The sequence below is a fragment of the Odocoileus virginianus genome, chromosome 6 (assembly GCF_023699985.2).
Source record: "Odocoileus virginianus isolate 20LAN1187 ecotype Illinois chromosome 6, Ovbor_1.2, whole genome shotgun sequence".
Taxonomy (NCBI): Eukaryota; Metazoa; Chordata; class Mammalia; order Artiodactyla; family Cervidae; genus Odocoileus; species Odocoileus virginianus.
The window spans coordinates 84,377,152-84,449,240 of record NC_069679.1 but is presented as its reverse complement, the minus strand read 5'-3'; positions in this window follow the sequence as shown (position 1 = coordinate 84,449,240).

The window sequence follows — 72,089 nt, the reverse complement described above, 5'->3', positions numbered from 1 at the left end:
CAACTGAGCTATGAGGGAAGACCTCGTCATTGATTATGATTGCTTAAAAATCCTTGTGACATTTTTCATTTGACCCAAGAGAGAAAAACATGAAGAAGAAATCTCCTTTCAATATAGTGGCAATACAGTATAAACTAATCAGTGGATTAGCCCCAGGGATGAAAATGTGAACCAATAGACCACTCTCATTTTTCCACTATACAGTATAAAATTATTTTCTTGGATTTAAAAAGACAGTTGCTATCCTATCATATGCTCAAATCAATATCAACTGTGTGGTTGAGAATCCTCTGGCTGCAATTATATATCAAAGATGCTAAAAGTGAGAGAGAAGTGTTTTTATTGTGTTTCCTTGATTTCACCACTCTCTTTTAGTTTATAAATAATAGCCAAGATATTGGGATTTTCCTCAAAACTTTTGCACTGAGACAATTGTTAAATACAGTCTATGATCTCATATTATTTTTTTAAATATATTGGGCTTTCAGAAGTCAAATTTTTGCCCAACTCATTCATCTATTCTGAGATAAAAATTCAACAGAGAAGTACACAATTTAAGCAAATTGGTTAGTGATGTAAAATTTCAGGAAAGCTGTGAAGAACTACCCAGTGGTAAACCTCTTTTCTTCCCAGAATTGTGAAATGCAGAGAACATTGTCAGGAACATACACATACTGACTCTTCTTTTGTTTTACTTTTTTATTTCCACTGTAAAGGAAGTGGTTTCACCAATGTTGTTTTATTCAGAAATCTTCAAGGTGGTATAGATCAGGGGCAGAGCATTTGACTTCAGAAATCTTCTAAATATTTTCAATTAATGCGTTAAATACATATATTGTTTTTGCAAGATCACTTGGCTGAGCTCCCTGTGTTATACAACAACTTTCCACAGCTATCCATTTTATACATGTTAGTGTATTTATTTCAATGCTACTCTCAATTTCTCCCACCCTCTCCTATCCCTGTTGCCTCCAGAAGTCCATTTTCTATATCTGTGCCTTTATTCCCGCCTTGCAAATAGGCTCATCAGTACTGTCTTTCTGGATTTTACACTTATGTGTTAATATACAAGATTTATTTTTCTGATGTACTTCACTCTCTGTAGCAGGCTCCAGCTTCTTGATATAAAGATAATTTTCAGTTCAGTTCAGTTACTCAGTCATGTCCGATTCTTTGCGACCCCATGAATCACAGCATGCCAGGCCTCCCTGTCCATCACCAACTCCCAGAGTTTACTCAAACTCATGCCCATCCAGTCGGTGATGTCATCCAGCCATCTCATCCTCTGTCGTCCCCTTCTCCTCCTGCCACCAGTCCCTCCCAGCATCATGATCTTTTCCAATGAGTCAACTCTTCACATGAGGTGGCCAAAGTACTGGAGTTTCAGCTTCAGCAGCAGTCCTTCCAATGAACACCCAGGACTGATCTCCTTTAGGATGGACTGGTTGGATCTCCTTGCAGTCCAAGGGACTCTCAAGAGTCTTCTCCAACACCACAGTTCAAAAGCATCAATTTTTCGGCTAAAGATTATTTTAACCTAACTTAAAAAAAGGAACTGAAAATTATGTTCTCTTTTTCTATTAAATGGAAGACTTCATTTTCAATAGGCATTGTTTTCCCTTTTTGGAATATTTGGAAGAATTTGATAGTGAAATTCTTTGAACATGGAAATTTTTGTGGGGTTTTCAAACTAATGGATTTAATGTTGTTTTATTTTTAACAGAGATGGTGCTGTTGATAGTTGTTTACTTCTCCTTTCAGTTTTGTTATATTATTATTTTTAATGTGTCCAACTTCATCTAAAGTATCATATAACATGTATATTCTTTTTTGAATATTGTCTTGAAATTTCTAATATCTTTAAAATTTGTAATGATGCTCAATTTTCTTTTCTTTTTAATATTAGAAATGCATCAATTTTTTTTTTCTTTTTCTTTGATCAACCTTGTTAGATTTTTTTATTTTTAAAAAATTTTTAAAAATGTGGTTTTTTTTTTTCTACTTTATTGATATTCTGTAGAGGGGTCAGTGATTTTTGCTTTTATATTTACTGTATTTTCTTAGTTTCTTTGACCATTCTGTGCTTAAGCTGATTCAGTCTATCTAACTCCTCTATTCTGCAAAAATAAATCTTGTCAGATTCAACAAGACTTCCACATTGCTACAGCCAAAGAAAGTTTTCTTAAAAAGCACTGGCTATCGTTAATCATTATTTCAACAGTTAAGTTTGTAATAGTAACTTACAATACAGCCTCTGAAAGCATAATTTCTGTGGACAAATTCCTTCTCTGCTGTATGACCTTAAATGAATGTTTTCTCCTTCTGTACACAGTTTTATCGTTAACATTAATATTACCAAGACAAAATTTAGTCCAGCAAATTAATACATGTAAAGTGTTTAAAATGAGCCTAAAACATATTTAGATTTTTCCTACATATCTGCTATCATCATTACATCTTCATTTGAGACGTTTTTCTTTTCGGGTAAGCAATTGTAGAAATTGTATCATATATCCATCTCTAAAACTTATGGTCACCCTCTAACTTTCACGTATGTATGAATTAACTAGGGAGATGACTAAATGTAATGTGTTTTGGGTCCCAAACATGATACTTTAATTGAATATTTCTAGGTAGAATTCAGAGATTTCATTTCCATTAAGTACCCTGAAGGTTCCTATGTAGAGAGCACTCTTTTTAAGCTTTCTGCTAACAAAGATTCTTTCCTTGACCAAGCTGTAGTGAGGTTCCCTTGAGCCGTCTTCTTGACTATATCTCCACCTCTGAAGGCCTGAATAAACACTACTGTACTTTCTAACAGCTTAAGGTAGCACCCATAAATAATTCTAGTCCCTGTTAAAGTGTCTACTGAGAAAACTCAAGACCACCACAAGAATTTAGTGTCACTTCCAGCCCAAATTTTAGCATAGGGCCCCTGTTTGTCAGTCTCTGTGTAAAGATAGGAACTTACCTTTGATAAGTGCCAGTTAGCAAACCCAGGTGGATTTCACACGGACCACCCTGACCCTTCTTCTCACTTTTTCCAAGTTTTCACCTCCCTGACTGTTCACACCCCGGACAGTCCTCCTCCCTACTCTCATTTTCCTTTAAAATGCCCAATCACCTCGAAACAAATCAGAAAGGAATTAAGCATTTTCCTTTACAGTTAGTAGTGGCTGAGTAAAATCTGTTTTCACTGCTTTCAAATTAGTGTCAGGCTATGTTTAGGCTGTGTTTTTCTTTGATGTTGCTCCACAATTAGCATACTTTAATGTTACTTTGAAATACAGCTTATGATACAGGACTCAGTTTTCATCCAATCTGCTTTGTCCTTCTACTAGGTAGCTATTCTTTTTATAAACCTCTCAGGTGTCTGTTACCAACAAAATTTAGAACATAAATCTAACTATGGCATTGCTTCCATGACCATAAATGTATATGGTTTAATTTTGAACTCTCACTTCTGCTCAATTTGTCTGTAACCTTATCCTTACGCCAGTGTCCCACTGCCTTGATTATGGTAGATTTATAACAGTTTTGAAACTGCTGTGTAAGTGCTGGCTTTATTTTCTGTCAAGCAGCTTTGGCCTCTCTAGGTCATTTGCGTTTCCCTATAAATTTTAGAATCAACTTTTCAATTTCTCCAAACGGAAAAGCCAGCTGAGGTTTTTAGAATGATGTTATCAAATCTATAGATAAGCTCATGGAAAATTTCCGTCTTAATAACATTTAGTTTTCCAATTCATGAACATGAAATGCCTCGCCATTTATTTAGATTTTTCTCAAAGAGCATCTTGTAATTTTTACTGCCAAGTGCCAAATTTTCTTGCCTGTTTAACTTAATGTTACTTCTAAGCATTTTATTTATCTTTCATGCAATTATAATTTCATAATTTAATTTACAAATATTCATTCATGGAAGAAAAACTAATATTAATATATAAATGTTAAACCCTGTAATCTTGACCTTGAAGTGAAGTGAAGTGAAGTGAAGTCGCTCAGTCGTGTCTGACTCTTTGCGATCCCGTAGATTGTAGCTTACCAGGTTCCTCTGTCCATGGGATTCTCCAGGCAAGAATACTGGAGTGGGTTGCCATTTCCTTCTCCAGGGGATCTTCCTGACCCAGGGACCTTAGCCTTACTCAAACATTTAAAAAATTTTTGTGACTTATTCAGATTTCTCCATACAGGATAAACTAATCTGCAAATAATAGCAATCTTATTTATGATTTTCCAATCTGGATATCATTTTTTTTGTCTTTTTCTTCTACTGCTTTTGTTTTGTTTTGTTTTTCTGCCTTATTGCACTGTTTACACCTTTAATGCAATGTTGAATGAAAGTGGTAAGAACAAGCATTCTTTTTTTTTCCCTGTTTTTTCTTGGTCTTAAGGGGAAGGGTTTAGTTTAGCAATGCTTTTTATAAAGTCTTTCACTTTAGTGGGAAAAAAAAAGTTGTTTTTCATCATTCAGTTGTGTCCAACTCTTTGTGACCCCATGGACTGCAGCACACCAGTCTTCCCTGTCCTTCACCATCTCCTGGAGTTTGCTCGAACTCATATTCATTGAGAAGGTGATGGCATCTTATCATCTTATCCTCTGTCATCCCCTTCTCCTTCTGCCTTCAGTCTTTCCCAGGATCAGGGTCTTTTCAAATGAGTCAGTTCTTCACATCATGTGGCCAAGTATTGGAGTTTCAGCTTCAGCATCAGTCCTTCCATTGAATATTAAGTGTTGATTTATTCTAGGATTACATGCTTTGATCTCATTGCTGTCCAAGAGACTCTCAAGAGTCTTCGTCCAGCACAACAGGTCAAAGGCATCAGTTTTTCAGCACTCAGCAATTTTTATTGCCTAGCTCTCATATCCATTCAGGACTACTAGACAAACCATAGCTTTGATATACGGACCTTTGTCAGCAAAGTGATGTCTCTGCTTTTTAATACACTGTCTAGGTTTGTCGTTACTTTTCCTCCAAGGTAAAGAGTCTGCCTGCACTGCAGGAGACGTTGATTTGATCCCTGGGTCAGAAAGACCCCCTGGAGAAGGCAATGGCACCCCACTCCAGTCCTCTAGCCTGGAAAACCCCACGGATGGAGAAGCCTGGTGGGTGACAGTCCGCGGGGTCGCCGAGTCAAAAAGCCTGAATGACTTTGCTTTCACTTTCCTTCTTCTTCTCTTTCAGGAGCGCCTTTTAATTTCATGGCTGCAATCGTCATCCACAGTGATTCTGGAACCCAAGAAAATAAAGTCTCTCACTGTTTCCATCGTTTCTCCATCTGTTTGCCATGAAGCAATGGGACCAGCCAGATGCCATCATCTTAGTTTTTTGAACGTTGAGTTTTAAGCCAGCTTTTTACTCTCCTCTTTCACCTTCATTCATCAAGAGGCTCTTTAACTCCTCTCTGCTTTCTGCCATAAGGGTGGTGCCATCCGCATATATGAAGTTATTGATATTTCTCCCCATAATCTTGATTCCAGTTTGTGCTTCTTCCAGCCTGGCATTTCACATAATGTATTCTGCATAGAAGTTAAATAAGCAGGCTGACAATATACAGCCTTGATGTACTTCTTTCCCGATTTGGAACCAGTCCATTTTCCATGTCCAGTTCTAACTGTTGTGCCTTGACCTGCATTCAGGTTTCACAGGAGGTAGGTTAGGTGATCTGGTATTGCCATCTCTTTAAGAATTTTCCACAATTTGTTGTGATTCACACAGTCAAAGGCTTTGGCATAGTCAATAAAGCAAAAGTATATGCTTTTCTGGATGTGCTTGCTTTTTCTATGATCCAGCAGATGTTGGCAATTTGATCTCTGGTTCCTCTGCCTTTTCAAAATCCAGTTTGGGCTTCTGTAAGTTCTCTGTTCACAAACTGTTGAAGCCTAGCCTGAAGGAATTTGATCATTACTTTGCCAGCATGTGAGATGAGTGCAATTGTGAGGTAGTTTGAGCACTCTTTGGCATCTCTCTTCTTTGGGATTGGAATGAAAACTGACCTTTTCCAGTCCTGCAGCCACTGCTGAGTTTTCCAAACTTGCTGGCATATTGAGTACAGTGCTTTCACAGCATCATCTTTTAGGATTCGAAAGAGCTTAGCTGGAATTCCATCACCTCCACTAGCTTTGTCCCTAGTGATGTTTCCTAAGTCCCATTTGACTTTACACTCTAGGATGTCTGGCTCTAGGTGAGTGATCACACCATCATGGTTATCTGGGTCATGCAGATCTTTTCTGTAAAGTTCACCTGTGTATTCTTGCCACCTCTTCTTATCTTCTGCCACCACCTTATCTTCTGCTTCTGTTAGGTCCATACTATTTCTGTCCTTTATTGTGCCCATCCTTGCATGAAATATTCCCTTGATATATGTAGTTATCTTGCAGAGATCTCTAGTCTGTCCCACTCTATCGGTTTCCTCTATTTCTTTGCATTATTCACTTAAAAAGACTTCCTTATGTCTCCTTGCTATTCTTTGGAACTTTGCATTCTGATGGACATAGCTTTCCTTTTCTCCTTTGCCTTTTGTTTCCCTTCTTTTCTCAGCTATTTGTAACCCTTCCTCAGATAACTATTTTGCCTTTTTTTTTTTTTTTTTTTTTTTGCATTTCTTTCTCTTGGGGATGGTTTTGATCACCACCTCCTCTACAATGTTAAGAACTTCTATCCATAGGAAAAGCAAGTCCTTCCCCCTTAAAATCAGGAAAAAGTTAGAGTTATAGGATTTTTGCAGATGCCCTTTATCAGTTCAAACCAGTTCCCTTCTATTCTTAATTTGGTTAAATGTTATAATGAAAAGATATTTTTTTTTAAATGTACTTCTGCAGTCATTGATATTATCATGCAGTTTTGGTACTCTATTTTATTAATGTAGTGTATACATGTATGAGAATGGATGCTCAGTCATTCCAATGCTTTGCAATCCCATGGACTGTAGTCAAGTTCCTCTGCCCATGGGTTTTTCAGGCAGGAATACTGGAATAGGCTTCCATTTCCTTCTCCAGGGGATCTTCCTGACCCAGGGATAGAATCCCAGTCTCTTACATGGCAGACAGTTTCTTCACCACTGCACCACCCTGGGAGCATTTGGGTTGATTTGGGGAATAGTACACCAACCTCTTATTCCTGAGACAAACACCACTTAGGTGTGGTGTATAGTCGTTCAGCTGGTTTTCACGGATTTATCTTCTGTGGTAAGAACCTTTGTATCTATGTTTATCAGATATACTGGCAAGTTTTGTTTTTCCCCATTGATGTCTCTCTATCTATGTATTCTTCCTAGTGATAGGACTAAGATAAAGCTTTCCTAACAGAATGAATCAGAAATTGTTCCCTCCTCCTCTATTTCTAGAGGAAATTTTTCTATTTATCTTTTTTCCTTCAGTTTTCTGAACAAATTCACGAAGAATTGCAATTGCTTTGTGTACTGTCCCTAATTTTCAAGTAAAATTTCTAATCTTTAAAACATGCCATATGAAGCTGGAGAGAGGTGGGTCTTTAATAAATAAGACATTAACCAAACGTTAGTTTTTGTTAATGTGGGTAGATAGAGATCATATTGTGATACTATGACATATGTTTGATATATACAAACATGGGTGCAGTACTGTTCTATATGAAAAATTATGATTTATTGACTAAAATATCTCAAGAAGTCTAGTAGCTACTTAAAGATTTATGTCACCTCAAGTATGTGATGTCACTCAAATTTATTTAGACTGTCTTCTTTCTCAACTTTATTTTTTTCTTAAATAGATTCCTATGCTATTATTCAAATATGTAATATTTAGATTTGTAGGAATTAGAACTTGGGATGGTTTCAGTAAATGGCTAGGGATTTTACAACTAAAGGTATTGTTCAAGCTCACTTTTCAGGTTCAATTATGATATTATTCACTCATCCTGTTATTCAGTCATCCAGTTCTTTATACTGTTAAATGATTATGGATAACTTTTAAAAAGATAAACTGAATAACATTTCATGTTTAAAATTAGACACTGAAATATTTGTTACACTTTGTGGCATATAAAATAAGCTGAATCATTCTGGAAGGCATTTTGTTTCTAGAATTTTTCTCAAATCCTCCTGAACTTATCAAAGAACAGCTTCCTAAAACCATACCACCATCCCAATTCTGAGGTTGTTTATCCATAATGAAAACATGTCAACATTGCTACCATCTCCAATAGTCTTCCTTGTGAACCTGCCAATACTGTTGGTAATAGGTAACAGTTGTTTTTGAAAGGAGAATTCAGACTCAAAATTATTTATAAAATGAGTTAAAGTGACTATTTTGTGTAAAATATAATTTTAGATTTTTTTGCATGCTAAATTCCTTTATTTCTCATCTTCCTCACTAAACTAAATTTCCTCTTTTAAGTACAAAAACTAACAGAGAGTTAAACAAGCCATATGAGGTCTAATAAATTTTCTAATTGGACTTTTAATTCATGCTTTATATGACTGTTCAACTAACATTCTCCCTGAATTCATATTGCATAATAAGACTTAGATGAGTATTATGTCCAAGTCCATAGACCATGTTTTTTAGGATTTTTTGTTTGGTTGTTTCTTTATTTTTATAGAAATGTCTTCCTCCATCATTTGGATAAAAATTCAGATAAACCATGATTTGAATTTGTTCTTCTATTTACCCCAAATTCAAATATTTACTAAGCATTCTGAAGCCTTATATCCTACCCGAATAATACTTACCAAAAATACTACTTACCAAAGCTTTATATCTTAATCTTTGCAAAGCTATAATTATTCATTCAGAATGATAAATAATGTTCTTTTAACTTAGACTGTTTTTTAAGCATTAATTCTGTCATATGCCACGTTCATGAGTTTTTAATTCTATTGCCTAGACTATATTGTATTGATGCTTTTGAACTGTGGTGTTGGAGAAGACTCTTGAGAGTCCCTTGCACTGCAAGGAGATCCCGGTCAATCTTAAAGGAAATCAGTCCTGAATTTTCACTGGAAGGACAGATGCTGAGGCTGAAACTCCAGTACTTTGGCCACCTGATGTGAAGAATCGACTCATTGGAAAAGCCCCTGATGCTGGCAAAGATTGACGGCGGGAGGAGAAGAGGACGGCAGAGGATGAGATGGTTGGATGGCATCACTAACTCGATGGACATGAGTTTGAGTAAACTCTGGGTGTTGGTGATGGTCAGGGAGGCTTGGCGTGCTGCATTTCATGGGGTCGCAAAGAGTCGAACACAGCTGAGCGACTGAACTGAACTGAATTGAGATTATATTGATAATAATTTTTCACAGTTTTTCAATATATGGGTCAGATTCCAGGCATTCATTCTGGAATAAAAATTTCCTGGGATTTGTGCTTGTCTATATGCTTAATAGGAGAAGGAAATGGCAACCCACTCCAGTATTCTTGCCTAGAGAATCCTGTGGACAGAGGAGCCTGGTGGGCTGCTTTCCATGGGGTCACACAGAGTCAGACATGACTGAAACAACTTAGCATGTGTGCATGCATTGGAGAAGGAAATGGCAACGCACTCCAGTGTTCTTGCCTGGAGAATCCCAGGGACGGAGGAGCCTGGTGGGCTGCTGTCTATGGGGTCGCATAGAGTCGGACACGACTGAAGCGACTTAGCAGTAGCAGCAGCATATGCTTAAAAAAAAGATACCTCTAAAAAAAATCTGTTTCTAATTTGAATAGCAACATCAAGACTCATAGTCCAGTTTTACAGTAAAATGCAGTTTTCTCATTAAATGGGACATTCTGCATTTCAAAAAAAAAGAAAAAATACAGAATAAGATGAACTTAGATAATCATGCCAGCCAGTTCATTAATGCATGGGGGGAAAGTTCAATACAAGAACATTCCTTGGAGGTATTGAATTTTTGTTTGATTATGAACAGGATTCATTTTCATTTAATTTGCCAACATGCCTCTCAGTGTTTTATTCTTAGATAAACAAGTGACTACAGGCATGTTGAGCAAATTACTCTCATTCTGTCCATAAATTGGCATTAATACAGTAGTCAAATGGAAATGATCTCACGCTTGCTGACACAGAAACAATGACCAATGTTGCAAAAAATATTTGCTATAGCCATGTTTCTTTGTTTCTTTTCTATGTTTGAGGCCAATGGACTTGATCAATCCCATGCACATGCTGCTTTTTATTTTTGGCACTCACTGTCAGCACATGTTTATTTTTAGCTTTCTATATATGTTTTAATAATCTGTAAAATAATTTTAATATCTTTAAAAATTTTGATATATTTTAATTATTTCTCAACTTTTTGATTTTTCTCTTTTGTTTACTCTAACATAGATTATTCAATCCTCAATTGATAGTATATGACTATCTTCTTTTTTATCATGTCTAGGGATAAGGGAGCCTTTGGAAGATGCTGCCTTCACTTCTTTTTATCAATAGACAGTGATTTTAGGGGCAGTTTACAAAGTAGACAATAACTTTGTCTCTTTGAAGATACAATGCAACACTACTTTTGCCAACAGAAACTTCATCTTCATATATTGCAGCACTGATGGTGGTTGAAAAGGAACAAATAGAATAAAATCTTTTAAAATAGTTCTTTTTTGGTTCTGGATTTCCATCAAAAATGTTCAACACTTGGGACAGCGTGCTACCTATAGCATATTGTGACTTTCTGTGGTGGAGGGGAGAGTCTTCATATTAGATCTATTCTATCAACAGGCCATGTTCTTATGGAGCTTAATGGTCAAGTACCTGATGAGAAGTTTTACATAGCCCTAAGACTGAAACCTCAGCATTCAAGTTGAGAACTCAAGCCCTGGAGTTAGAAAAATCCAAAATTTAGTCACAACTGCTTCACTTAATAGTTGCGTTGACTTGGACATGATACCCAAACTTCAGCTCCAAAGTTTATTATCCCTAAAATGAGGATGAACCATATTTTATAAGATTGCTGTGAGAATTAAATGAGATGATCTATATCATCAAGTTAACCTTCTTGTTCTCTGTACTGTCACCTAATACATCATGAACAGCAATCAGAATTTTAAATTTAATCAGTACTTGATTTTAAACTCAATTGATATAATTGATCATGGGATCCAGCTGCCTCTACTCAAGTAGTGTTTTAGGTCTGTGCTTCATTTTCATCCTGAAAGTGGAGACCCCATGTTTCCCCATTATTATTTAAGATTCCATTTCTGTTTCTCTTGGTCTTCAGAGGTGTTGTTCCTAAGAGTATTCCTCAGTACATTCATATCAGCATCTCAGATTTTGCTACCTGGGAAAACCACCTAAAATGGTCCCCATCTCTTTGGTTGAACACTTCCCTAGCAAATCCATGCCTGACCAAATGTATAGTTTTGTATTACTTATATTTATTACTAACTTTTTGGGTCCTTAAAAACAGATCTTGTTTTTCAGGGAATCTAGCCTTTAAAACATATATGCACAATCAAGCATTTGATCCAAGCATTTTTCTAAATGATTTATAATTGCATTGCTTCATTTAATCCCCGTGATGACTCTCTGAGGTGAATGCTGTTATTATCCCCATTTTTTCAGATGTGAATGCCGACACACAGTGAGGAGAAGACCCAGGATTCACAATTTAAACCTCAGCTCTCTGATTCCTGAGGTCATACTCTTCACCACTCTGAACCTCCAGGACCATGAAGTTGACTGTTACCCTTTTTGCCTTCCTACAGATTTCTCATTTCCAGATACCTGGAGTCTTTTCCAGATCTCCAGTGTAAAATTAATCTGTGCTTCCCTGCAGAGTCTGACTGAGACTGGAACTTAATCTCACTTTTCTTCTCCTTCACTCTCCTGATTCTGCTGCCTTACGGGTGTCTCCTAAGAGCACTTCCTGAGAAATTCACTTGCACACAATCTTTGTCTCAGGTTCTGCTCCTTCCAACACAAGATATGTACCAATGGTTAATTATTTGAAAGGGATTTTTGAGGGAAATTAAAGAACCCCAACCCCTGAATTGTGATGTGTCTTTTGGTTAGTGTAAGCATGTCTAAAGATGCAAGTATTGGGTATATATTGGTAATTGAGAAAATTGACCAAAATTTGACATTGTAGAAGAAATCCAATAGAAACTAGTAATTGCTGAGATTTGAGAAGGTTCACACAAGACTGAATATTTTATATATAATGGGAGCTCACCTACTTTCACAATTTTATTACACTATGCTCAGCAGCTTGATAAAAAGTTTCAACAACAAACAAAAAATCTCAGAAGGTAAAGAGACTCAGCCTATTGATTGGCATCTCAAAGACATAAAAATTTTACTTTGGAAAATGGAGCTTTTAATTTTCCAGACTAAAAGTTGATAAAATATCTTCACAAGCTTTTATTTAATTTTCACAGAAGCAGAGGAAAAAAAGTGGAAAATGACAAAGTATATTCAAGAGACAAAGTTTAGGCTTATTTTATTGGGGAAAAAAAAATGGTTTGGATGGGGAAATGTTGGAAAACAAAGACAGAAAATGAGACTGACCCCTGATTCTAGAGGATCACCCATGCCCACTTAAAGAATCTGTAATTTTTTAATATTTTTATAAAATTCATTAAAGTAAGAAGATAACAATGAAAATGGAAGCTTAGCTGTGGGCTCCTCGTCTTTAGAATACAGGTTAATGAACCTCTTCAGTAATTCCAGTGGAAAATAGTTAAGACGTCTCTTACACTACTGCTTCCTGGATAAGAGAGGAAAGAGGGTTATATCTTGAAATAAAGACAATTATAAAACTAAATAAAAATTCTAATTAGAGATACATGTTTATATAGCATTAGAAATATTACCAAACACCTCTTATGGAAAGGCTACCAGGATTATAAAAGATTATTAGATTTTTTTTTTAATCAAGGAGATTACAACCTAGTTGGAAAAAGGAAGTCTATAAATATAATTTAACATTATCTTTTTATTTATGTATTGCTGCTTCACTCTTACTGGGTTTTCCTCTCCCCCTTTCTGCTTTATAAGCTTGTGAATCTCCCCTGAGAGTGTTTTCTTAGTAAATCACTCGCACACAATCTTCATTTCAGCCTCTGCCTTTGGCGAACACAAGTTTACCACAAGTGTTACATATTAGATAAGCATTTTGAAGAAAAGAGAGAACATGAATTGTGAGGAAATATCAGATATCATATAATTTCAACCATAAGTGTTTCAAAAGATAATGAATGATATTCATGTATCCTTATCACATCTAAGTTAAATTAACAACAAATCCTAATAACATCAAATACCCACTGTGTTCAAATTCCCACTGTCTCCTTATGTTCACGAGTGTTTGTTTGTTTGTGTCAGGGTCCTCATAAAATCCACACAACGTACTTGCTTACTGTTTCCTTTAGTCTCTTTCCTACGTTCTGCTCAATTTATTTCTCCTTTTGATTTACTTGTTGAAAATACTGAGTTATTTCTCCTATAAATTTCTGCCGATCTGCGATCTGTTGATTACCTTCCCATGGTGCAGATTAATTAATATGTTTCTCTGTAAACTGGTGGTTATTTAAAAAGGCTTGATGAGATTCAGTTTTGTTTCTTCTGGCAAGATGTCTTCATTGATAGGTAGTATGTTCTTCCATCAGGAAATGCATACTGTCTAATATCTCTTTTTTATTATTATTAACAGTCACTGATGATCAGTACTTAGATTCATTAGTTCAAGTAAAAGTTTAAAAATGATAACTCCTAATATTATAGGACTTTCTTTATCAGATAAACATTTTTATGAAAGGAAAATTCCCTGCATCTAATATCTGGCTTACTAGTTTTATAGTTGGCATCAAAAAGTCAGTGTAAATGTCTGATTCTTGTATCAATTCTAAAATTATAAGCTTGTTTCCTAGTATTTCCCAAAGATGATCAATTTCCAGTTTATTTGCTCATTTTCATTATGAATCCATGTATATCATCACATTTAATATGCTTCACTACATATTTATCATTCATGTTAATGTTCAAATTGTCTCATCCTTGGTCAATGGTATCATTTTCAAGCAGTTTTTGACAGCATGCTTCATTTCTAGCATGACATGCTATTCAGGGTACATGTCCTGCCCCAGACTGTGAGTCACCAGCTCTCCAAGAAGCCCTGGCGCTCTTCCCCAGGGCCATTTAAATTTTCAACTCTTTCACGTATCGCCCCCATCCTTCAAAAAATTAAAAACCTCCTTTTAAAGATGACTGATGACTTGCTTTTAAACCAGTGTCTTTCCCTTGCGCATTCTGGTTTTTTTTCTTCCTCTTCTCATGTTACCTCTTTATGTTGACACTTTCCTTTTTTCTTATACCTTCCTTATTCCTCTCCTGTTTGCTGTCATTATTTTTTCTTTTCTAGTTGATTAAACAGAAATTGCATACACACATAAACATATGTGAAATTACATAAGAAAGTGAAAGCATTAGTCGTTCAGTCATGTCAGACTCTTTGAGACCCCATGGACTGTAGCCCACTAGGCTCCTCTATCCATGGTATTCTCCAGGAAAGAATCCTGGAGTGGGTAGCTATTCCCTTCTCCAGGGGACCTTCCTGGCCCTGGGATCAAACCCAGGTATCCTGCATTGCAAGCAGATTCTTTACCATCTGAGCCACAAGGGAAGCCCATATGCATGTATATGCATATGTTTATATATTTGATTACATCTTAGGACATATATATGTAATATATATCTTAAAAGAAAAATGATATCAATTGATGGCATCTCGATTATTAAAGGAGTCACTCCTTTAACAAATTTTAATATGTGTTGAGAATGGCTCAATACACCTGCAGTGCATGAGACACAAGAGACATGGGCTTGATCCTTAGGTCGGGAAGATCCCCTGGAGAGGGAAATGGCAACCGACTCCAGTATTCTTGCTTGGGAACCCCATAGACAGAGGAGCCTGGTGGGCTACAGTCCGTGGAGTTGCAAACAGTTGGCCACAACTGAGCACATACATGCATTGAGAACATAATGTATATGACATGTTTAAGTACTACAGTCGATCAATGAATAAAACAAATAAACTCTCTATCTTTCAAGAGATAGAAGATTAACCAAACTACGTACACACGCATGCGTATTTACATGTTGTACATTCCAAGCTGATCATCTCTATGCAGAGAATTTTAGTTGGAGAAGTGAATGTTGAATACTCATGAGACCTGTAGTGTTGGCGTGAAGCACAGAAGGTCTGAGAAGCTGACACTTCATCTGAGTCCTGCGGAGGTACAGAAGCAGGTACGTACTCATTTGAGAAATACATGCCACAGAGGGCGGGCAGCAGATGCAAAGGCCCTGAGGAAGACACGTCCCTTTTCTGTTGGAGGCACAGTGAGGAGCCACCTGTGACTGGAGGGCCAGGAGTCAAGAAAGGGAAGCAGGATTTAAGGCCAAAACGAGGCGTGGGGGAAGCAGAGCGTCCAGCACCTTATAAGCCACGAGTGCATTGCCTTCCACCGAGTGAGTGGGGAACCACGGAGTCCACTGAGCAGAGAGTGATGTAATGTAACTTAACAAACCGAAAGGGGTCTCTTGGGCTGACATATGGCAAGTGGGTTGCAAAGGGCCCGAGGAGTAGCAGGGGGACTTGTTAGAGGTTATTGCAGTAATCTCAGCCAAAGACCAGGGCACGCACAGTGCTGGTGGTAAGAGGCGATTAGACGTGCCTAATTGAGAACACACTCCCTGCCAATGCCAGCACCTGGCACAGGGCCCTGATCTGCCAGTGGGAGCCAATTACACACTGTCCAGGAGGCACTGCCTTTTAAATGCATTCTATTCTTCTCAATGCACCCCTTCTAGCCTCTTCCTGCCCTTGCCTCTGATGAATGCAAACATGCCCATCTGAGGCAGCTTGTTTTGGGCCCCACACTGCACTCATTATTTAAACACACCAGGAAACAACTCCGCCGGTGCCAGAAGCATCCTGCAGTCTTAGGCGTTACTCCTTCTTGCCTCAGCACCCGAGTGCTGGGCTTCCCTGGTGACTCAGATGGTGAAGAATCTGCCAGCTTCAACCCCTGGGTTGGGAAGATCCCCTGGAGAAGGGAACAAATATCTCATTCTGGACTTCAGATACAGTAGTTCACAATTAGACAAAAGTCCATGAGTAGAACACAAGTTCTATATTAAATATCAGACATGCCATGAGCTTTATTATTCAGTTTCCTTAACCATGGCTTAAGAATCCTGAAATAAGCAGTCTGATGAGAATCCTAGAAAAGAATTGCCTAAAGAGAAACAGCAAACTAATAAACAAACAAAGACTTTCCCCCTCTAAGATGACCACTAACGGTGCAAAAATGTCTGTTATTGCCCAAGGATGAATGTCATTAATTCAAAGTGATGTGAAAAATAATAAAACCAAGAATTGTCAAGAATGCTTTCTATCTGAAGTTAATAGGCATCTTAAATAAATACACAAATTCATAATCACACACAAATTATAATCACACACAAATATATTCACATACACTAAGGTAACTTATACCAAATATTGTTATTAAACAGCCTACATTCAAGAGTTTTATGAGCCAACTACCATAAGCCCATTCCATCTCTAATATACACAGAAGTGAGGCCTTGCATATACCCCTGTCTACCTTAAGCTCATATCTAAAATCCACAGATCTTGAAAGTTTTTGTACTCAGCTTCAGACAATTCCAGATCCATACTCATTTTATTTTCATTTTCCTGACCACAAATATATAGGGTAGGAAAGAATTCTATGTATTGTGATACCTATTCCTGGGTCAGGAAAGAGAGGGGATCAGAGGGAAATCTGCTAAGAGAGACAGCTGAACATGGTAATACAAAGTTTGGCCCCAGGGAATTTGAAAAAGTCAATTATTTCAATGGAGCCTTATTCAGTCTGCCCTGTCTCATTGGCTTCTACATTGTTGCTGTTGTTTTTTGAATGAAGTGGCGTCTGATATAGTCTGAGCACCACTTGCTGCTTCTTCCACAGGGGATGTCTTGCACTTTGGAGAGCTTAATCATGGGGCCACCAATGGGCGTCCAAGGTGGCCCAGCGGTAAATGATCTGCCTGCCAGTGCAAGAGACACAGGAAATGAGGGTTTGATCCCTAATCTGGGAAGATCCTCCAGAGAAGGGAAAGGCAACCCACGCCAGCAATCTTGTCTGGGAAATCCCATGAACAGAGGGGCCTGGCAGGCTACAGTCCACGGAGTCCCAAAGAGTTGGACGTGACTTAGTGACTAAACAGCAACAGTCATGGTCTAGAGAAGTGCCTGAGGATGCAGGAGCCACAGACCAGCAGGGCCACATGATGGGGTTAAGGCCCCTGAGGAAAGAGACTCTCACAGTGACGGCTGTTTTTCCGAGTATTAGATCATGATCTGAACAGCACATGTGTGAGTGTGATAACCAGACTACCTCACTACTCTTAGAGTACACCTGACTCCTCAGTACCGTATAGTGTAGATAACATTTGTTTGGTTAAATAAAGAACTATTAATTCATACTGCGTTATTCAAGAAGGAGTAATGTATAAAGGAGATTCTTGGATTCAGAGTCAATGGCAAGAGTGTATATTGGCTTTAGAGACCTATAAATCCAAGAATTCAAACATCAGGACTTTCTCCGGCTTTCCCCATTTCTTTCCATATATCACTTTCTATAGCCCCTTGTATACGAAGAACATCTTCCTCCATTCCAGTTTCTAAAGCAGAAAATATTGCCATTTTTGGCTCCCTTATTGCACATCTTAAGATTCAGGTACCCAAGGGGTTATTGTCCCAACTCTCTTGGGTCCAAGTGAGAAATCTTGATGAAGAATTTCACAGATATCAGCTTGGGATTGGTTCTCAACCACTGTAACAGCCTTTTAGGTTGTTTCACTGGTGTTGGTAGCCAAAGTATTCTTCCTATCAGCCAATTTTAAAAAATACATCTTCCTACAAAATAAACCAACTCTGGCCAAGAAAAAAAAAGGCACATTATGGGAGTTCCCTGCTGGCCTAGTGGTAAGGATTCTGGGCTTTAACTGCTGTGGCCTGGATCCAATCACTGGCTGAGGAACTGAGACCCGTAACCATGGAACAGCCAAAAAATAAAATAAGAAACAAAGAGAGAAAAATTTCTAAAAAGGCACTGATGACATGGCCGTTCCAGCAGCAATAATGAAATTTTTACAAAGGTGATCTGGGGTCCGACTGAAATAAATGTATATCCTGTTTCCCTCTGTGTGCATGTTTTATCCCATGGCGTATTACATATTATAGCTTCCCTATATCTCCTTATGTATGTACAGTTGTCACTGTTTCTTCCCTGCATACACACTTAGCCATACTATCCACCTGAATAACTGAGAAACGTTACGTACAGAAACATCTGGAATGATTTGATGCCATTGTAGTACAACCTATCCTTTATTCTTCTTGCATATAAAAATATAACTGTACTGAAAAAAGTTTGTTATAAAAAATAACCTGTTTGCAGGGTGGCAATGGAGAGGCAGGCACAGACAACAGACTTATGGATATGGGGATGCAGGAAGGGAAGAGGGTGGGATGAATAGAGAGAGTAACAGGGAAACATGTACACTACCGTATGTAGAATAGAGAGCCAGTGAAAGTTTGCTATATGATTCACGGAATCATACATTCAGATTGGAGCTCTGTAACATCCCAGAGGGGCTGGGTGGGCAGGGAGGTTGCAGGGAGGTTCTAGAGGAAGAGGACATATGTATACCTAGGGCTGATTCATGTTGATGTATGGTAGAAACCAACCTGATATTGTAAAGCAATTATCCTACAATTAAAATGAATCAGCTTCTAAAAATTGTTTGCAATGATTAAGAATATATAATTCCTGAATCAAAATAATTGGTTTAAGCAGAGAATCAAACAGTAAACAAATGGGATGTTACCTCAGAAAAATAAATAAAACAAGGACCATAAGGTTAACTTACATTTGTATTACCATTTGGTATACTAAAATGCACATTACTACTGTTTATCTTGTCAGTCTTGCCTGAACATCTCTTTCCACTAAAATTAGTTTTCCAAGGACAGGCACTACCACATTACTGAAAGTTGCTTTTTTAATACAGATTCTCCTCTAACATAATTTTGTAGTTGCTAAGCAGCCAATTGACAAACTGCATACTAAAATACACATAATGTGAATAGAGTTAACAAATGAAAGTAGGCAAAGGCGAGGAAGAAGTCCAGTGACTTATATTCAGTTGGAAAAGGAACTGATGCCTGGCAAGGGGAGGGTGGTGGAAAGCTACACCACCCCCAGCAAGAAACTGTTGCAAAGCTGCTTTCTGTGTATAGAATTCTCATCACGCCATTTTTGAGAAAGCTTTCAGCAGCAATATATATGAATTTTCAACACTCATTGGGTGAGCTCATTCAGGTCAAGAACTGGCTCAGGTGTGCTATTTTGAGGCTGAGATGTCTCCATGTTTACAACTGTGTTTACATTATAGGGGACACCCAATATTCCTACTAGGACATAAATAGCATGACACATCCCCTAAGATGAAGCATAAAATTATGCCAGATTCTAAGGCTGTCTAAGGTTGGTGACGAGGTATCACCTTCGAGCTGATCCTTACTTCCAAGAGTGTTTATACATTTCTTCCCCTTGGTTCCATTGATTATGGAAATATGAGACTAGCTGGAATCAGTTGCTTTGGGGAAAGATGTAATGGAAAGTTTTATGACCCCAAGATGGCAGATTTAATAAAATCTTCTTCGGTTAACAGAACAGGTTCCTAAGAAGTAGGCACTCCACTTTTTGAGACTGCAACAGCAACAACATAAAAAATGGAAATGATAGCAATAGAAGAGAATCCAGACTAGTGAGTGACCATCAGATCAAGGTCTGTGGGTTGACAGAGGACTCTGGATGTGGATCTGAATGTGCTGCTGATGCAGCCTTTCTGGAGACAGACACACTAGTACAGTTGGTTGAGTTTGTGGTTTGGTAGCTAACACATGTGTATCAGTATGTTCACCTTATTTGAAAGAATGGATCATGGAATTTGAGTGGGCAAATGAGAAACTCTTAAATATTTGTTCTTCATATTCTCTCAGTTCAGTCACTCTGCCGTGTCCGACTCTTTGCGACCCCATGAATCACAGCATGCCAGGCCTCCCTGTCCATCACCAACTCCCAGAGTCCACCCAAACCCATGTCCATCAAGTCGGTGATGCCATCCAACCATCTCATCTTCTGTCATCCCCTTCTCCTCCTGCCCTCAATATTTCCCAGCATCAGGGTCTTTTCAAATGAGTCAGTTCTTCACATCAGGTGGCCAAAATATTGGAGTTCCAGCTTCAATGTCAGTCGTTCCAATGAACACCCAGGACTGATTTCCTTTAGGATGGACTGGTTGGATCTCCTTGCAGTCCAAGGGACTCTCAAGAGTCTTCTCCAACACCACAGTTTAAAAGCATCACTTCTTCAGCACTCAGCTTTCTTTATAGTCCAACTTTCACATCCATACATGACTACTGGAAAAACCATAGCCTTGATCAGACGGACTTTTGTTGGCAAAGTAATGGCTCTGCTTTTTAATATGCTGTCTAGGTTGGCCATAACTTTCCTTCCAAGGAGTAAGCGTCTTTTAATTTCATGGCTGCAATCACCATCTGCAGTGATTTTAGAGCCCAGAAAAATAAAGTCAGCCACTGTTTCCACTGTTTCCCCATCTATTTGCCATGAAGTGATAGGACTGGATGCCATGATCTTAGTTTTCTGAATATTGAGTTTTAAACCAACTTTTTCACTCTCCTCTTTCATTTTCATCAAGAGGCTCTTTAGTTCTTCTTCACTTTCTGCCTTAAGGGTGGTATCATCTGCATATCTGAGGTTATTGATATTTCTCCCAGCAATCTTGATTCCAGCTTGTGCTTCTTCCAGCCCAGTATTTCTCATGATGTACTCTGCATATAAGTTAAATGAGCAGGGTGACAATATACAGCCTTGACATACTCCTTTCCCTATTTGGAACCAGTCTGTTGCTCCATGTCCAGTTCTAACTGTTGCTTCCTGACCTGCATACAGGTTGCTCAAGAGGCAGGTCAGGTGGTCTGGTATTCCCATCTCTTTCAGAATTTTCCACAGTTTACTGTGATCCACACAGTCAAAGGCTTTGGCAGAGTCAATAAAGCAGAAATAGATGTTTTTCTGGAACCCTCTTGCTTTTTTGATGATCCAGCGGACTCTACACATGAACATCACCAGATGGTTGGCACTGGAATCAGGTTGATTATATTCTTTGCAGCCAAAGATAGAGAAGCTCTATACAGTCCCAAAAACAAGACCAAGAGCTGACTGTGGCTTGGATCATGAACTCCATATTGCCAAATTCAGACTGAAGTTGAAGAAAGTAGAGAAAATCACTAGACCATTCAGGGTGACCTAAATCAAATCCTTGATGACTATACAGTGGAAGTCAGAAATGGATTTAAGGGACTAGATCTGATAGACAGAGAGCCTGACGCACTATGGACAGAGGTTCCTGACATTGTACAGGAGACAGGAATCAAGACCATCCCCATGGAAAAGAAATGCAAAAAGACAAAATGGTTGTCTGAGGAGGCCTTACAAATAGCTGTGAAATGAAAAGAAGTGAAAAGCAAAGGAGAAAAGGAAAGATATTCCCATTTGAATGCAGAGTTCCAAAGAATAGCAAGGAGAGATAAGAAAGCCTTCCTCAGCGATCAATGCAAAGAAATAGAAGAAAAGAATAGAATAGGAAAGACTAGAGATCTCTTCAAGAAAATTAGAGCTACCAAGGGAACATTTCATGCAAAGATGGGCTCAATAAAGGACAGAAATGGTAGGGATCTAACAGAAGCTGAAGATATTAACAGGAGGTGGCAAGAATACACAGAAGAACTGTACAAAACAGATCTTCATGACCCAGATAATCACGATGTTTGATCACTCACCTAGTGCCAGACATCCTGGAATGTGACATCAAGTGGGCCTTAGAAAGCATCACCACGAACAAAGCTAGTGGAGGTGATGGAATTCCAGTTGAGCTATTTCAAATCCTGAAAGATGATGCTGTAAAAGTGCTGCACTCACTATGCCAGCAAATTTGGAAAACTCAGCAGTGGCCACAGGAGTGGAAAAGTTTAGTTTTCATTCCAGTTCCAAAGAAAGGGAATGCCAAAGAATGCTCAAACTACTGCACAATTGTACTCATCTCACATGCTAGCAAAGTAATGCTTAAAATTCTCCAAGCCAGGCTTCAGCAATAAGTGAACCATGAACTTCCAGAAGTTCAAGCTGGTTTTAGAAAAGGCAGGGGAACCAGAGATCAAATTGCCAACATCCCCTGGATCATATTCTATAAAGAGACAGTATTTTAAAAAGTCAAAAGTTATCGAGAGAAAGTGTAACTTTGGAGTAAAAGATTAAGATTTGTACATTGCTTTTAAAAACTTATGGCAACTAGACGCATTACAGTTGACCTTCAAAAGACGCAGGGGGTAGAGAGGGTTAGGAGCACCAACCTTCTACTCAGTGGTAAATCCTCCTATAAATTCATAATCAGTCCTCTGAATCTGAGGTTTCTCATCTGCAGGTTCACCCAAACCTGGGTCATGTCGTGTTCTAGTAATTATTTACTTAAAAAAACTCCTTATGTAAATGGACCTGAAAAATTCAGAACCACATTGTTTAAGGATCATCTATACTTTTTGCCTTAATCTAATCTGTAATTTGGTTTCCCAGGTGACTCAGTGGTAAAGAATCTGCCTGTGAATGCAGAAAGCCCAGGAGACACAGGTTTGATTCCTAGGTCAGGGAGTTTCCTCTGGAGGAGGAAATGACAACCACTCCAGTTTTCTTGCTTGGAAAATTTCATAGAGGAGCCTGGCAGGCTACAGTTCATGGGCTCACAAAAAGTCAGACACGACTAAGCATTCATGCACACGCACACACAAGCACACAGTCTGTAAGGTTACAGTGGAGTTCAAACTTGTTGTCATAGGACTGCAGTACTTAGTACAAGGGGCTGCAAATTTCTGTTTATCTGTCTCTAGGCTGTAAACTTTGTATGCATAAGGATTTACCTGCTTTATTTGTGAGCTCTAATGCACAGTAGTCTCTCAATATTGCTTATTGAATAAATGAAAGTACCTTCTCAGGAGCAAAGAGCACCACTCATTCTTAATACACAAATTTAATTAAGTCATGGTCGGTTTATTCATTGGTGGTTAGGAATGTGCTTGTCAACATTGCTGAGCCTTCAGGCATTGTTACCAACATTCAGTATTTCTGTACTATTGATTCCTGGCTGCATTAGATAAAAAAAAAAAAAGTTACAGGAAAGAATGATAAATAAGGTAAATGTCATACTTTTATTCTACAAAGGGAGTGGACCTTGACTTTTTTTTCTGTTTTGAGGAAAACATAAATATTTTATATCATAAAATATTTTAAAACAGAGTTCAAATATATATGGCTCTTGTGAAAAAATGGTATCTAGCTTTGCTTTTAAAACTTAAGTTTGCATCAAAAGTATTGATTTAGCATAGAATGAACATAGAAATGTCCAAGAGAATACATTTATCAAGAAAATCTGCTTTGCTTCCAAACCTCCCATCTCCATGATACCATCATTCTGGCAACTCTCATGATCATTTATTTCTGACATTTTCTTTTCTTTTTTTTTTTTTTTACTTCTGACATTTTCATCTCTTATCCATCTTCTCAAATCTATGCATATTTATCCCCAAGTGGATGAAACTACTTTCAGGCTTTTCACTATGTAAAATAACATGGGTTATGTTTAAGTTATTTTTTATCTTTCTCTCTCTTTCCCTTTCTCCCCTTCTCTTAACCTCTGTAAAGGAGGAAAAATTATTTTCCCTCTGCTCCTCCAGATTCTTGGCTAAGACAATCTCTGTAATGTTAAGGATTATGAAAAGACAGAGAAGAAAGATGTTTTGTCTTACTATGCTGATCCTTCTTTTGTATCACCAAAAACCAACTTTTGCCTCTAGTGAGTTGCGTGTTTGTGTAGGATGAACACTTTTTACTTTAAAGAAGTTCTAGTAAGTCTGGAGAACTGCAGTCCCATTTACAGATGAGGAGTACAAGGTCAAAACACTTAAATGTCATGCCTAAGGCCACAACAATAATTAATGATAGATTAGGGATTAATATAAAACCATTCATTGGCTTCTGCCTTAAGGAATTGGAAATAAGGTGGCTGACATAAAGATCAATATAGAGAATAGGTGTAAATAGTTATTGTGTACTGTTCTAGGGCAGTATCACATGTTAGTGATCATTGCTATTGATACAGCCCTCATTAATCTTCCTTTCTCTAACTAAGTGTATAGTATACATGAACAGCGAATGCCATGTTTCATGAATCCATCCACATTTTAAACATACCCTTTTCTGCTCATCTGTTCCTACTAGTCATCTGCTTTGGTGTCTTTTTCTTCTGGTTCACCAAAGTACCAGGCAGAGGTTAAGTTTTAATCAGTATCTGTTTGAACCAAGAAAATTTGCTTGTTGAAAAATTTTCCCTTCCCCCTGCAAACAAAAACTCCCCCGTCACACAACTAGTGCGCTCCCGCGTGCATACACAGGTATCTGTCAGACCCCAGTCTCATGATGTTTTCTTTTGCAGAGTATAGAGCATAGAGGGATCTAGAAAAATTAATCTTTTTCCATAATGATGGGAGATCCTTGCAGATGTTAATTACTTGGTTTGGTTGAAAATCCCTCTACTGCATGCCCTTGGAACCCTTGTACACAGATATACGACAAAATGCAGAAAATGAATCTCAGAATAGAATGAATGCGTTGAAGTGTGGGAATGTTTTTTTTTTTTTTTTTTGACTCCTTCTTTTGCCTCCTACCCATTCTTTTTAAATTTCTGTTCCTCATATAACCCCATCTGACTCATCTAAACTAAGTTGCGTCATCAGATAAATATTTGTATAACATGGTGGCATGCCATGACACTGATCATAGTTCACTGAGTTTGTTTAATCTTCGCTGCTAACCTTTATACTTTACATGTATATGGTACACATGTAGGGTGACCGTATCTCTATTGTGCTAACCTGGACTGTTTTCTAATAAAAACCCTGTGTACTTTAGTTTTGGCTGTGCTGGGTCGTTGTTGCTTCGTCCTCTGTAGTTGCGGTGGGCAGGGGCTGCCCTTGGCCGCGGCCACTGCAACGCTTCTCCTGCTGCGGAGCAGTCACTAGGCCCGTGGGCTTCAGTAGCTGTGGCGCTCGAGCCCAGCTGCTCCACAATCCTTCCAAGATCAGGGATCGAGCCTGCGTCCCCTGCCCTGGCCGGCAGACTCCCATCCACTGCACCACTGGGGAAGTCCGAACCTTTGTGCTTTCAATGACCCAGGACACGTTTGCCCTCTTTGCTCTGGTCACCCAGTGCCCAGCCCAAGTTTTCAGTACATAAAAAGTGCTCAGTAGGAGTTTGGTAAATAAATTCAGAGCTGACCAACAGGGAAGCAAACACTACTCCCTCTCTTGTTCCATTTAATCATGCCACCAACACCGAGCACTCACAGGCACACACGCACACACACGCGTGCACACACATGCACACACATGCACACACACGCAAGTGCACACCCATATCCACAAAGAACATGCAATTATCAAAAGCAACCCTTAACCTTTGGTGATATAAAGGGACTAAAAGTCTTTTATGCTCAACCTACTCTTTCTCTCTATACATTTAAAATGAAAAAGTTTAGCAAATTTTGACACAATTATGGTTGAAGAACGCAGGTGCTGTTATGCCAATGGGCACTTAAAATATCAGTAGCACAGTCTTTCTAGCATAATTTCTTATGGACATATCACAGAGAGAATAGGAAGTATAATGCAGAAGAATTTATAACCCAAGGATTTATTTATTGAGAAAAATCTATGCTTTATTGCCATGGTACTCTATTTGCTGTAATAGCCTAGTATAACCTTAAATATACTTAATTGCCTTTTGCTATTCTCTTTCCAGTGACAAAATGATGATATGATTGTAAAATACCAAACATGGAGAGCAGTTTGGAGAAAGTTTGCTTAAGAAAGAATATATTATTCTACTTGTGCATACCTGATCAGTTGCTAGGTCATATCCAACTCTGTGACGCCATGGACTGAGACAAGTTCTTCTGTCCATAGTGTTTATCAGGCAAGAATACTGGATTGGGTTGCCATTTCTATCTCCAGGAGATCTTTCAGACTAAGGATAAAGCCGTGTCTCCTGCATTGACAGGCATCTTTGTTTTTTTTTTTTAACCACTGAGTCACCTGGGAAGATCATTTAACTTGTAAAATAACACATTTATTAATTCTAGCTCTCCTGCTAGAGAGATATATTTGTATATTAAGTATAATATATGCATTCTGAGTAGCAAACTTACAGAAGAAAAGAAAATGTTTGTCTCATATAGGATGGTGTGGTATGGTAAGAAATATATTTGGTCTTTTTCCCAGGTTCCTGGCACAAAGCTCCTAATATCCTTGGAATTTCCTGAGTGACTGAGTGTCTTTGTTATTCATCAGGGAGCCCTTTCAGTCACACCTGAAATCACACTAATGAGGTGATTTGCAATGAATGGGGCTACTAGATAGCTTTAGGATGGGGTTGGTCTCCAGAAAGACCAGGGGGTTAGAGGGCTGGAACTTTCAAGCCCACCCACCTACTTCTTGTAGGAAAGGTGAAGTTTAAAGCTCTATGAAAGAGTCTTGAACATGGAGAACCGACGAGCTTCCAGACTGGTGGACACATCCTTATGCCATGAGATGGTGCACCTCAGTTCCAAGGACACAGACGCTCTTGTTCTCAAGACCCTTCCAGACTTTGCCTGATGAACCTCTGCATCCAACTATTTATCCCTATCCTTTATCAGAAAGTTGACTTAAAAGAAGGTGCAGAACTTGAGAGTTGCAAGTTAAGTTTTATTTGGGGTAAACTGATGACTTCAGCCCAGGAGACAGCACCCCAGTTAGTTCTGCAAGACTGCTCCAAAGAGGTAGTGGGGAAAGTTCAATATGTAACATCTGGGGACAGGGGGAGTTCACTGCAATGAAGTGTTCACTTTACAAGAGGTTTTCTGCTAGCCAGGAGGATGTGATGTCATCGTGAAAGGATCTAGTGATTTTCTAGATTTGAAGAGGTGCAAGGACTTGGATCATAAATATCTGTTCCTAAAAACATCCAAGTATCTAAAGACCTGTCCAACTGGATTCCCCAGAACAGAGAGTGACTCACTGCATGCTGAACCCCTCAGGGGGTTTTAAAGGTCAACAGATAGAGCAGCATGGGCTTCAATCTCTGCAGAGGCAGATGCCAAATATTCTTGTTGTTGCTAGTGCCAATTTGTAGTTGACAATAGCCTTTGTAATAAATTGGTAGGAAAGGAAAGTGAAGTTGCTAGTCGTGTCTGACTTTGTAACCCCATGGACTATAGCCTACCAGGCTCCTCCATCCATGGGATTTTACAGGCAAGAGTACTGGAGTGGGTTGCTGTTTCCTTCTCCAGGGGATCCTCCCAACCCAGGGATCAAACCCAGGTCTCCCACATTGCAGGCAGACGCTTTACCTTCTAAGCCATCAGGGAAATGTTTCTCTGAAATCCATAAGTCACTTTAGTAAATGAATTGAACCCAAAGAAGGGGGTTGTAGGGACCAATTATTTATAGTAATTTGTTAGAAACTCCAGTAATAACCTGGACTTGCAATTGGCATCTGTAATGAGAGCAGTCTGGTGGGACTGAGCCTTAACCTGTGGAATATGACACTATCCCTAAATAAACAGTATCAGAATTGAGGTAAATTCATAGCACACCCAGTCAATGTCCACGGAGAACTGAAGAATTGCAAGGTACTGCTGGAAAACACACAATACAGATGGCTTTGGCTTTGCCTTACTGGATTCTCAAAACCATGTTTAGGTTATTGTTGGACTTATTTAAGTCCCATGCTTACAACATCATAGGAAAATACAGTTTATTATATAGTGTGCATTTTTCTAAAACTGAGAATACTTCCTCCAAAACTATGGAGCTGCTATTCATATTATTCCCATTTTTCAGATGAGCAATCCAATCTCAGGGGCTTCCGTGGTGGGTCAGTGGTAAAGACTGCACCTGGCAAAGCAGGAGATCTGGGTTTGAACTCTAGATCGGGAAGATCCGTTGGAGAAGGAAATGGAAATCCACACCCAAATTCTTGCCTGGGAAATCCCATGGGCAGAGTAGTCTGGTGGGCTATAGTCCATAGGATCAAAAAAGAGTCAGATGCAACTTAGTGACTAAACAACAACAGAAGTTCAAGCTCAAATACTGTAACAACGTTCCCCTCGTTACACAACACACTGCAGGTTCACCAGACTCCAGTGTCCACGCTCTGTTCAGTCCCATCACTGTGAACATTCTGCTACACACGTGTGCAGCTCCCCCGAGTTTGTCCTTTCTCCTATTCAGACTCTTACACTATAAAACCTTTGCTTTGCAATTAATTTACATCTCTTAAAATGTCCCTTCAAATGACTGATAGAACTGAGGGGAATCTGGAGAGCTCCTTCTAATTCTTATATAGTAAGCGAAATACATTTCTTAATCTTGGCTTCTAATATTTCCAATCTACATCAGGCACACTTTGACTGAGTTTTTTTTTATCTCACTGAATATCCAAGATAGCCTACACTTTCCAGAATCTTGTGGTTGACCCAGGACATATGCCTATCTCTGGACAGTGGACTGAAAATAGAAGTCACCATCATATTGAGGCAGTAAAATGATTCTGAGTAACTGTCTAGCTTTCTCTTCTCCTCATTCAGCAACCCTAGAAATCATATTAATAATTCCAGATGGAAGAACCACAAATGAGAAGAATAATGAATCCCAAAGTCAATGCTTAGAGTTTACCTGGAACTCCATGGGAGCTATAGCAGAATTTATATAGATGGAAATAAATCTTGATTTATTCCACTTAATCTGATTCAGGCAGACATAAGAAAGAGGTCATAAAGACACAGTGATTGATCCAAAATCTTGAATTTAAAGTTACTATGCTCTTAGTTTGGTGTATCATAAAATCTTACCGTAAATTAACAGTGGGCTATTTATTTTCTTATATAAGAATGTATTCTGGAGTTGCATTATTCTAGGATATTAGCTTAGCAATGTGTTAACAATGACTACAGCAGATCCGAGCATTGTATTATGAACTTTAATATCCAAGGTCAGAGATAGATATTTTTATTTTCATGAGAACTTTTATTCTCATAGCTCAGTTTTAGGGAAACAAAATTTTTCTTTTATATTTTTTAATGCCTCCCCCTCAAAAAAATGTTCTAAGAGTCCAATGTTGTATCAAATTTTCCTGCCTAAACAAATTACAGTTAAGTGGGGTTTACTGGAATTGGTTCCCTCTTCTAACCAACATTTATTATCCAGAGCTAACAGATTCCATAAAAGGAACAGTTGCATGATTTCTGAAAAAAATTCAAGGTTCTGCTAACAAAGAAAAAGTAAATAATGGCTACTGAGTGGATGACAGTGTCTGACCAGATGAAAGATGCTCAGACAGTGAGGTAAAATGACCTCTCAATGTTTTACAGTGCACTGCGGGGGTTGGGGGATGGGGGTGGGCAGAATTTACCACCCCAAAATATGCCGCTTTGGCGTAAGAATTATTTCAGATTGATTATTTTTAAGAAATAGTAGACACAGTAAAAGCTTTGACAACAGAGTAAAAATTCTCTTTTTGTAAGCAATATTTAATATCTATAAGAGAAATCTCTATTTGTAAGTATGCCTCCCTCTCTTTGCCAGGAAGGAAAAAATGACTAAATCTCTAGAAATATATCAATGAAAAAGGCAACAAATTCAATCTTCATAAGAATCTTTCTGTGCTTTTCCTGATAACCTCCTATACCTGGCCTCCCCCTCCCCCAACATCCTTTGTCATTAGCTGCAGAAGGTATCTAAGGTGGTGGCTTGGGCCCTTTCAGGGAGTTACTTTGTTTTGTGGGTAACTTCCATAGGTATTTCCCTGGTGGCTTAGATGGTAAAGTGTCTGTCTGTGATGTGGGAGACCCAGGTTCCATCCCTGGGTCAGGAAGATCCCCTGGAGAAGGAAATGGCAACCCACTCCAGTACTCTTGCCTGGAAAATCCCATGGACAGAGGAGCCTGGCAGGTTAAAGTCCAGGGGGTCACAAAGAGTCGGACACGACTGAGCAACTTCACTTTCCATAGGTACAGGGCATATACATCTTATTAAACTTCTTTTTTTTCCTCCAGTTTGCCTGTGTTTTATTACAGTGGAGTCTCAGCAACATAGAAGGGTGTGGGGAAAATGCTCCTGCCCCTTCATACCCAAATTCAAATTTAATTTTAAATTCAAAATATGGCTAATATTAATTTATTTTTAAATTTTCTATTTTTTCCTTCTATTAAAAGTTTTATAGCAGCTCCAAAAATATTATCACTGAGTTTATTAACTCAACATCAAGTAAAAAACACTTCTAAAGAGAGTAAAGCTTTCTAATAAATGCTCAATTATTTCTTTAGGCTTTTGTTTGTTTGTTTGTTTTTAATCACAAATTGGCCTGCTATTGGGTTGCTGGTTTAAAAATATTATTATTTTTAATTTCTCTATTTGAGACTATTACAATGAGTATCAGGTAGACAACCAACTTTGAAAATATTTGCTTTTAGAGTATGTGGATATTTTTAGGTGAGGGCCAACTCAGGATTAAAAATGGACTCTCCTTACTCTCCAGTAGACTGCCAGATTAAGTCAATTTGACCAAAGAAGCTATTTTGAATTTAATAAAAATATTGTCTGTCTAATGTAAACTCAAGTTCAATTACATATTATGACCATGAAAATAGAAAGTTACCCAAGGAAACATTAATATAATTGCGAAGCTTGGTCGGGAACGAAACTATTCTGTTTTCTGGCTCCAGATTTCATCCCTTTCTGAGATGATTTGTAAGAGGACCCGCTATAAAAGTCTCAGGCTATATGCTTTTTAAGAATTTGTATTAGGATCTCCACCTTTCTGAAGCAGGAATTTGCATGATTGGCACTCATGTGCACACAGGATCGGATGGGTTATTGGCCCCTTGGAATCACTGGGGCGAGGAGTTGAATGATGTGTGAAATGAAAAACCCAACCCAGAGCTTGCAGGGAGGTCAGAGCGGCTGTGGGTCGTCCGCGCAGGGACTGGGGAGCGGTGATGAGTGATGAGTCACACAGGTGTGTGATCCAGGCTCCCTGAGCCTCGGAGCGGGCGGAGGCTGCCTGCGCTTTAATGAGCTGTTTAATGCCTCTCCTTGTCTTAGAACATCTCTCTTATCTCTCGACTCAGAGTTGTAACAATTAATAGTCTCTATCTCAACCTGAAGCACGAAGGTGAGAAAATTATCGGAACCCCTTGAGTCAAATGACTCCCTCTTACCTCCACTTTTAAGAGCTCTTGAGAGAGGCAAAGAAAAAAAAAAGAAAGAAGGAATTAAGGGAGGGAGTTGAACTTTAAGAATGCTAACTTCAGTCCTTCACCTAAGTGTTATGGCCTAGCTTTACAAGCATGACATCACTAACCCACACAAAATAAAATGATAAACTAAACACACGCATGCACACCCTATGCATAACAATAATACAGTTTTAGTAACATATAACACACGTGTATAATAAATGAGGCAAGTGAAATATATTAAGGTGTCTGAGCTGTTTGTAAAACATTAAGCTCTTGGATCAACTTGTCATAATGTGAAGTGAAAAACTCTCCAAGATTGAGTGACTGATTGTGGAGAGGCAGTGATCTGAGGAGAACCCATACCTGAATTCAGTGTGACTGGTTGCTTATTTTCTGAATGAAACTCCGTTCTTTAGATCTGACGAGTAACAGTAAAGGTAGTGACTAATATGTGCCAGCTTCAGTCTTTCCCACAAACAGAACACACACGACCACGCAAGGTTTCCCTTGGTGCATCGATGATCTGATTTTTAGTTTTGACAGTTACACATTTTAGGGGGTATGCACTTGGGAAAAATAAAATTCAGGCACCAACATATCAGCTCTTGAACATTATTCTTCAGGAGGAGACAGTCAGGAAGTGTACCGTATGATAAAGCGCGTGAGAGTAGCACCTACCTAAGGTGACAGATTTGGGAAGGACTGAGATACAACAGTGGACACAGCTTAAGGGCTTTTAGGAAAAGTATCATGATTCTCTTTATGTTTGTGTAAGACTTAGTAACATGTTTAGTATTCCTCTCAGCAGTTTCCCTGTCTCTAGTCTGCATATAGCAACAAGGTCACTCCCTGCTAACTCTGGTTCTATGTCATTTTATTCACCACTGCCATTACCGTAACAGCATCCATTTTTAAAGTGCATACCATGCACAAAATGCTGAATTGAATACTTTAAATGCACTATGTCCCTGAATCCTTAAAACAACTCAGTAGTAGACGCTATGATAATTATTCCCATTTTCCAGATAAGGAGACTGCTACTTTAAAAGTCTGACTCCTCTGAGCAAGCTATTCTGTCTTCTGAAATTCCCACTTCCCTACCTGTATCTCCTGTATATTAATAATACAATTAAGAGTATCATAATAGCTAATATTTATTGATCACAACTATATTTATGTTTTAATTATTTGTTTGGCTGCAGCAGGCCTTCGTTGTGGCACGCGGAATCTTTCATTGAGGTATGTAGGCTCTTAGCTGTGGCGCACGGGCTACTCTCTATCTGCAGCTCCAGAGCACAGTAGTTGTGGCTCAGTAGTTGGCATGGAAGCTTAGTTGCCCCAAGGCATGTGGCTTATTAATTCCCCAACCAGGGATAGAACTTATGTTCCCTGCATTGGAAGGCGGGTTCTTAACCACTGGACCACCTGGGAAGTCCCTAATCACAACTATGCTTAGGACACAAGTTTATGTGTTTATGTAGATTAATTTATTTAATACTCACAATAAACCTGGTAGTACATGCTAATATTATCCCTCCTTTGTAGATGAGGGTTCCCCTCATAACTCAGTTGGTAAAGAATCTGCCTGCAATGTGGGAGACCTGGGTTTGATCCCTGGGTTGGGAAGATACCCTGGAGAAGGGCTTCCCACTCCAGTATTCTGGCCTGGAGAATCCCATGGACAGGAGAGTCCATGGGGTCTGCAAGGAATCAGACACGACTGAGCGAGTTTCACTTTTAAGATGAGGAGTGGACGTGGAGAGTGGTCAAACAACTTCTCCAGTGCCCCGCAGCAGTGCAACAGAAGAACTTGGCTTTGCTAGCAGGCATTCTGGCCACCCAGCTTGCCAACGCATTCTCGAGGAACAGAATTTGTACCGCCTTCAGTTTATACTCTAGGATAGGATAAAGACACTAAAATCAGGATAAATCAGTTACTCCCCATTGGACACTTAACCTGTGAGGTTTAGACAGAGCAGTTAAGCTCTAGAATCTCTTTCTGTTCCGCGTGTCTGTCCTATGCACTAAATTTCCTTGTAGGAAAGAGGCAAGGAAAAGAAAAAAAATAAGAGGGGCAAAGAGAAAGAGAAGAAAGGGATTATAGAAAGAGAAATGTAGCAGAGACAGTTGGATTGATGTTAATCTCCAATTCTGCTTCAATTCTTGAATATATTGAGACTTAAAAACTTCAAAGTTTCAAAGAGCTTCTTTCCTAGGTTGACCTGAGTGTTCTGAGGAATTCTAAAGTAATGGTGAGCTCTGTCACACAAGCTCTAAAGACAAATCTGCTTAATGAACTGAACGTTTCAATTACAAAATAGCAAGAAGCCAAATTACGTTCACATTGTCCTTTAAAAACAGTCCATTCTCAAATCCAGCCATCAGTTTAATCCCATGAATATAAACAAGAACTGACATGACTAAACCTTCTTAAATCAAATTTATAAATACAGTTCCAAAGGCATATAGATTCTCTGTAAAGTGTTTTCCAAAGTCTTCCTTGTCTAAAGTACTTAATATTTTATCCCTACAATTTTCTCTATCCTTTACTTAGAGTAAGAGGATTCAAAATATTCATAAGGTGAATGTGTGATGAGTTGAACATGGTACTATAGAATAATTAATATCTAGTTTAAAATTTTAAGAGATTAAGGATGACAACCTAAATCATTTGCAGGTGCATTCTTTGCATAGTTACGTGGGAGCAATTCCACACTCCGCTTTCCGTTTGACGAAAAGACACTGGCTCTTCCGTTCAACCACCATTCATCTTTAGTAAATCAACCAGTAATAAAACACTCAGCTCCACTTCCTCAGCCCTGCTGTTTCTATATTCCTTGAAAAATAATATTTATATAAGTACTGCCTTTTAAATTATTAAATATTCAAAACTATAATGATAACCACTGATAAAAGTTATTTAAAAATATAATGCTTTTAGTCTCTGGGAAGTGGTGTTATAAGGTAATAAAACAGAAAGCAACTTCTTTTGTTCAAAGCTTCAGGCAACCTGGCTATAATTTACCTTAGGCTGTTGGGAAATAGCTACTGCTAAAAATCTCGTTACTGTAATAACCTATGTAGGAAAAACATTTGAAATAGGTATATGTATATATGTAACTGAATCCCTTTGCTGTACATCTGAAAATTAATATAATATTGTAAATCAAATGCGTTATCGTTGTTGTTTAGCTCCTAGTTCCTGTCCTACTCTGCCCCCAGGTTCCTCTGTCCATGGAATTCTCTAGGCAAGAATACTGGACTGGGGAGCCATTCCCTTCTCAAGGGACCTTCCCAACCCAAGGATCCAAATTGGGCCTCCTGCATTAGCAGGCAGATTCTTAAAGCCACCAGGGAAAATCAATTATACTCTAATAAAAAATAAAAATTTTAAAAATCTGGTGATTTCAATTCAATTGTTATAAGTGTACATATAGAATATACCCACTTCCCTGTTATTGGGATACTTCAGATGGTAAAGAATCTGCCTGCAAGGCAGGAGACCCAGGTTTGAGCCCTGATTCAGCAAGATCCCTTGGAGAAGGGAACAACTAATCACCAGGCTCCTCTGTCCATGGAATTCTCCAGGCAAGAATATTGGGGTAGGTTCTCATGCCCTTCTCCAGGGAATCTTCCCAACCCAGGGATAGAATTCGGGTCTCTTTCATTACAGGCAGATTCTCTACCATCTAAGACGCCTATTCACCTAGTAAGTGTCAGAGCCATGATTCCATTTCAGAGCCGCCTGCTTCTAGGGTCTGTTCTCTGAACTGCTAGGCTTTGCTTTTCTAGTAGCATCATGCCAGGCCTGGTAAGAATGCAGAGAGCAGAAAATACGACCCTTGTAAGAATTTTGCATCACTGATAGCCAAGCATAATTGAAACACATGAAAACACAGGAAAATATCATTATTAGCTCTTAATTTGCTGGGGATGTAAGAGTGCAGTCAAAGCACACAGCAGCTATGTTCAGTGAGAAAAGCTTTATTGTTCACAGCCTTTCTTTTCTTTCATTTCTTGAATATGGTGGTTTCAGATAGATGGTGAATGGGAGGAAACCATGACTGACTGAGCACAGAATCTTAGCTGCTGCTGCTGCTAAGTCGCTGCAGCCGTGTCCGACTCTGTGCGACCCCAGAGACGGCCGCCCACCAGGCTCCCCCGTCCCTGGGATTCTCCAGGCAAGAACACTGGAGTGGGTCGCCATTTCCTTCTCCAATGCATGAAAGTGAAAAGTGAAAGTGAAGTCGCTCAGTCCTGTCTGACTCTTCGGGACCCCATGGACTGCAGCCCACCAGGCTCCTCCATCCATGGGATTTTCCAGGCAAGAGTACTGGAGTGGGGTGCCAGTGCCTTATCCGACAGAATCTTAGACAAGCTGATAAATAAAATGGACCCCTGTATAGTCTCTTAGAGTTAAAAGAAAATGCCTATGTTCAACATATCATGTACCCTTCACGCCGTTCCTAGAGGGTAGATGAATTAAAGATCACCATGTTGAAATCACAGAAAACCTCTTGAGGTTCATTCAGTGAGGCCCAATTTGTAGAAGAAGCAGGACTGAAGCTGAAGGTTTCTACTGACCGGCAATCTTGCCAATCTTGGATATTGTCATAAGCGTGTCATGTGTGGTAGCAGTAGGAGATGAGAATTTGTGGGTATAGAAAAAATATCAAATGAACTTTCTTTGATAGACTAGAGAGATAAATGTAGATATAAGACTGTCATCTGATAGATGTCGACAAATATATTTGTGAGTTCAAATGTGATTGAGGTTTGTGGAGGATAATAGACAATATCCCACAACCAACTTTGGTGTCAAACCTGGGATAAATATGGCAAGCTATTTAATGTCTCTAGCCTTGAGTTTCTTTATCTTTAATATGAGAATATTAACACCTACATCTCCAGGGCTTTTATGGTGACTATAAAGGATAAATGTGAAAATGTATGTGAGATGCACACAGATAGCTCTCCAGGAAGAGCCATGATTATGATTATAATTCTGAATAAAGTGACATAGAAACTGCATTTGAAGTTGTTTAACCAGGAAGTAACATAGGAAAGAAAACATTAAGACCTTGAGTCAAGGAGAAAACATATCATGGTATCATTTTGATGTATAAAATTCTTCTTTCCTTCATAATGTCCTTTACTGGTTCCCCTTTATGTCTGTGCTAAAATGATCAAAAAAGGAGTCATTAAACTGAAGTGGCTCTAATGCTTTGGTCTACATAAACAAACTCATCCTAAGCCAAAGTCAATTTCTGTAAATGTCTCAAGGTTAAGAAAACCAAACACAAACACCCAACTAGGTTTTCCTAAATAGTGCAACCTTGAAGCCATCACCAGAGTTGACTCATTGGAAAAGACCCTGATGCTGGGAGGGATTGGGGGCAGGAGGAGAAGAGGATGACAGAGGATGAGATGACTGGGTGGCATCACTGACTTGATGGGCATGGGTTTGGGTAGACTCTGGGAGTTCGTGATGGACAGGGAGGCCTGGCGTGCTGCGATTCATGGAGTCACAAAGAGTGGGACACGACTGAGCAATTGAACTGAATTGAACTGAAGCCATAACCAATCAAATAATTGTCTAATTTCACTTCTCTGCCTTCTCTGTAAAAACCTTGCCCCCAATCTTCCATGGGTAGAGTGCTAAGAGCCACTTCTGGTTTACTGCTGCAGATTGGAATCAAGTAAACCTAAACATTTTACTGTGCCTCAGTTTATCTTTTAACATGTGGAATAAAATTCAAAATCTATATAGCCTGTTGTACAAACATGGCATAATGTGGTTTCTGCATTCTCCTCCAGGATTGTTTCACCAGCATTTCCTCTTGTTCTTTGACCACCAGCCACAGTGAGATTCTTTGATTTCCTGATTTTCAGTTTCCCAGCTGCTTACCTGGTCTCAACTTAAGTGTTTCTTCTTCAGATAAAATCTCCCAGGCCTTTTATTGTCTTCATTAATTAATGACTTAAAGTTGTCATTTTATACTTGTTTTTATAAGATGTTTCTATTCAAGCAATTGAATTATTGATGAGGGAAGAGAGAAGCACCAATTAAGGTGAACAGAGCTTCTCTGAGGCTCTGAATGCTCTAGAGCAGGGGCCCCCAACCTCTGGGATCTCATGCCTGATGATCTGAGGTGGAGCTTTTGTAATAATAATAGAGATAAAGTGCACAATAAATGCAATGAATTTGAATCATCCAGAAACCATTTCTCCCCATCCCGGTCTGTGGAAAATCTGTCTTCCATGAAACTGGTCCTTGGGGCCAAGAAAGTTGGGGACTGCTGCTCTAGAGGACATAAAGAGGAAACTATGGAGACCTGCTGAGGGAAATCAACCTTTTATGCAACACTTCAAAATATCAAAATGAAAGATGCCAGCCAAGATAGTGAGTGCTTAATTGCCAAGTGAAGTGAAAGTCACTCAGTCATGTCTGACTCTTTGCGACCCCATGGACTATACAGTCCACGGAATTCTCCAGGCCAGAATACTGGAGTGGGTAGCCTTTCCCTTCTCCAGGGGATCGTCCCAACCCAGAGATCGAACCCAGATCTTCTGAATTGCAGGCAGATTCTTTACCAGCTGAGTCACAAGGGAAGTCCAGTGAAGGGGCAGAAAACACATTTCTAAGTGTTGGAGTCGGAGATGGGGTATGGAACCCTTAACTCTTTTAGGAACTGTCAAAGAGACTGCAAAAGCTTTTATCATTTTATAACTTTGGTGGGCAGGATACTGCTGCAGTTGTTCTCTAAGCTGAAATAGAAAGCTTTGCTTCAGACTCTGCAAGTCTGTGGATTAAAGATGCGTATGCATCTCTTGAGTGCATGTGCAGCCTTCTTGTTCTTTTGTGGATATTTTTGTGTTTGGGCTTCGTTTTGCTTTTTTTTTTTTTTTTTAATGAGAGTAACTGGAATGTGTGACAACAGAAAGAATGTTTTGAAAGTAATGGGAAATATGCCACTAGATGGATGGCACTTTTTTGCATATTACTTTGATCTTCTATCTCAGGTCTCCCTCCTGGGAATATCACTAAATTGTGAAGAGTTAAAATTGTCAGAAGATTTCTATATCCATCTAAGAATTTATCTTATAAACTAGCCCATTTGTTGGAGAACCCTATCATAGTGTACACAAAATACTCTAGAAAAATGCTTACTAAGTAAAATGAAAATGATGTTTTGACCCAATATGGTATGCCATGGCATATAGTTTATTATTTATATACATGCATTGCACAGATGGCCTACTTATGTTTGTACAAGGTGAGTGTGAAACAGGCTTATGTTAATATAGTACATGCTATATATGCAGATATATGCAGATATACATGTTAATGAATTAGGTAATGATGGGGAAACCTGGCGTACTGCAGTCCATGGGGTTGCAAAGAGTGGGACACGATTTAGTAACTGAACAATGAGCAACTATATTCATATTATTCAAGAGATGTAACAAACCTAAACATATTTGTGAAACTTGAAGAAACATTTTCTCTAAAGCTAGAGAGACAGTGGCTTCCTTCATCAATTTCAGCAGCTTTAGTTTTTTTGTTTTGTTTTTTCTTGACAAAAAGTGCAAATGCAGAAGACAAGTATCCCACTGTGCCCATGGGTCTGGAGCGGCCACTAAAAAATAGCGAACATGTCACCAATTAACTATCAGAAAGGAAAACAAAAAGTTGCACCTCAAAATGTCAAGAGAAAAGAAGCCTGAAGTCTGACAGCTTTTGCTAAGATCCATGAAATAAGCAGCAAGTATAATTTTGAAATTCCATCTTCTGAGGAATTCTTTCTCCATCAACCATACCATTGGTTTTAGGAGATTATCAAGTTTGGTGGAGATTTAGGACTTGGAAAAAAGTTATGACCAGGCAGACAAAGGGAAATTTCTAGACTCTGATATTGTCCAGATGAAATATTTAATCATCACCTCTTTAGATAGACCCTCTTCAACCACCTATTCTAAATCAGAAACACCATTTATCCTCAGTTACTCCTTCATAAGACACTGTTATTTCTATTTTCTATTGTATTCAAATTATATTGTTTAAAGATTTGTTTATTTGTTTGTTGGTTGTATACTCACTGCTCCCTGCACAGACATTATAAAGTCATGGACCCTGTTGATCTTATTCACTGTGCTTCCCTAACTTATAAAGATTCTTTTGTGTAGTTCACTGTAAATATTAACTTTGAGCCTACAGTGGAAATAATTTAAGGAACACAAAGATAAAGGCTAAGGAAGAATAACATATTGATTATATGCTTAGGATTTATTTGATTTTTTCTTCCCATAGCTTAAAATATTTTATAATATCTGTAGCAAAATATATAGTAATTAAAACATACAAAGTCAAAAATGCTGAGTTTCATTTATGAGAGGACTGTGTTATCTTATTTTTTTTCATAAAAATTGCAGTACTGTTTGCTCAAGTTCAAATTAGATGGAATAACTGTAAATACCAAGAAGATTTTATCTTTAGAGGGAGAGTAGTATCTTTATTTTACTTTCAGTCATTCAATTACACTGTTGTTTATACATTCATTACTATATTAACATTTTTTGTGTGGTTAGTGTCTGTCATTGTCTTACCAGAGGCTATAACAGACATGTCACTCCTTCTAGGGCATTAGAACCTAACAGGCAAAGAGACAAGAAAACCAACATACACCTGAGCAATGTGAAACTGGAATTGTGCAGAACGAACTATGAGAGCACAATCCCTTCAGCTGTCGTAAGTCATCAGGGAAAGCTTAGCAGAAAAGAATGGACTGCAGAGAGTAGGGGTTAGGTCCAGTCTAAGAGGTCATTTGAATGGCAAACAGGGGAAATTAGCTAGTTGGTATGACTGGGGGGATATACTCAGGACTGAGTCTGGAGAACTGGCATGCTCAGGTCTATATGAATGCTTCTACAGCCAAGAGCGTTATGAACTCCTGCCCATTATTATAGATAGTGCCGGGGCTTCCCTGCTGGCTCAAGTGGTAAAGAATTCACCTCCCAATGCAGGAGAGCCTCAGAAGACGCAGTTTGATCCCCAGATTGGGAAGATCCTCTGGAGGAGGAAAATGCAACCCACTCCAGTATTCTTGCCTGGACAATCCCATGGACAGAGGAGCCTGGTGGGCTACAGTCCCTGGGGTCACAAAGAGTCAGACATGACTGAGCGACTGATCATGCCCGCACTGGAGGAGCAGGTGGGAGTCATGTCACAGGAGGATGTTCATGCCATGCATGTTACAGACAGCATACCTTTAAAACTCCCTATGGTCCAATAAGACTGCAGCTGTAAGTCCTAGCCCCAGTCATACCATGTGAAGCCACATCCTACAGGATGATCTGCTGGCTATGGGAGGAGCTACGCCTCTCCCCAGGTGACACCGCCTTCCGCTGCTAAGAGGACCAACTTGTCCTCACTTTTGTAGATCAGAAACTCAGTTTGTTTAGCTCATCTAGAGTTCTAGTTTAGGGTGGTCAGAGTCACAAGAGACAGACAATATCAGGTCTAAATGTAAAAAACACTTGCATCCACTTGTAATCCATTTTGTCCTGCACATGAAGCCTACAAACAGAACAAACGAATTGAAAAATTTTACTGATAGAGACATGAAAATAAGTTAGCATAACAAATCCATTCATCTCTGGGGAAAAAAATATATATAAAATTAACTATGTGCAAGATCAAAGTCATTTCAGAGGACTAAAAATAAATGCATGGGCCTTTCTCTTAGAATCACTCTTACTAAATTTCTAGATCACACATTTTTTTCCCTAAAAGATTCTTTAAATTGTAGTAAATGTAAGACTTAGAGTTCTTAACTTTCTATAAGCATATATATCCCAAAATAAAAACTATAAGATTATAAATGTAACATAAATCCTTCAAAAATATTTACTAATATTTAATAAATATAAAAATGTGGTGAAATCACCTTTTTCCCCAAACTCTATTGCTGTTTGTAAGAAATCTTTGCATCTTTTGACACACATAATGTACACTTAAACCTACATTGCTTATAAATCTCTTTCCGATTCAATGACAGATTAACATCTAGTGGCACTGATTAGTATACCTCATATTTTGGTTACAAATATACCCATACTTTACATATTCAAAGAATTTTATAAAATTTAGATTATATCTACATAATGTTTACTTTATTTATGAATTTTATTGGACAAAATGTCCTTACATATGTATGGATAGTCTTTTCTCTTATTTTTATTATAGAATAGATTCCTAATACTAGAATTGATATGTCAAAGGTACATACATTTTGAAAATTTGGCTTAAATATTGAACATTATTACTTTTCAGAATTTAACTTTTAAGCAGATAATGTACCACACTTTGATCAAAATTATATTAGTGATTTTTGTCAATCTTTGTCACTCTGATAGGCAAATATATTTGTTTACATATATGTTTGATTATTAATAAGCTGAATATGAATATTAATAATTATTTGCTTTACTTTTTTAACTGTACCCTTATATTTCTTTTCAATATTTATACTAAGATGTTAGCTTTTGCTTTTTTTTTCTTTTTTTTTTAATAGGCTAATTACATCATTACAGTAGTTTTTGTCATACATTGAAATGAATCAGCCATGGATTTACATGTATTCCCCATCCCAGTCCCCCCTCCCACCTCCCTCTCCACCCGATCCTTCTGGGTCTTCCCAGTGCACCAGGCTCGAGCACCTGTCTCATGCACCCAATCTGGGCTGGTGATCTGTTTCACCCTAGATAATATACATGTTTCAATGCTGTTCTCTTGAAACATCCCACCCTCGCCTTCTCCCAGAGTCCACAAGTCTGTTCTATACATCTGAGTCTCTTTTTCTGTTTTGCATATAGGGTTATCATTACCATCTTTCTAAAGTCCATATATATGTGTTAGTATACTGTAATGGTCTTTATCTTTCTGGCTTACTTCGCTCTGTATAATGGGCTCCAGTTTCATCCATCTCAATAGAACTGATTCAAATGAATTCTTTTTAATGGCTGAGTAATATTCCATGGTGTATATGTACCACAGCTTCCTCATCCATTCGTCTGCTGATGGGCATCTGGGTTGCTTCCATGTCCTGGCTATTATAAACAGTGCTGCGATGAACATTGGGGTGCACGTGTCTCTTTCAGATCTGGTTTCCTTGGTGTGTATGCCCAGAAGTGGGATTGCTGGGTCATATGGCAGTTCTATTTCCAGCTTTTTAAGAAATCTCCACACTGTTTTCCATAGTGGCTGTACTAATTTGCATTCCCACCAACAGTGTAAGAGGGTTCCCTTTTCTCCACACCCTCTCCAGCATTTATTGCTTGTAGACTTTTGGATAGCAGCCATCCTGACTGGCGTATAATGGTACCTCATTATGGTTTTGATTTGCATTTCTCTGATAATGAGTGATGTTGAGCATCTTTTCATGTGTTTGTTAGCCATCTGTATGTCTTCCTTGGAGAAATGTCTGTTTAGTTCTTTGGCCCATTTTTTGATTGGGTCATTTATTTTTCTGGAGTTGAGCTGGAGGAGTTGCTTGTATATTTTTGAGATTAATCCTTTGTCTGTTGCTTCGTTTGCTATTATTTTCTCCCAATCTGAGGGCTGTCTTTTCACAATGCTTATAGTTTCCTTTGTTGTGCAAAAGCTTTTAAGTTTCATTAGGTCCCATTTGTTTATTTTTGCTTTTATTTCTAAAATTCTGGGATGTGGGTCATAGAGGATCCTGCTGTGATTTATGTCGGAGAGTGTTTTGCCTATGTTCTCCTCTAGGAGTTTGATAGTTTCTGGTCTTACATTTAGATCTTTAATCCATTTTGAGTTTATTTTTGTGTATGGTGTTAGAAAGTGTTCTAGTTTCATTCTTTTACAGGTGGTTGACCAGTTTTCCCAGCACCACTTGTTAAAGAGGTTATCTTTTTTCCATTGTATATCCTTGCCTCCTTTATCGAAGATAAGGTGACCATAGGCTCGTGGATTTATCTCTGGGCTTTCTATTCTGTTCCATTGATCTATATTTCTGTCTTTGTGCCAGTACCATACTGTCTTGATGACTGTGGCTTTGTAGTAGAGTCTGAAGTCAGGCAGATTGATTCCTCCAGTTCCATTCTTCTTTCTCAGCTTTTGCTTATTACTTATTCTATTAATACAACTGACACTGAGGACTGCAATGTATCAGACATTCTTTTTGGCATATGGGGTCTGAGAGTAAATCTAAGTAGTAAAACAATGACAGCAAAAATAAACAGATAATTAAATAAATACTCTTTTCTCCACTGAGACACAAACATTTGCTAAGTATTTTGGGGGTACTTCCCTGGTGGTTAAGAATCCAGCTTCCAATTCAGGGGAGGTAGGTTCAATCCCTCATCAGGGAACTAAGATCTCACATGCCATGGGGAAGCCCGAAAGCCGCTACTAGAGATGCCCACTTACTGCAATGAAAGATCCCACGTGCCACAACTAAGATCCAACACAGCCAAACAAACAAATAGTCTTTTTAAAAAGAAAGAAATTTGGGGGCAAGTTCTGTTTTTATATACATATATATATATGTTTTTATTTTTATACATATAAAGCTACGTATATGCAGGCTTTCCAGGTGGTGCTAGTGGTAAAGAAACCACCTGCCAATGAAGGAGACATAAGAGAGACTGGTTCAATCCCTGGGTCAGGAAGATCCCCTGGAGGAGGGCATGTCAACCCACTCCAGTATTCTTGCCTGGAGAATCCCGTAGACAGAGGAGCCTGGTGGAACCAGTCCATGAGGTTACAAAGAGTCAGATATGACTGGAGAGATTTAGCACACTCCACACACACACACATATGTATATACATAAATACTTTGCCACCTGATGTGAAGAACTGACTCATTGGAAAAGACCGTGATGTTGGGAAAATTTAAAGGCAGGAGGAGAAGTATCGACAGAGGATGAGATGGTTGGATGGCATCCCTGACTCCATGGACTGAGTCTGAGTAAACTCCAGGAGTTGGTGATGGACAGGGAGGCCTGGCGCACTGCAGTCCATGGGGTTGCAAAGAGTCAGACACAACTGAGTGACTGAACTGAACTAAACTAATAAATACATATGTATATGCATATATATGTGCATTTATCTTTTTTTCCCAACCTTTCCAGCTTTCCAGTGATATATTTACAAACCAATTCTTAAACTACATACCTGTAAAATATTTCTGATTCTAATATGGACATGATCTCATTCTGATTATTTTTCATTTTCCAGAGAATGATCTCACTTTCTAATTCTGGATACACACACACACACACACACACACACACACACACACAAGCATAATGCAGAAGAAAGACTCTCATCCATCACAGGGTATAGCTGAGGGAAGTCTGGACACTGAAGCCAAGCTTTCCCTTACCCAACCCTGGGAATGCCTTTATCACCATTCAGTAAGGAGTGAGGTTTGTGCTCTGAGCAGGGAGGGGCCGCATCAGCAATATCCGTCAACAGGGTGAGACCTGAACAGGATGGAATATGCTTGTCTTTGCTGTGTCTGTTCTGTTTTCATCCAGCTTGTAAAAACAGAATCTTGTTGACAAACAAACAACAAAAAAATAGATAAGTGGATCTTAGGTCTGATATTCCGCTTGGAGACTTGAGAAACAGAACAGCCTGCGTAGACAAGGATCCTAGCTAACCCTATCATATGTACATTTTCCAGGGAGGCATGATAGATGGCTTTGCTATGGTAATGGATACCAGTTTCCATCAAGACACTCTTCAGACCTTCACCACAAATTTCATTTGAATGTTTTATGTCCATGAAGTCTCAATATTTACTCTTCCCACCGTACATTTTTATCTCATTTTTGATTGCTTCTGTCCTTGCTCTCCAATAGGATCTAAATGGAAAGTGTCAGAATATTATATCAAAAGTCATTTAGATTGTTTGTGAATGGAGAACAGATAAGCATCAAACTTTTGAGGGCTTGATCTAGCCTGTTATGTTTTATGACTTGACCTCAGGAAGCAGGTCTTGGGCTGTGACAAATGTTTCCCATCCCTGTAACCCGCGAAGGAGCCTCAACACCAAGAGGTGTGGGGTCATTGACAACCTTAGGGATAAACACAAAGAATTTTAAGCAAACTGTCATCGCCAAGGCTGATATTTGGTTGCTGCTCCGTCACAGCCCCTGTTGAGAGATCTGCAACATCAGTTCAAGACCTGCATCATTTTGTGGGGAAGAAAGTCTGAAACCGAATCACATAGCACAGTCAATGTTATTTCTTTGTGTACATTTGAGTCATCAACTATTCAAAAGCACTATATAGGAGTTTTCAAGGGATTGTTTAAAAAACAAATGAAATTGAAAAACCTTCTCTAGAATTTGTGTTTGTCTGTCTGTTTGTTTTTCTGTCCAAATAAGGTAAATGGGCAGACTTTTGTGCCTAATTCAAGTCCTTTTTTTTTTTTCTTTTTAAAATTAAGGAGTATTTACATATATTGACTGTCTTGTCTGTGATTTTCATATTTACATAGTACTTCTGGGAGGTTCAGATGCTTTGTAAATATTAAGTCATTTAAAGGTCATTCAATTCAATGGTCCTAAAAGATCACCAAACTCAGTGGTCCTAAGACAGAGGTAAGAATTGTTCTTAAAGTGTGTGAAAACTCAGGATCAAACCATCTACAACATTTCTGGGAACAAATATCTATGACTGCATGGTATCAAGCAGAGTTTTTTGTTTTTTATTTTTCTTTTTTAATAATTGGATCATAGAAACAGGGATTCCCAAGATATGTTTCATTTCTAAGAGTGTAAATAAACAGATGTGGAGTTCAGCCATGAATGTATCCACACTTTCTTTTTAAAAATTAATTTAAACTAGATCATTTTTATGTAACTCAGTCACTCAGACATGTCCAACTCTCTGAGACCCCATGGCAGATAAACCACTGGGAGCTCATGTAAAGATCCCAGTTCCCGGTAAGTCAGATCATTTGTCCCTCCCAATGCTTCCTGGAGCCAGGGTCATAAGCCATGTTAGCTGGGTTTCCAGGTGGCGCGGTGGTGAAGAATCTGCCTGCCATTGCAGGAGACTCAGGAGACATGGGGTCTATCCCTGGGTGGGAAGTCCCCTGGAGTAGGAAACGGCAACCCACTCCAGTATTCTTGCCTGGAGAATTCCATGGACAGACGGGACTGGTGGGCTACAGTACTGGGGGTCACAGAGAGCCAGACCGTCCTGAGCATACACGCACTATGCAGCTTATGAACTGTCTCTGAGGAAGGACTCCAAATAATCACCAAATGAAAACATATCATCCTCAAATCAAGTGCTAACATCTAGCTTTGTTCCTTTGAGACATTTCTAGTATTTTCAAAACAAAAGCGTGAGCTTTCTGGATTTTGCTGCAAGGTTATTTAAAAAGGCTTTGGCGTATCAATTTCAATTTTAGGAATGTATTTTATGATAAAAATAAGAAAAGAAAATATATATACATATGGTGTAATTTGGTGTAAAATCCACACCAAATTAAGGGTATGCATTTTACTAATTTCTTGCATATGTCAATTTTTTTTAGAAAGTCTTATTTAACTCCTTCCTGTCCGTTACCTACTGAAAGGCAGAAAAGGGAGCAATCATTATTGGTTAAAGTAAAAGCCTTGCCTCATTTCCAGGGCTTCCTTGGTGACTCAGACGCTAAAGAATCTGCCTGCAATGCGGAAGATCCAGGTTCAATTCCTGGGTCAGGAAAATCCCCTGGAGAAGGGAATGTCACCCAATGCCAGTATTCTTGCCTGGAGAATTCCATGGATAGAGGAGTCTAGTGGACTGTGGTCCATGGGGTCACAAAATTCAGGCACCACTTAGTGATGGACACTTTGACTCATCTTTGGATATAAAATCACCATTAGGGGATTTTTTTTTTCCTTTTCTGGCAAATTGTAATGAGATATTTAATAACCAAGTACATTTATTTTAGAAAATAAAGTGCATATTTTAGTGCCTGTCAGGAAAGAACAAATGGAAACTCATACATGGAGTTAACACATTGATGTCAGCCTTAGATAATGCTTTTGTTGGCATTTCTTTTGAATTTAAAAACATACACACATTACAGTCCAGCTGCTAGCTAACATAGGTCTGTTTCAGCCAGATGTTTACAGGTGGGAGTTTACCAGTATGTTCTTCCTTCAATGCTCCATAATTTGACTATAAAATTACAGTTGTGATATCTTTATAATAATGAATGAAGGTGTTTAGGAGTATGACAAAATCGCTAATTGAGATCTACTGAGTCCCATTCTTTAATGAGAATTATGATTATGCATTTATGTATATTTATACACACACACACACACACATAGATATATATAAATCTTGAAGGATAGCAGTTTCTGTTGTTAGACTTGAATTCTTGTTTACAAAGGCCAGGTACAACTTGTAACCAGGAGAACTAAGAGAATACTTCTGTTACAATCTCAAGTGTTTTCTGGGCATCTCACAATATTCCTGAGGAAGATGTATGGGTCACGCTTCAGGGCCCAGTCTTTGTGTCTACATTACTCTTTGTAAAGGTTTCAGGTACCTACTAGTCATTAATTGTTTGTGAAATGCTTTGTATCTCTGCAATGTCTATAAAACTCTGACTTTGAGTGATTATTAAAGTGATTCTCTGGGTCTTCCCAGTGCACCAGCCCTGAGCACTTGTCTCATGCATCCAACCCGGGCTGGTGATCTGTCTCACCCTTGATAGTATACTTGTTTCAATGCTATTCTCTCAGAACATTCCACCCTTGCCTTCTCTCACAGAGTCCAAAATTCTGTTCTGTAGATCTGTGTCTCTTTTTCTGTTTTGTAAAGTAATTAACCTCCAACTAATAAAAATAAATTTAAAAAAAAGAAAAGAAAAAAAAGAAAGATTAAATATGATAAAAAAAATAAAGTGATTCTATTTTGACTTAATCTTTTTTAGTGTGGGATTAGTGTTTGCAAATTTAGAGAAGGCATCAGATCTATTAAATCTTCTCTGGTACAAAGGTGCATTCCCTGACTGGTTTTTCTGTGAAAATAGATCCCTAGTTTTTGCACAAATAAGAAAGCCCTGATAATCCCTAAACAACACCATCAAACGTGCCCACTGCAGCAGAAGAATAGAATACTGGGAGTTTAATCTTGCTGCGGGAGTATTTTGAGAGGCTACATTTGTACCACTCTTTTGTTTAGTTGCTGAGTCGGGTCCAATTATTTTGCCGTCCTGGAGGCTGCCCATGGGGTTTGCCAGGCAGAAATACTGGAGCAAGTTGCATTTCCTCCTCCAGGGTATCTTCCTAATCCAGGGATCAAACCCCATCTCCCATGTTTCCTGCATTGTATGCAGATTCTTTACCGCTGAGCCAGACAATACTTAGGGTATCCAGGAGGTGCAGTGGTAAAGAACTCACCTGCAATTTAGTAGACACAGGAGACATGGGTTCGTTCGATCCCTGGATTTGGAAAATTCCCTATAGGAGGAAATGGCAACCCCCTCCAGTATTCTTGCCCGGAAATTTCCAGGGACAGAGGAGCCTGGTGGGCTACAGTCCATGGGGTTGCAAAGAGTCAGACATGATTACCTGACTGAGCATGCACACACACTCCACAGTTGCTACGTAGCCTGGAAATTACTCTATTTCAGGTTAATCTTAAATTATTTACTACCTCGTCAAGCCACAAAATTCACTCATGACGCTTTTAAGATACTACATCTGAGGTAATAATATCTTTTCTTGCATTTTTAGGAAATGATTCTGAAAATGCTTTGCAAACAGGGATTTCCAAAATAGTCTGAGAACTGGGGAGTCTTGCAGAAAATTTCTACTAAAGATACAGGTGCAAATGTCACTCATTTGACAGTTTTCAAAATCAATCACTTGAGTTTGTATCCGACTTTTGTAAAACGAATGAGGTATTTGATGAATATCCCTTTCACTGGGTAAATGAGAATTACATGAGAAACCATGATCCCAACTTCATGACTTGTACAACCCAGAGATGACAATGTCCATCTCCTTGTCTTCTAAAGAGACTTCCACTCCGTTTCTTCAAGAACCTACCCAGAAATTTTCCACAAGGTTCACTGTTGATAAGCCTCTCGTGTCAGACTCAGGATGACGAGAGTTAACGTCTTGTAGACTGATTCCCGATCGTGTGGTCCTAGTTCATTACAATTATCCTTATAGCCCAGACTACAGCATTTTGCTTAGTTTTCCAGAGTTACAATTCCCTCTCGACTATGATTAAACTGTCTTTGGGTTCACGGGCCTGGAAAATTTGAACAGTCCAATTTAATGAAAAACAATTTTCATAGCCATCTGGAAAGGGTCTGACTATTTCTAGAAGTTAACTTTTCATGTATTAAACTTCTGAAAGAAATAATTAAATCAGCTTTCATAATAGCCCACGCGGAGAGTCTGCTCTTTCTGTTCCCTCCAGCGTGCTGACTTGTGTATCTGTTATACTTCCTCAGTAGTTTTGGAGAGAAACAGATCATTTATGAAAATTATAATCGATGGGGGTCTGAGTGCTGAGCATTTTGGAATAGCCTCTTGGGTAAGCTGGATAGTTAGAGACTAAGAAATTAATCTTGTTTTCTTGGATTCTTTCATCAAGGCAAGATTTAAATCAATTAATTGTAATTTAGGAAATTTTCAAAGCTAAAAAACTTTCGGGATGAAAATTATATGCAGGCAATTATCAAGAAAGCTTTTATAGAAAGATAGCCTCACATAATCCCAGTTTGCAGGTTCCTTAAGTTTTTTATAAACTTTTAAATTTTGTTTTGATTTTAAGTCTCAAGAACAGTGTAAAAATTGTGAGAAAGAGTTAGCCATTTATGATTATAGCATTTAAGATTTCTAGGAGTTAGAACTCAAGTTTCTAGAAACCAAGTAGATAATTTTGAATCCTTCAAGACTGAGTATAGTTTGTATAACTATTAAATGATGCTCCTGCTCTCCTGGAAATTTTTGAAAAATCAAAACAAAACAAAAAAACACCATTGAGCTTAAAATGTGATTTTTGTGTAAATGATTAGTTGAAGGAGCTGGTTATTTATATCCCCTTACATATTTGACTAGGTCTTCTATGAAAATCTGTTATACGACAGACAAATAAAAATTGTGAAAAATTGTAGCAACTCAAATATCCCTACTGGTAAACTCATCAGATGGTCAGGCCAAGTGGGAATAATATTTGTTAAATAGTCAAACTTGATCTGCATTTAGGTATTCCTATTTCTGCCATTTTTGGCATAAAACTATGTCACACCCCAAATATGGTACTCACTTTCTAGAAACGTAGACAGATACTATTATCAAGAGAGACTTGTGAGTCAAGTAACAACGCTCAAGTGAAAGTTCAGATGTAGATCTTTTGTACAGAACCCTTTGATTATTATACCATGGCATTAAGAGCAGACAGATTCTTCACTCAAAAAATATGAAGCTATACAAGCAAAAAAATCACTATTTTATCCCCCAACTCTTGAAAATTTTAGGAGAAATGAACACATTCCATGAAGGCCAAATTTATCTCATCATCATTTTAAAGTTCTAAAGTAGGAGGTATTTGCAAATCTAAACAGTCACAGGTAGCCAGCATCCACAATAATTATACTGATAAATCCAAACCACAAAGGTACATCTGTAATCTTAATTTAAAGCAGTCCTAATGCAATATCTGATTGATCTGACAAAACACTCACTGTTTAAGTCATTAAGCTGGTGCCATTGGCAGATAACTGTTTATTTATTTATTTTTTTCTTTTTCTTTTTTTTTCAGATAACTGTTTAAAGAGTAGATTGCCTTTCACAAAAGAAGCTAAATCTACAGTTTCATAATATTCTGAAGTAACTATTATTTTGTTTGTTTGTTTTTTGTATTTTTTTTTTCTTTTTCTGGCTGTCATTCCTATCAGGCTGTTTTTTTCTTGAGAAGTGAAAAATGACCTTATCCTCTTCCTGCTGTTTATCATTTGCCTGAAATTATAATCCTCCCTGTGTAACTAGCATCATCTCCATAGGAATTAATTGTGATGTCACAGAAGATTAAGATATTAAGCAGGAAACAGGCAGCAGGAAACTGGGCTCTATTAAGAGCAAAAGTTTTGTTCTTATGAAAATATCTCTTGTACATATATCACACATTTATTCAAATTAAATGTGAGTTAATAAATAGTTATGACTGTTGGGTTTCATTACCTTGAATTGTTCAGAAAATTTGAGGGTCAAACATTAGTGATTCATTAATTAAAGTAAGATTGGCTTTTGGCTCTTACATCAAAAGCATAATATATATTCTTTTCATTCTATTGTTAACTGGTGTCTATCACATACTTGATTGTATTGCGAATAACATGAAATGGCACGTGCATCAGGAGTTCATAAACTCAATTACATGTTAGAATCGCCTGGGAAGTGTGACAGACTTCTGATGCCCTAGCTCCACCCCCACAGCATCTGATTTAATTGGTCTGGGATGCACCCTGAGCATCCTGAATTTTAAAAGCTCCCAGGTGAATTTTCCTGGGCTATGAGAGTTGAGGACCAGTGTTCTGTATTACTGTGCTCACAGCAGAAAATTGTCATGGGAAACATTTATTTCATCTCTCGTGAACTGTTCAGCTAGAATTTTTAGAGAGAACCATATTTTCTAAGCATGATTTTATCATTTGAGTGTATCTTCAGATTGTATCTCAGAATTTAATTTTAAAAAGCATACCATTTTATGGAGAAGTTAGTGGGAGAAGCTAATATGTGATCTTGGGGCATGAATGTAAAAATATCTAATTACGGAGAAGGAAATGGCAACCCACTCCAGTATTCTTGCCTGGAAAAGTCCATGGACAGAGGAGTCTGGTGGGCTGAAGTCCATGGGATTACAAAAAAAAAAAAAAAAAATCTAATCACCCAGGAATATGGCAGAGCAGTAACATGTAGTATGCCATGATACTTCTGAGAAAAGAAGGCTTTCCCAGAAAGTGGCTTTCAACCCAACAGCTGTGGCACCATGCTGCCTTGCTTGTGAGCATTTGTAGAACACTTTCTAGGGACCTCTGTGTGTGTAAGATGCACGTTTTGGAAGGGATCTGTGAGATAAGAGCTGGGTTCAGTCTTTTAGTTATAGCTCATCTGTTCGCCTTCAGCGTGGACTGTATGTGCTGTGCTGAGCCGCCCAGTCGTGTCCGACTCTGTGCGACCCATGGACCGTAGCCTGTCAGGCTCCTCTGTCCATGGGATTCTCCAGGCAAGATTCTCCAGTCCACCCCCGAAGAGAGTTGCCATACCCTTCTCGAAGGAATCTCCCAAACCCAGGGATTGAACCCAGGTGTCCTGCATTGCAGATGGATTCTTCACCATCTGAGCCACGAGAGAAGTCCATGGGTACTAGAATAGGGAGCCTATCTCTTCTCTGGGGGGCCTTTCAGACTCAGGATCGATCCAGGGGCTCCTGCATCACAGGTAGATTTAAAAATATGAAAAACTCAAAAGGAGTATAAGGAACGTTTTTGTGCCACCCTTCAAAAGCGAATAGAATAGAATTGCTAATCATCCGGGAAATGCAAACCAGAACCACAATGAGATATCTCCTCACACCTGTCAGAATGACCATCATCAAAAAGAACACAAACAGCAAATGGTGACAAGGATGTGGAGAAGAGGGAACTCTCATACACTAAATTGGTGCAGCTACTGTGGGAAAGAGTATGGAGGTTTCTCAAAACTGAAAATGGGACTAAAGCATGATGCAGCATTTCCACTTCTAGGTATTTATCCAAAAACAAAAACACTAATTCAAAAAGGTACATGCACCCCAATGTTCATAGCAATGTTATTTACAATTGCCGAGATATGAAAACAATCTAAGTGTCTTAACAACAGATGAGTGGCTAAAGAAATGTATACAGTGGAACACTACTCAGCCATAAAGAATTGCCATATACAGCAACATATATGGAAGGCTTTATACGAACTGAGATAAATCTGACAGGGAAAGACAAATACTTGTTGTCACTTATATGTGGAATCTAGGAAAGAAACCAAAAAAAAAAGTGAATAATGCAAGCAAGAAGCAGACTCACAGATACAGAGGATAAATTCCACTGGTTGTCTGTGGTTGCACGCTGGTGCCGTTGTTGGGGGGCCGGGGGGAGAATAGGCGGCACCAGTGGGTGACACAAACTATCGGATGTGAAACAGGCTACAAGGATGTATTACACAACACGAGGAATACAGCCAATCTTTTTGTAATAACTGTGAATGGAGTTCAACCTTTAAAAATCATCTTAAAATACTAAGTGAACAGAGGAAAAAGGCATCGCACACTCCACCAGATAATAAACATGGGTACGTGATAAGCAGACTCTTCGAGGCCACAGGCCGTGTATGAATGAGAAATGTGCCTCCTCTGGAGGCAGCAGCGTTGCAGGCACAGAGCCCGTGATCTCTGGTCCAGGTCAGGCTCTGCTTCCCTACAGGTGCAAACCTGAAAGAGACAATTAAATAAATACAGACAATTAAATAATCTCCGAGTTCAAAATAGGGGGAAATGCTTTCCTAAGCTTTGAAAACTCTGTCTAAGTCTACACCCCTCCAAAAATCCAGGCGGAGTGGGGCTATCCAGACAGCCCCCTTTGGAATGTATGTGATCAATAACAGAACATTTGATCACACTTCCTCTGGACCATGTTTCCAGCTGATATTTTGAGCTGTAACTGACAGAGACCAACTGAGTTAAGCTACTTATGTAGAAATGAATTTATTTGGCAAAGGATACAGATCAAACTTGTCTTATCACTACATGTTAGAATCAGAGTCAAATGCATTTATTTTTTTAAGTGTAGCAGTGGAAACTTTGTGATTTATTTTTGTTGTCTTAACTGATTTAAAATGCAACAGTTCATCAGGGCATGTACATACAAATTATTATAGGCAGAGAGCTAAATTCTTCTGCACAAAAATTAAATGAGCTTTTGAATTTTTGGACACACATCAAGACCAAAGATATGAATTGAGCAAGAACTAATAAGTGGAAAGGATGAGGATTTAAAAACCTGGAATATTTTTATTGCATGGATACATTTTGCTGTAATGTTCAGAAAAGTGACTCTTGTTATTACCTACAAAATGGAATAAGAACTAGATTGCAAATAGTTTTCTTTGTAAGTCGTGTTTTGGGGAAATCAAAGTTAAAAAAATTATTTGATTTTTTTTCATTCCTGCAGGCTGAAAAATGAGATAGCTACAAAAAGCTAAGGAAAATGAGACAGAAATTAATGAAAGTATCAGAGTTGGTGGTGACTACTATAATACCCATAGAGTAGTGGTCTGGATGAGATAATAGATTGTAGGTAAAGCACTTGCCACGATGCTTTGCATATAGACAGCACACAATAAATAATTGTAATCACTGCTATTTCATTATTATTAGTCCTAAATAGATGCTTATTTTGTTATAAATGATATCCCACATTATGGGAATTTGTTTGAAAGGATATGGTATTCCAATTTAATTAACAGCAAGTTATGGTATGATTTAATATTCTGGAATACCCTAGACTACTTGAAGGTATATTTAGTATCTAAGAATGTTTGTTTCCAAAAGTATTGAAATAGGTTCTACTGATTTCTTTTCTTCAAGCTGCCACTTATCTCTATTTGCCAAGAAAAATAAAGTTCAATTTTCATTGACCTTGGTGCTCTGCTTGCTAGTAGCAAAACAAATCATGCAGAAGAAATTTTATGTAGAAATCTAGATTTCTGAAGCCACTTTATTTTCCAAATTCAATGGTTTTCCTCAAAAGGAGTGAGAAAGTCAAGTAAATGAGAGATCTAGATACTTGGATGTGGGTGAGTCAGTTGTTTCCATTTATTTTCTGGGAGAAATGTCTCTGGAAGGGTGCACCATTACTCTTTGCATTTTCTGCAGATTTCCTTTTATTAAACAACTTTTATAATCCTACTTTTTGATATATTGAAACAATAAGGGTAAATCTATATCTTTAAGAAAGATAAATGGCTCCCAAATCTAATCTAGAGAATACGTATTTTTTGCCTTCCTAAAAACACTAGAAAAAAAAACTAGTGATCAGATTTCCTATTAGTGAAATTAAGCACTTTAATAAACTGCTCAGTATCTCTCAGGTATTGTAAATGGCAGCTGCTATTAGAAATGGTCTCAATAATGTAATAGATAGCTATATAAACTCACATACCTTAATGGGGCATAAATTAGACACAGTCTTTGGATTACTTTAACATGTAAATGCAGCCTTTTGAAAAATGTTTTAATTTTTTCATTTAATGACCTTGCCAGTTTTCTACAGTGGAGGACAGTAAACTTTATCCCTTCTGACCTTTATAAGATACAAAGTAACCAACAGAATTCTCCAGTTTAATTTTACGAATACTCAGGCAAAATCTCTTGGAACCAAGTTTCTTAAGAAAGCATCTTATGACATTAAACAATTGAAGCAAAATTCATAATTCAGCTTATATAATCTACTATCTTTTTCCCATTTTTGTAGAAAAAGTAGGTTTAAAGAAGATGTATTTGCACATGTGTATATATGTATGCGTGTGTGAGTGTGTGTCTGTCTCTGTGTTTCAATACTAAACTGCCAACATTCAGAGTATCCTGATCAAGGCACAGTTGGTAAATATTTGAAACATAAGTTAAACAAATCAGAAAATTATCAATAATAATTTAAAAGATGTTTAACTTCCTTGTTCTGATTATCTAATATTTTATTGTAGCATTTATTTTATTACTAATATCCATGTCTTCTATAGGTGATTAGAATATCTATGTGTTTGTATATTATGTTTACCCATGGGAACATCCTAAAATTTTAGCTGCTCAAAAGCCAGATGCTTATCACAAGAAATGACTTGGGCATAACCCCAAATTTCAATACCTGTATGAATAACACAAAGGGCTTTCAAGCAAAAAGATTTATCATCTAAGAGTTATTATTAGGAAACAAGTTCAGATAACTGGCTTCTTTAAATTAAACACCCCAGATGTTGACCAACAAATTCTCAAATATTACGTTGTAAATTACAGAACGTTTTCTTTAATAAATGCAACTGTTAGTTATGCACTCTATTGCCAAGTAATCTAAACTTGTATTATTAAAAATATACTGAGTCAGAGCTCATTAAACTATTGAGACAGATAAAGGAAGCGTTTTGATGTAACGGAATGTTGCACTATCTATACTGTTAGCAAAGATAGCATCTTTTAATCTTACTTTACCAAGGGAAAGTCTAAAGGGGGATTTTCCTTCAGTCTATCAGAAATTTGTTAGGTAAATGTTGACCTTGTTTTAGTTTGCTGTATTTTGATCTATCCACCTCAATGTGTTTATCAGCTCTTTCACAACCTGTAGTAATATCTTTCGCTTTCTCTCTATATATGCAGACACATAAAGCTAGAGATCCTTTGGTCATCATGACTGAAAATGAATATGAATTTTATGGTAACAATAATATATCTCATGTACACCTTCATAACTATGTAGAAATTGCAAAGTGCAAGTTTTTAGGTTTCAAAGTTGGAAGTGGAGCATTTTTCATAATTGTTTTTAATAACCTCTGGTTATTACTTCCAGCAACCTGGTTTTTGCCTGTACTGTGACCGGGAGACTTGTGGAGCTCTGTCCCATCTTTCCTGCTGACCCCACTTGACCTTCCTAAAATAGCCTACTTGATTTAAGATGATGACTTTCTCAAAGCAAAAACATCAGCTTTGATCTCATATATTGGGTTATTCATAGTGATTTTGTAATTCAACCGATGTCTTAGTTTAACACAAATTTTTATTCATGAACAAAAACCATAGCAGCAGGTCACCAGTAGTATCCTAGTTAATTACAGTGCTTCTAAGAGAGAAAGGGAAGCAAAGAGAAAGAGGAATCTGATAACATGTGAAAGTCACCAGCTGCCTCGTTTATCTCCCACTAACCCCGGGCTTTTCTGTGGTCACCACTCCCGGTTGCCTGAGTCCCACAGACCGCTCTGTGAGCCTGAGCAAATGATAAAGCTTATGAGTCTTGGATTCTTACTCTGAAAAGCTCGTGTCTCACCAGGTGGTCCTCTGCACTGCCAAACTCCTTTGAGTTGGCTACAGAACCAAGAGTAGAAAATCCCAAGGTTATGGTATTTCTACCTTGCCAACAAGTTTTTCAATTCCAGGGGTCACATTACTTTTCAGTTCTGCTAAATCTATTAGCTTTATGGGTGTCTTGCCTGACGGGGTGCTGAATGTTCTGCCTTTGGCATTCTAGGAACAGAGCAGGGAAATTAGCTTCTGCCTTTGCTGAATTCCACCTCTGTGCAGTGGAGAAACTGGCTCACATAGAGGCAAAATGATATTTAATTTAGACTATGATATAGTCCTAAACTCCCTGTGATGCTTCCCATTCCCATTCTTTTTCCCTCAGGTGAACTGACATCAGTTTCATTTTTAGAATGAAAAGCAAAGAACATATTCAGTTTAGACTGTCATAGCACAGAGATGAAAATATAATTCAGAATTATCTACTTTTAAAATAAGCCTTTGAGTTGACAGTGCAGTATTGTAAGCTACATAATACAAGCTTTTTATGTAGCATTAATATATACTATCTCACAACCTTGACAATTCACACTGACATTTTGCATTAACATCGCAGTTAACTATTTGATGATACCACGCTCCTAGAATAAGAGAGCATTTCAGACACTGATTTTTCCCCCTGCAGTTCTTGTATTAATACAAAAGATAATAATTTGCTCACCATGTCATTTATTATATTCCAGTTTCTTTCACTAAGCAATCAAATGCATGGGTTTATAAAGCTCTATATCTGGTTAACAAGTACTGCTAAATAGATTTACTTTTCTCTCAGACACCCAAATTACAGCATGGACATATTTATTAATCAACTAAGCATTCTGGCAAAGGTTTCCTGTGAATTTGTCTAAGCTCTAAGTTTTTCTGAGTCTTACCTTGAATCAGAAGTTTGCTTTTGATTCACTGTGAAGGGGGGATTTCTTTTAAATTTGCTATTTTGACTAGAAAATCATATTTACTTATACTACATGATGCAAAAGAAATGACAGGTAAGTCAATCGGCAATTTCAGGCCATCATTCTTTGACTTGATATAAGATGATGATATTTCTCAAAGCAAAAATGCCAATTTTGATCTCGTTTATTGGGTTATTGAAGGAGAATTTATGTTTCAACAAACATTTGAATTCTAAACAAAAATTTATAATTACACATATAACATATAGCAGCAGAAGATAAATGGTAGTATTGTATTCAACTACACATTTCCTAAGAGAGAAAGGGAGACAGAAAGAAAAGAATCTGACCAACTACGGAAATGTTTTGAGAAAACAGAAACACTCATCGAAACCAACACAGAAAATATATAAACATCAACATTAATTTTCTAAAGCAGTCATACCTTCATTAGACACAGGTTTGCTTCTTCAAAACAAGTTATTCACTACTTTTACTCTTCTTTCAACTGACCATGGATTATTTTGCAATTGTTTCCAGTTGAAAAAAAAAAAAAGCCCATTTCATTTTTATGGCAGAGAATATTGGTCTCCGAAGTCCTTTCCAATTTGGGCTTTAAAACAATTCTTGTTTGCTCAGACAGCTGAAGTTCAAAATTGGCCTTTTTGGCAGGCGTTTTGTCTTTGGAGAATTCTTGAAGATTTTCACTGCAGGATGTGGAGTGGGTGTTCAGGGCTTTCGTCTGCGTCCGGTAGTGTGTGGCCCCCAGATAGTCACGGTGTCCTCTCACTGTGTGTGCCAACACTTCTCATTAGAGATCTGAACTTTCAGCAACATTATGGTACACGCATTGCATTTCTAGACACAGCCCGCATGCACTGCAGATGGGCCATAGGCGAAGCTTTCATTGGAAAGTTCCAAGGAGGAGAAACAGAGAGCAAAATTCTCAGAATGTAAAATTACAGAGATTATCAACATTATAGGTTGTTTTCAAATGTCACTACCAAAGAACGAGTGAGAGAGAAATGAAGGTGAGGGGAGAGAGAATATGACACAGAAGAAGGTGGGGAAAGAGAAAGATGAAGGGAAGGAGAAAAAGAAGGAAAGAAGAAAACGGAATAAAATGAAGCAATGAACGGAAGCATGGTTCTCTTTGTGACGCATTAAGAGCCTCTGATAATGGTTCTTAACATGTCTTTGATCAGGTTGCGGACTTTTTCTTTCATTATTAAAATACCAAACTCACTTTTTAGAAAATGAATATTCCTTCCTGTAAAAGCAATGCATCAAACTTCTTTCCCATAGAACTTCCAAAACTGATATACTTTACCTTTAAGAACAATAATTAAAAACACCGAAGATCATTATATACATGATCTTCTTATGGTAGAAGACGTATCTGCCATGTTCACACCCCCGATCCACCCTGGAGGCTTTAGAAACTCTTTGCTTAACTAACTGAAGGGTGCATACCTGCAGAAGACAGAAGCAGCAATTTGGTTTGCTCTTCAATTTCACGATACTTTTAAAATCTTTAGTGCATCATGATAGAACTTCTGACATCTCACTGTTAATATCACTCAAGGTTAACTGCGATTACCAAGTCCACCTCTTCCTGCCTTGGGATTCACCACTGAAGACCTCAACCACAGTCTTCAAAATATTTTGCTTTCATTCTCCCTCAATAATTATTTCAAATTTAAATATGTCATCACAATTTTAGAAAATTATGTTTGGTTAATGGGAAACAAGTGCATTCAGTATTTTCTAAGAAGAAATAAGGATTCACTGTAATTGGAATAAATAATTAATATTTTGATAAAATGAGTTTTAAATATCTTATTGAGTAATGCACATCTGATCTTAAAGAGTCATGTACATTTGTTTTTAATCCTCAAGTTTTTACTTAATGTGTCTTGAGGAATTTGGTCATCCCAGACAAAAATTCAGTTAAGTTTAAAAGATTCAGGTTCAGTTACCCTTAACTCAAGAATTCTTTTGAATTTAGAGCATTCCAACACTCTTAATGTTTATATGTAAAATGCCAGGAAAAGCAGGCAGGCCACTAAGTTTAAGTCCTATCCATTAATCACTAGTGGAGTTTATACAAAAATAATATATTTCCTTTCTTTGTTCTTTGATGAAGCTTAGTGCTATGCCTTTCCTTTTTGAAGGAAGGAAAAGGCTATCTGGATCATGCATGCTCTCATTCAGCTTTAGAAAGAGACTACATGAAAATTCAGAATCTCAAAATTGAGGATTTCACAATCGACTCCTGTCTACTACCGTTGTCCGGTCCTACTTGCGGAGGCTTTCTGTGCCCATCAGGCCTCCTTTCTGAAGACTGATGCTTTTGTCTCTTGCACTTGGTTGCTAAGTTATATACAACTCTCTGTGACCCCAGAGACTGGAGCCTGTCACGCGCTGCTGTAAGTGGGGCTTCCCAGGCAAGATCACTGGCTGTTGTTCAATGTTCAGTCCTGTCCGACTCTTTGTGACCCCATGGACAGCAGATGCCAGACTCCCCTGTCCTTCGCCATCTCCTGAATCTTGCTCAAACGTATGTCTATTGAGTCAGGGATGCTGTCCAGTCATCACGTCCTTTGTTGTCCACGTCTCCTTCTACCTTCCGTCTTGCCCAGCGTCAGGGTGTTTTTCAATCAGTCAGTTATCTACATCAGGTGGCCAAAGTCTTGGAGTTTCAGCTTCAGCATCAGACCTTCCAATGGATATTCAGGACTGATTTCTTTTAGGATTGACTGGTTTGATCTTGCAGTCCAAGGGGCTCTCAAGAGATTATCCAACATCACAGTTCAAAAGCATCAATTCTTCCACACTCACCCTTGTTTATAGTCCAACAATCACATCTCTACATGACTGCTGGAAAAACCATAGCTTTGCCTAGATGGACATTTGTAGGCAAAGTAATGTCTCTGTTATTTAATACGCTGCCTAGGTATGTCATAGGTTTTCTTCAAAGGAGCAAGCATGTATATTTTTGAGATTGATCCTTTGTCTCTTTCTTCAAAAATATACAAGCAACTTCTGCATCTCAATTCCAGAAAAATAAATGACCCAATCAAAAAATGGCCCAATGATCTAAACAGACATTTCTCCAAAGAAGACATACAGATGGCTAACAAACACATGAAAATATGCTCAACATCACTCATTATCAGAGAAATGCAAATAAAAACCTCAATGAGGTACCATTACACGCCAGTCAGAATGGCTGCTATCCAAAAGTCTACAAGCAATAAATGCTGGAGAGGGTGTGGAGAAAAGGGAACCCTCTTACACTGTTGGTGGGAATGCAAACTAGTACAGCCACTATGGAGAACAGTGTGGAGATTTCTTAAAAAACTGGAAATAGAACTGCCATATGACCCAGCAATCCTACTCCTGGGCATACACACCGAGGAAACCAGATCTGAAAGAGACACGTGTACCCCAATGTTCATTGCAGCACTGTTTACAATAGCCAGGACATGGAAGCAACCTAGATGCCCATCAGCAGACAAATGGATAAGGAAGCTGTGGTACATATACACCATGGAATATTACTCAGCCATTAAAAAGAATTTATTTGAATCAGTTCTAATGAGATGGATGAAACTGGAGCCCATTATACAGAGTGAAGTAAGCCAGAAAGATAAAGACCAATACAGTATACTAACTCATATATATGGAATTTAGAAAGATGGTAACGATAACCCTATATGCAAAACAGAAAAAGAGACACAGATGTACAGAACAGACTTTTGGACTCTGTGGGAGAAGGTGAGGGTGGGATGTTTCAAGAGAACAGCATCAAAACATGTATATTATCTAGAGTGAAACAGATCACCAGCCCAGTTTGGATGCATGAGACAAGTGCTCGGGCCTGGTGCACTGGGAAGACCCAGAGGGATGGGATGGAGAGGGAGGCAGGAGGGGGGATTGGGATGGGGAACACATGTAAATCCAGGGCTGATTCATGTCAAAGTATGGCAAAAAGCACTAAAATAAAATAAAATATAAAAAACAAAGGATCAAGTATTTTTTAATTTCACGGCTGCAGTCACATTCTGCATATATTTTAGAGCCCAAGAAAATAAAGTATGTCACTTGGTCCAATGCTTCCCCATCTATTCGCCATGAAGTGATGGGACTGGATGCCATGATCTTAGTTTTTTTATGTTGAATTTTAAGCCACTTTTTCTTTTTTTTTTTTACTTTCCTTTTTCACCTTCATCAGAGGCTCTTTAGTTCTTCCTCGCTTTTCGCTATAAGGGTGGTGTCATCTGCTTATCTGAGGTTATTGATATTTCTCCTTGAAATCTTGATTCCAGCTTGTGCTTCATCCAGCCTGGCATTTCATATGATGTACTCTGCATATAAGTTAAATAAACAAGGTGAGAAGATACAGCCTTGACATACTTCGTTCCCAATTTTGAACTTGTGTGTTGCCTAATGTCCGGTTCTAACTTTTGTGTCTTGACCTGCAAAGAAACAGGAGGCAGTAAGATGGTCTGGTATTCCTGTCTCTTGAAGAATTTTCCACAGTTTGTTGTGACTCACACACTCAAAGGCTTTAGCATAGTAAATGAAGTAGACGTAGATTTTTTTTCTGGGATCCTCATACTTTTTCTGTGATCCAACAGATGTTGGCAATTTGATCTCTGTTTCCTCCATCTTTTCTAAATCTAATTTGATCACCTGGAAGTTCTCTGTTCACATACTGTTGAAGCCTGGCTTGGAGAATTCTGAGTATTGCATTGCTAGCATGTGAAATGTGTGCAGTTGTGTGGTTGTTTGAACATTCTTTGGCATTGCCCTTCTTTGGGATTGGAATACTGAAGTGAGTTGCCATTCCCTTCTCCAAGGGATCTTCCTGACCCAGGGATAGAACCTATGTTTCCTGCATTGTAGGTGAATTCTTTACCTCTGCCTCACTTTTGGAGCCCATCTAAGAAGATCACCTTTCTAGAAGCCCATCTAATAAACCCATCTTAGAAGACTGATCATCTCAATAAAAAATCCAAGATTCTTAACCAGGCAGACAAGGCTTTCCTTGACCTGGCTTTGCATACCTTTCATCAATCTCTTCTCTTCTGCAGTCCACCCTGCCTCCCTGCCCAGCCACCCTGCTCCCTGCAGAAACCAAGTGCTTAATTTTCTTCACTTACCATGTTATTTTACAGATTCACTCCTTTGAGTTCAACTTTCTTTGAATGGGTAAGATATACCGTATCTTTCATTTGTTTGTTTTTTACCTGATTTTATGCATAAGACATCTTTATTTTTTAAAATTTTTTCAATTTATTTTTAACTGGAGAAAAATTGTTTTAAAATACTGTGTTGATCTGAATGGATAAAGTAGTACATATATAAAAGACATACTGTATCTTTATATATGTAAATCTGTCCATCAGATTAATGTGAATATGTAATTCTAGTGAAGTGAAGTGAAGTGAAGTTGCTCAGTCGTGTCCAACTCTTTGCGACCCCATGGACTGTAGCCTACCAGGCTTCTCTGTCCATGGGATTTTCCAGGCAAGGGTACTGGAGTGAGTTGCCATTTCCTTCTCCAGGGGATCTTCCCGACCCAGGAATCGAACCCAGGTTTCCTGCATTGCAGGCAGATGCTTTACCCTCTGAGCCACCAGGGAAGTCCCATTCTAGTGAAGGCACTGTTAAATCCACTTCAAAAATATTTACTGAAATCTATGCATAGGGGAAATAGATTCACATTTGTCTTTAATTCTAAGCTATATAGGTTTTGGGCATATTTTAATCCCATCCTAAACTTTACAAAAGTTCCCAGCCCCAAACTATTACACATCAGAATGGTCAGCCCTTGAAATTAACAGCTGCTGAATTCTCTCCCTGCAGGACATTACTCAAAGTTAAGATTTAAAGGACAAAATATTCATCAGCTCTGTCCACGCAGCACTTGGACACCACATCTTAATTGCCATCTAACAGACTGGAGTAATAGTGACACCCCTTTTTTCCTTAATGCTCAAGTGCTTGATCTACAATATTAGCCTGCTGTCAGTGGCTCTCAACTGCAGAGAAACTGGTAATGATTGCTTTTCTGTGTTAACACATAGGGTAGAGCTGATGAGGGTTGGGAGGAATAGAATCGTCTGATCTTTAGAGAAGGGTTGACGGTTTTTAATTCCTCACTACAGTTTAAACTTTCTTTATTTCAACCCTAAATAATAAGTTTTATGTTTTAGACAAAAAATTTAATAGTTGTAAATGTTTTAAATAGATATATAGATAGACAAATCATAGATAAGTAGATCAATAAATAGAATATACCAGAATCATTGAAGGAAAATACATTGCGGTTGTGCTATTGATGGCTGACTCATTTAAAAGCGGTTATGATCCAGGGCCCCACAACTTTCAGAGGTGACCATTCCTCTGAGAAGTGTGAAGAGTAGCCTTGCATGTGTACATTAATAAGAACAGCAAGACATAAATGCGTTTTCCTCATGCCTGAGGATATCAGTTGATCTACAAATGCAATGCATGAGTGAGAGAAGTTACAATGATAGACTATAAAGATAAGAAAAAAAATCATATGAATCACTCAAGATGATCCAATAACCTTTCTCATTTGACCCACCACACCATCCCATGACAGTTTGAGTGCTATACAAAATGAAAATGGAATTGGCTGAACACTATTTTGGGGCTTCTTCGGTAGCTCAATTGGTAAAGAATCCGCCTTCAGAGTGGAAGACCTGGGTTTGATCCCTGTGTTTGGAAGATCCCCTGGAGAAGGGAATGGCAAACCAATCCATTATTCTTGCCTGGAGAATTCCATGGACAGAGGAGCCTGTTGGGCTACAGTCCACAGGGTTCTCAAAGAGTCAGACATGACTGAGCTACTAATACCTTCACTTTTTCAAACATCACTTTAACCTCCTTCCATACACCACCAAGGCCCTGGTCCTGTCTTAAAGGAAACACCTGTCATCAGTTTGGTGTGTCCCCCTTCAGACATTCTATTCATTTTCATATATATGTATGCACCTTCATGAAATAATATTATTCTCCAACTTTCATTTGAATAGTTTTTCTGTATAAGCATGAAACTGTCCCCTTACTATAGGAATACTTCAGAGATATTTCTGATGGTTTGGTTTCAGACCATTACAGTTAAAGGAATATCCCAATAAAGTGAACATTGCAATAAAGCAAGTTATATATATATATATATATACATATATATATATATATATGCATTTTTGTTTCCCAGTGCATATAAAAGTATATGACTACTCTACACTGTAGTCTATTAAATGTGCGATAACATTATGTCTAAAAAGCTATGTGTATACCTTAATTAAAAAAACTTCATTGCTAAAAAATGCTAGCCATCTTCTGAGCCTTTAATGAGTCCTAGCAATAATGCCTCAACTCACCCTAAAAACTATATAGTGAAAAATTTCAAACATTGCAGGCATTTCCAAATGCAGCATATGCACAAAAAGGGAACAAATACATTAGAAAAATGGCGCGAATAGACTTGTCACAAACCTTCAGCTGCAGAAAGTACAATATCCACGAAGGGGAATAAAGCAAAGTGCAATAAACAAGGTGCACTTATGTATAAGCAATACCATGGGGTTTATCTCATTTTTTCAAATTGCCATCTAGAATATTGTCTGTATATGTGTGAAAGTGGTGATTCAAAAATTGAATACTTGGCTAATTAGGCCACAGGAATTTTCAATATTATTATTTATTTTTGAAGATTCTTTCCAGTCTCCTCCACCACTTCACATTGATTGAATGAATTTACCTCTATTGACAGGTGTACCTTAGCCCACCGACTTGAAATGTGGTATTTTGTCGTTATTTGCATTTAGCTGGTTAGGACTAAGGGTAGTACTAAAGTTCTAGGGAGTACTAAAGTTTTCTTACTTTCTCAGTCATTTCACATCCTTTTCTGAAACTTGTCTGTTATAGAAACTACCCATTTTTTATTGACTTGCTTGTATTTTATTGACTCTGAGAGATTCCCTTTTGTGTTATAGAGAGCAATTGTTAGAATTTTTCACATTATAAGAGTATCTTCCTAGTATACTTCTTACCTTTACTCTGGTTGTCTTTTTTCCTATAGAAGTTTAAAAAGTTCAGTTTGATGAATTTATGCCTTCTTTAATTTGTGATGTTTACTTTATATTCTCTGTACAAAGATGTTTTCCCCAAAAGTCATAAACATATTTTCTTATATTTCCTTTTAGTGTATTTATCATTTTGCTATTTGTGTTTTTTTTCTATTCTATCTAGGATTTGAATAAATGGAAGAACTATATACTTTTATTATTTTCATGTTAATATCAAGCTTTCTTGGCAGTATTTATTGAATTGCTTCCTCACTAGTTTGAAATACTCTTTGAAAGTGAAAATGTTAGTTGCTCAGTCATGTCAGACTCTTTGCAACCCCATGGACTGCAGCCAGGCTCCTCTGTCCATGGGATGAAATACTCTTTACCCATTGGCAAAATCCTATACATACAGGTTTGTTTCTTGACTGTGTGTTCTGGTCAGTTTAATCTCTTTGTCCGTTTCTGCACAATACCATAGTGACTGAAATTATATAATGAGTGTTTTGGAATGTGATAAGATAATCTCTTTCCTTCTGTCTCTGATGCTCTGTTTCTCTCGTAACCTCATAATCATCTTGTCTACTATAACTTAGTAAAAGCCTCACAAGTAGTTTTGAATTATTTTATCAGATTCTATGAATAATACCTGGGAATTGATTGATGAGAGCAATGTAATACCTTTATTCTTCTTTATCCCCTCATGACCACAGTTTTATTCCACTAATCCAAATTAAAAAAAATCCTTCAGTTAAATTATACTAAAAAAAATATGTTTGCAATTATTCCTGGGTACTTAATAATCTCGATACTTGGTAAAAGAGGGCTGTTTTTTTTTTTCTTGTGACTTTTGTTGTTGGAAGGTTTATTTGAAAATGGTATTGAATTCTATGATCTATTTTTTTATATAGCCCCTTGCTACTTTGTTGTTGATTTGCTTGGATTTCTTAGGTAGACAACTATACTATCTGAAATAAAAGCTTGTGTTTCTTTTTAGTGTATAAAATCTTATCTGATTCAATTGACTGGAAAGTCCAGTATTATCCTGAAAGGTTATGATAGTAAATTCTATTATCTCTTTTTCCTTGCATTGAAAAAATAATTTTATGCTATACTAATGAACATGTTCCTTATTAAAAATATCCCCTTACTTCATAACTTCTAAGCATTTTTTTGGATTTCATTTCATCATAACTATTTAACTTTAGCTAAGGCTTAATGGGCATGTACTGAGATCATATTTTCCAGTTTGATTTATGAATACAGATAATTAAATTATTCATACATGCAGAATGTGAGTATTGGATTGACTAAATAGTTTGATTTCCATAAGATGGTACATAAAAATCCAAACAAACTTTTTGTCCAATCCAATGTTATGTAGAATGCATAAGTAGAAAAACTCTATGTAGAAAAAACATATGTACACATATATTATGTACATATATATATATAAATGTATGTATATATAGATATCTATATGCTCTTTGCTATTGAAACAACTTTCTTTAAAACTAGGGACAGATTCTACTTTGTTCTATGAGCTAGTCTATTACCATTTCATTCATTATCTTCCTTGTATGGAGATACTCTTACTCTTTGCTTTTATTGTTCTATCCTAATCTGTTTGGTTATCAAGATGCTGCAGTATTACCAGTTGATTGAAGGAATTTGGCGAAGTGAGGGGGGGTTTAAATGTTTCAGGGGTGATTGTTATGCAAAACCCATAACTTACTGAATTACTATAACATAACAGCAGACAGTTCCTTATTACCTGTTCAGTTCGGGTCAGTTCAGTCGCTCAGTCGTGTCGGACTCTCTGCGACCCCATGGACTGCAGCACGCCAGGCCTCCCTGTCCATCTCCAACTCCCAGAGTTTACTCAAACTCATGCCCATCTAGTCGGTGATGCCACCTAGCCATCTCATCCTGTCGTCCCCTTCTCCTCCTGCCCCCAATCCCTCCCAATAAAGCCTAATATCAAAGCTACCCTAAATTATGTGATGCAAAGGAAAGGGAGAAAGGGGAAGGGGCCAGTTCTCAATCTTTTCCTCGCTCTATCTCCCCTTCCTCCAGTTGGCCTATCTTTTTGGCTCCTCCAAGGTCAAGTTTACGGAGCAACATTAGAGGAAGATAAGCAGTATTAGGGAGTAGGATTAGAGAGCAAGAATGAAGTCTTATGTGGCTTAACTGGTCATTCTCATCTGGAATTGGGATCACCCCTGTGATACTGGTCTGAGTTCTGGCCTTTTCTCCTGTGCAGAGCTTTCATTGACTCTTGGAGATGCACGGCATCCAGAAGGTCACGCTCGCATCATCGGATGCTTGAGATGCCTTCTCTTGCTGCTTTGTTATGGCCTGGTAGTTCCTGGCCCCCGTCAGTTCTTCCCATGCAGACTCTTTGACATGCAGGCCCCCACTCCTCCTGACGATCCTCTTGACAGGGATTCATTTCAGTCAGGATGAGACTTGGGTCTGATTCTTGGATCCATCCAAGCCACAGAAAAACTCATGAGTCCTTGTCCCACTAAGCTGGAAGTAGATGCTGATCTCCCAAGTGATCCCATGTTCAGTCTTCTCGTGTCAAGGCATCTAAAAGGCTATCTGAAAAAATAAAAAATAAAAGGCTATCTGAATCTCTTCTCTGCTGGGAAAGTGTTGAGGATCCACAGTATGCTTTAATTCTCTCCAGAGGAATTCTGACTAAGGGACACATCTGATCAATCTACTCACCTGCACTTTTGAGGCTTTAAGTTGGGAGATGGGCTGAAATATTCACGAATGTTCACAATACCTCTGTGTGTTATGCACTAACAGTCTGGCAACTATTGTTCTCTAGCTTCATGATCAAGGCTGAAGTCCCAGGAAGACAGTAAAGTTGTCTTTATAGACACCTTGCAAAATGACTTGGAGAGCTTCCCACCTTTTTTCTATGTTCTAAACAGTTTTTATAAGGTAGGAGTTACTTGTTCCTTGAGAGCTTGATATCACTTACTCTTGAGACATCTGTGTTTATTTACTTTTAAGAGGTAGATTTTTTTATGAGTGTTTTAATGTATCCTATAGTTTTTGTATATTTAGGCTTTCTATTATGAGGCCTTCTTGTCAATTTATAGCAAAGAGCTATGAATTTTCTATACATTGTATTTGCCTTGCCTAAAACACTTTCTTGTTTTTAAAGCAAATTTAATTTCCAATTGAATTTCTTCTTTAAGTCAAAATGTTAAGAATTTGGCGCATATATATATATATATATATATATATATATATATATAAGCTTCCCTGATAGCTCAGTTGGTAAAGAATCTTCCTGCAATGCAGGAGACCCTGGTTATGTATAGCATATATAAATGTGAAGCAGATATATAAATTTCATATATATACATGTTTAGCTACTTATGATGATCAGTCTCTAGGTTATGAGATTATGATTGTCAAGCTATCATTACATGGCAGTCATTGAACACGGCCAGCATTACATCAGCTTTGAGGTATTGTTTTATTTTTCTTTGTGTTTTAGTACAAGATCATTTTTGTGCATTTCATCTGCTTAAAAAATAATTTTTACAGTACTATGTCTGAAACTGATATATTTAATCATTATATAACACCTATTCACCATTGCTTCTTTCATCCTTCTTCTTTCTTCTGGGTTCATAGTTTTCTTGCTAGAATTCATCATTAATACTATTTTTCTTATTGTGGCAAAATATATACAACATTAATCTTACCATTTTGACCCTTTTTAACTGTATGATTCAGTGGCATTAGTTGCATTCACAATGTTGTCCAACCATAACCATTATCTATATCTAATAACATTTTTAGATAGAATCTGGGTGGGTTAATTTTAAGAATTATTGTGCATATTAAATGTCCTCATGTCATCAAGCACACCCTTACTACAGATAATCTTAAAATATTTTCCTTCAAAATTTTAAATCTGTTGCCTATTGACTTCATGCTGAGAACATTGGGAATGGGAGTTTGATTTGGTGAGCTCAGGTTGCATTAACAAAATACCATAGACAGGGTGGCTTAAACAACAGAGATGTATGTCTCATAGTTCTGGGAGCTGGGTTTCTGAGCTCAGGATGCTTGCATGTTTGGTTTGTGGTTTGTAGGTGGTGGCCTTCCTCACGTGGTGGCAAGGCAGAGAGAAAGAGAGACACTTACCGAGAGAGAGAGATCTGAGCTCCCCTCCTCTGTTCTGGGCTGGGCTAAGCCCACTGGTAACAATGCTCGTGACTAGAAACGCCTGGGAGCCTCTGAGGTCCTACAGGATACACCTCTTACCCTGGGCCAACAGCGAGGTAGCGGGGAGAAGGACAGCGAGAGTGTGGGCCGAGGGTTATGTCTTTATTGGGATGAAAAACAGGGTGCTTGGGGTTTCATGGTTTATTCTTTATTGGTGAATTCAAATTACAAGACTGGGAATTAGAGTGTGAAGAGGATAAAACAGGGTCCCTCGAAAAGGCACTTACTAAGCTGGACTAGGCTCCCTCAAAGGGAAACTTCATGGGTAGGACAGCCGGTCTCCTTGACTATCAGTGTAGCTGGCAATGTGTGTTTATTCAAGAGAGATGAACGACTTTTCAAAGAATATCATGGCAATCAAAAGCATAATGTCCCTCTTTTTATAGATTCCACATATGTGTTAATATATAATATTTGCTTTTTTCTTTCTTATTTATTTCACCCTGTATGACACACTCAGTGTCCATTCACATCTCTATAAATGACTCAATTTTGTTCCTTTTAATGGTTGAATAATATTCCATTGCATGTATGTACCACTCTTCTTTATTTATTCCTCTGTTAATGAGCATTTAGGTTGCTTCCATGTCTTGGCTATTAATAATCATGCTGCAACAAAAATTGGATGGGGAAAGGAGGGAAGGTCATGGGAGAGGAGATATGTGTACACATATGGCTGATTCATTTCATTGTACAGCAAAACTAAGAAAATATTGGAAAGCAATTAGAATCCAGTAATATTCTTGCCTGGACTATCTATGGACAGAGGAGTGTGATGGACTTCAGTCCATAGAATAGCAAAGAGTTGGATACAACTGAAGAGACTTAGCAAGCACATGCAGACACAATAATAATAATAATAATAATAGAAAGTGACAAGCAAAAAAAAGAGAGAGAGAGAGAGAGAAAGCTTAATGTCAGGCACTTATATTATAATAAAAAAAACTAAATGATGGGTACTTACACTGCATCTTCTTGTAGGGACATTAATCCCATCATGGGAGCCCAGTTCTGACAACCATCTAAAGTAACCATAGTTATTTCCCAAAGGCCTCATCTTCAAATGTCACTACATTAGGGGTTAGAAATTCAACTTAGGGACTAAAGCTTAGGGACACAGATGTTCAGTCCACGATTGCAGTCTAATAGTTAACTTTCATTCATGTGTAGATATTTTCCCTCTGCCCTCCCTTTCTAGAAACGTTTATGGTTGCCTGTC